This window comes from Beta vulgaris, chromosome 2 (genome assembly GCF_026745355.1).
Source record: "Beta vulgaris subsp. vulgaris cultivar EL10 chromosome 2, EL10.2, whole genome shotgun sequence".
Taxonomy (NCBI): domain Eukaryota; kingdom Viridiplantae; phylum Streptophyta; class Magnoliopsida; order Caryophyllales; family Amaranthaceae; genus Beta; species Beta vulgaris.
Genome location: NC_079203.1, coordinates 16,487,709 through 16,559,797, shown reverse-complemented (window position 1 = coordinate 16,559,797; position 72,089 = coordinate 16,487,709). Strand labels below are relative to the sequence as shown.

General features: G+C 36.3%; 2 protein-coding genes across 3 annotated transcripts; one reads left to right on the top strand and one right to left on the bottom strand.

Moving 5' to 3' along the window:
• The first annotated feature begins 39,234 nt into the window (after positions 1-39,234).
• LOC104887249 (hypothetical protein) lies at positions 39,235-56,774 on the top strand. Of its 2 annotated transcripts, XM_010671849.4 has the most exons (9): positions 39,235-39,510; positions 39,628-39,662; positions 40,996-41,299; positions 43,146-43,235; positions 52,985-53,053; positions 54,147-54,252; positions 54,799-54,887; positions 56,279-56,391; positions 56,546-56,774. In XM_010671849.4, the coding sequence occupies exons 2-9, from the start codon at positions 39,634-39,636 to the stop codon at positions 56,646-56,648; spliced, it is 903 nt and encodes a 300-aa protein (XP_010670151.1). In that variant the 5' UTR covers positions 39,235-39,510; positions 39,628-39,633; the 3' UTR covers positions 56,649-56,774. The 2 variants fall into 2 exon arrangements, with proteins under 2 accessions (XP_010670151.1, XP_019103519.1); XM_019247974.3 differs by lacking the exon at positions 39,628-39,662 and having other exon boundaries at positions 39,236-39,510.
• Positions 56,775-58,674: 1,900 nt separating this feature from the next.
• LOC104887250 (putative methylesterase 11, chloroplastic) lies at positions 58,675-67,339 on the bottom strand. The gene is made up of 6 exons (XM_010671850.4): positions 66,451-67,339; positions 62,863-63,099; positions 62,496-62,639; positions 62,180-62,267; positions 59,929-59,972; positions 58,675-59,463 (listed from the first exon to the last, which is right to left on the bottom strand). Exons 1-6 carry the CDS (start codon positions 66,832-66,834, stop codon positions 59,191-59,193), a joined length of 1,170 nt encoding a protein of 389 aa, XP_010670152.1. The 5' UTR covers positions 66,835-67,339; the 3' UTR covers positions 58,675-59,190.
• Between the last annotated feature and the right edge of the window lie 4,750 nt (positions 67,340-72,089).

The window sequence follows — 72,089 nt, the reverse complement described above, 5'->3', positions numbered from 1 at the left end:
ATGGGGTTATAAGGTATGAGATTTGGGGTTTAGGGATGTGAAACATGGAGATTAGTTGTTATGAATAATAATTTGGTAGGATTATTTGTTTTCTTAAGGCAAAATCCAAAATGATCTAATGGGCAAAATCTAAACCGTTAGATCATCATAATCAAGGGCACACAAGAAAATAACACAAAGCACACGGATCATGAATATTAACCGTTGGATACATGTCATAAAACAAAGTGAACCGTTAGATAATCTCCTACGCTATTACCTTCTCCCATCTCTCCTCCAAACCTAAAAATCCTATTTCTTTGCGCTGCTCCTTCCCTTGCTTTTCTCTGCGCTGCTCCTTCCTTCCATTTCTCTGTCCTTGCTGGAATTCGACCACCACCACCCTTCCTCCCTTTGTCGCTGTTCTTTCTCTCTCATCTCTCACTCTTTTCTGCTAGCCTCTCTCATCCTCCACAACCAATATGTTCGTTCGCCTCACATCATCCTCACTGAACATCGACGTCATTCTCGCTGCACATTAATGAAATCTTCACTTGACTCAGCCAAGTCCGTCGTCATTGTCGGAAGGAAACTGCCTCCTCGTGAAATTGAATGGATTTCACCTCTCAGACTTGTCTTCTCCAATAGAGCATAACAAATCTTTTGGTCGGAAAAGACATCATAAATATTAGCAGTTGCTACAAATATTTCATGGCAAAATCGTGTAAATCTTATTTCCGCTCATCATCCTCATTCACCTTCGTTCATCTCTCATTCTTGCTCGACTCCACAAGCGTCGCCAGTGTCGTTGTGGCTTATCTTGCATCCTCACTTTGTTGCTAGTTTATTAGTTCCATTTTCATTTTTTAACTATTTTGTAATTTATTTTTCCTTTTTCAAGATCCAATGTTAGGGTTTGTAAATGTTAAATCTGAAGGCAAAAAAAAAACTCAAGCCAAACATGTAGTGATAGCAAGAAAGCTTGTAAGATTACTGAATTTTCGTTTTTATTTTACCTTTTTTTTGAAATTTTTTTATTTGATAAACTTAGATCCGGGATTGTAATTTTCTTTTGACATTCTCAAATTCAATAAATATATCTATTTTTGCAATATTTTATTTTTTTGTTTGTCATGAAATTAAGGTAGGTCTTATATGAATTTTTCATATCGGTTTGTTTAGTATAAAGAAAAATGAATCTGTAATTTTGTTTTAGTGTCTGAATTTTCTATGGTTGCCTTACGCATTTGGTTTTTTTTTTCTATTGCTCATGTTAATGTATGAGATTTTGTGCGTGGCAATTGTTTTCTTCCGTTTAATTTGGCATATTGGACATTGTGAATTTGTAAGTTTTAATTTGGTTATTGCAAATTTTTTAGTATAAGGTTACGAGAATGCGAGATAATAATTTGTAGAATATTTGGTAGAATGTTAAAATGGGATAATTTGGTAGAATATTTGATAGAAAAAATGGTAGAAAAAATGAGAAAATTTTTGTAGAATATTAAAATGGGATAATAAATTGAAAGTATAGGGTTTAACCAGATATTTTTTAATATTATTTGAAAATGGGGACATTGGATAATTAAATGAAAATATAAACAAGTACATGATATTCAAAGTTTAAGCCTTAAATTAAATGTACTTTAATTTTTTATTTAATTAATTATTAAATGTAATAAATATTAAAAATTAATATATTCAAATGATTCTGTAGATATAAAAAAATAATTGAATTTTAGTAATATCTGGTTGAGTACAGTTGGGTTTGAGTTTGAATGTAGGTCTGTCTGGTCAGGTTAGTGTATAATCTTCCTAGGTGCCGGTCAAGTCTGGGTAATCCCAAGTCAGGTTTCGGTTAGGTCTGGGGACTGACTCATAGGTTGAACCAGGTTCAATTCAGGTCAGAATCAGGTTGACTCAGCGGTCAGATCTGTTTCTGAGACCACTACTTGTGGAGTTGTGGACATTGCAGTTATATTATTTTGCAAACTAGCAGCGCAAGCATGTTTTTTTTTATTTTTTATGTTCAATCGTTCATTGATGATTTTAATTTGTAGATTGTGATATTTGAAATATGAATTTAATGCTCAAATTCTTATTAACTAAATAATATTATTAAAAAATTTAAATAAAAACCATCAATTTATTGCTTTACAATTGGATCGTATGATTTAAATGTTACATTATTGCCTTATTATTAGATTGTTTATATTTAGGAACTAACTAAAGTTTTTAAAAAAGTTTAGAATGAAGAGAACAAAACAAAAGGATATTGCGAGTTTCTTTTCAAAAAGAATTAACGCAGATAATGGAGATCCCTCTACGCCAAATCCTCACCGATCTCAAACAAATTTTTGTCCGCCAATCAATAACCCGTCAACTCAAGAAACTAATAATATTCCACAAAATCAAAGAGATGAAACAATAGTTAGAGTTGATACAAATCTTAAGCCTCAAGCCGCAAATGAACAAATAAGTTTTACTGAAGTGGATGCTACTAATCTTCCTCAAGATCCAGGGAAAACGAAGAAAATTCTCGATTTCCATCAAGATGATGAAGATATAGTTCAGAGGGTTTATACTTCTCAAAGAAAACTTTGTCAACCAACAAACCATGAGTTCCCTTATAGAATTTTTAGGGACAAACCTCGCCGATTTAATGAAAATTGGTTAAATAAGTATAGATCATGGCTTGAGTACAGTGTTGAAAAGGATGCGGTTTTTTGCTTTACTTGCTATTTATTCAAGGAAGAAAACACACCCGGAGGAGATACATTTGTTAATGAAGGATTCAGAGCTTAGAACAAAACAAATGCATACGAGAAGCATTTCAGAGGGCATAAGAGTGCTCATAATAATGCTATGTGCGTTCTCTTGAAGATTTTAAAAAATAAAATGCAAGTCTTCCATCTCTCTTTACTAATCAATCAGAAGAAAGCAAGATTAAATATCGGAAGCGATTAGAAGCTTCTATTAAGTGTTTGATGTGGCTTCTGCTTCAAGGCTTACCTGCTCGTGGCCATGATGAAAGTGTTATTTCCTCTAATAGAGGTAACTTCAGTGAACTTTTAAAATTTCTTTCCTCCGAAAAAGAAGATATGTTGATAAAGTTGTTTTAAAAATGCACCGGGTAATAGTCAAATGACAACTCCTTCAATTCAAAAGGATATTATTAATGCTTGTGCAACAGAGACAACTAAAGCAATTATGAGAGAACTTGATGGAGATCTTTTTGCTATTCTTGCTGACGAGTCTGCGGATAATCTGATAAAGAACAAATGGCTCTTTGTTTGCGATATGTTAATAAAAGAGGTGAAGTTATGGAGCGCTTTCTTGGTGTTGTACATGTTGCTAATACCATATCTGTGACATTGAAAGAAGCAATTGAGTCAAAACTAATTGAGCACTTTCTAACTCTCTCTAGAGTGCGCAACCAAGGTTATGATGGTGATAGCAATATGCAAGGTGAAATTAATGGCCTTAAAACTTTAATTCTAAATGAATCTCCGTCTGCATATTGTTGTAATATCCCGAAAATTTAAACTTCCCTAAATAAATTAATAATAATTAGTAATTAAAAATTTTCTCTAATTATAAGGTATGACTAAATTTTGTTACTCTATACCCAAGCAAAATAATAATTAATTCGTTAAGTAAATTTATGTTGCAAATAATAACAAGTTATGTTAGATTAAATAATTATATTAATTAAAGCAAGGAAAGAATAATAATCAAACTAACACTAAAACTTTGCAAGTACTTCTAATCCAATGTTAGAACAAATTAATGCTATAAAGGATAAAAAGGAAAAGAAAAAGAGAAAAGAAAATAAAAAGAAAATAAAAAAACATAAACTACTGTTTCATCAACATTTCAACCCATTTCCATTTTCCTTCACAAACAACCCGACAATGGAGTTGTAATTCATTACAGATTTTTATACACAAACAAACTTAACTTCGATTAAAAACTTTAATTCAATCCAAATCCACCTAAAAATCTAATTTTTCATCAAATCAAACCCACCCAAATTCAGAAAATTCAACCCTAGGCTATAAATAGCCATGGTTTCTCCACCATTATCACCCACTCACAACTCCACTTAAACCATCGTCGGAAAACTATCATATTCGTTGGAAAACGCCCCCCAAGCCTCTGTTTTTTTCGCAACTTTCTCACTCCTTTGTTTTCGGGCAGCCACCACACCCCCACCGCAGCGCCGCCGCACTGCCGCCTCTACTCATCACCACCACACCATCTCCTTCCGAACCCGCGTCGCACCACCTGACCGTCCTTCGCTCGCCTCCTTCTTCTTCTTCTCTCTCTCGCGCGCCCCTTCTTCTTCTTCTTCTTTTCTCTCTCTCGCCCCAACTCTCTTCCTCTCACAATCCCCTTTCTGCCTTCTGATATGCCGACGGTCCTCGTCGAGCACCACTGGATCTCCGCGCCGACGAACCACGCCCAGCGCCGCCATAACCACCCCTCGCGCCTTCCGCTGCTGCTGCTGGAGCTCTAAGCCGCAGCCAATCTCTCTCCTCTTCCCTATTTTCGTGCCTGCTCAAATGAGCAGAGGTATGAAAATACCTCTTCACTTCTTCTGTTTGAAAACTTTGGTTTCTTTTTGTAGTTTAAGCCCAAGTATAACTCATTGTTAATTAATTATAACATGGGCTTAAAATCTGGTTTTAATTTTTAGTTAAACCCACTAATAAGATCCATGTACTTAATTTGTTAGACTTAATGGGCTAATTAATTAGGTTACTTCTTTAATTAGTTGTTCTAATCAAGCAACAAGACCTAAACTAATTTAGTTAATTATCACCAATGGTTCACCTTATTCTTGTAAAATGAAACTGTTAGACTTACTTAAGTTAGTTTATTAAATTATAAATTTACGACAACTATTTATGATAAACGTATAATATTACGAATTGACAAGAAAACTTAGCAATAACGTCATTTAGTAATTATCAATTTACTCTTGTAATATGAAAATAATAAATGAATATTAGTAATTTATGATTAGTTGGGCTACGATAACTTGAATTATTATGAAACTTGTTGAAACTAATTTACCTATTAAATTGAATAAGGTACCCATAGTATAAATATATAACAAGTAAATTCTATTAATCAAAGTAACGTAGGAAAAGTTAATCATAAAAGCTTAATAATGAATATATGCAGCGTCAATAACGATATTCAATAATAAAAGTATTAATAATAACTAAAGGTCAATTGTTAAAAGAAATCGAATATTTATATTTTTGGTGCGTCATTTCATGGTTAGATTAAAGGGAAAGGATAATACAGCCTCCCCCGGCTTTCAAGGTTATTAAGCAGGAATCGAGGTAACATCTATTGCTAACACCCACGATCCTCTTCGAAATGTGTTTATGAAATGATGTTTATAATTATGTTAAGGATTTTGCAATGTGATTTTATATGGATTGTGGGATTAAATTGTTTTGAATGAGTTTCGTAAATGATGATCTTATGAGTTATTGATGCTCAAGTATGATTCATGAAAGACCTATGGCTTATGCCGATGAATGCAAAACAAACGAAACATGATAAATTAAAGTGAAAGGGCCTCTGATAGTATAATGTTACGCTTATCTACTTTATGGTCGTGCACGTACCTTCGCACCCGCCGTACACCCAAAACGGGAGCCGGGCTCCTTGAGGGGTACCGCATGCTATTTTGGTGCGAGCGGTGTATCCAAAAAGGGAGCGGAGCTCCTTGAGGATCATCGTATGGTGGTGCATCCAAAAAGGGAGCTGGGCTCCTTGAGGATCATCACATGGTGGGAGACGTCCCACATGTCTATACTCGCCAGTTACCATGTTAAAAGATGAAAAGATAATGGGAACTTATGAAGTATCAAGATGCTATTTATAATTGTTTACTTTGCTATTATTTCATTAAGAATTTGAAATATGTTTTACTATATTCTCTTCTCCCTGTTTGCAAATAAAATGAATTGAAATGAATTTACGTTGTTAGGGTAGAATGTTACTGAGCTTCGGCTCATGATGTTTTGTTTTCTGTTTTAGGTATGAGCATAGCCATTGCAAGTGCCCTGTTAATAAGGAACGCGTTCAAGGGAAAGTGTGCGGTATCTTGTGTTAGAGAAATTAGTATTATTATTTGAGTCGGGCATTTATGTATAATTATCAAGGACTATTTAAGGTTGCATTATATTGGTGGGCCATATCCCACAGGCTTAAGTTCCATTTCCGCTGCTAAGTATGAGCAATTGTGTTTAATTAAGGTTAAGAATTTTCGGGGCGTTACAATTGTGTTCATTGTTTTGCTCACCAACTTCAATTGACACTTGTTGCCCTTGCAAAGAAAAATGCTGATTGTGGTTGGCTGTTTGTTGATGTACTTGCACCTTTACTGAATTTTGTGGGTGGTTCACCCACACGAAAAGGAATTTCTTCAAGAAAAACAAGCTGAACGTGTGGTAGCGGCATTATCTCTAGGTCAACCTGAATCTAGAACTGGCTTAAATCAAGAGCTTAGTTTGAGCAGGTCGGGTGACACACGTTGGGGATCTCATTTCAAAATAATTTTGAATGTCCTTAATTTATATCCAACAATTCTTGAGTCACTTGATGCTGATAGTGTTGACCGGAATCGAGCTGAATCACTGACACACTTGTTGATGTCATTTGACTTTATTTTTATGGCACATTTGATGAAGAGTATATTTGCGATTACTATGAGTTGAACGTGGCTTTGCAAAAAAGTGATCAAGACATAGTGAATGCAATGAAAATGGTCGACGTGACTAAGATAAATTTGCAGAATCTCAGAGATGATGGATGTGATAATCATATGAACAATGTTCGTTTATTTATGGTTAAGTATGAAATTGAGATTCCTAATATGGAGGAAAAATATGTGCACCCTGGCAGAAGGAAGTTTCGTGGTAGTAGACCACAAGTGACAAATCTTTTTATCACTTCCGAGTTGAAGTTTTTCTAAGCGTCATTGATCTACAATTACAAGAACTTGAAAATCAGTTCGATGAGATAAGCAAGTAATTACTTATATGTATGTCTTCCTTTACTCCTGCTAACCAGTTTTCTTCGTTTGACATAAAAAAGTTGAGACGACTGGCTGAATTTTATCCTAATGAATTTCCAACAGTTGAACTTTCTTTTATGGAAGATTCACTTCGAAATTTCATTATTGATCTTCAAAGTGAAGATAGATTTTCAATGTTGAAGAGCCTTAGTGAGCTTTCCATGAAACTTGTTGAGACTGGAAAGCACGAAACACATTCAAGAGTATATCTTCTTCTAAAGTTAGTGTTGCTTCTTCCCATGGTGACAACAAGTATCGAAAGAGTATTTTCAGGAATGAATATAATAGAAAACAAATTGCGTACTACTGTGGCAGATCAGTTACTCAAAGATTGTTTGGTTTGTTTTTTCAGAAAAAGATTTATTTTTGACAGTAAGCCTAGATGATCTTGTAGATAAATTTCAAAATATGAAAACTCGACGTGAACAATTGTAAGAGTTTATTTAGAAGAATAGTTAGATTGTGATCGAAATAAATAAAATAATTTTTTGTGGGTAATTTTATGGATTTTTTTTAATTATCTTATTAGTCGTATATATTAGGCCCCCCAGGTCTAAAATCCTGGATCCGCCCATGTGTGTGGTGGTTGATTGGGTTTCCAAGAACAGAAAAACAAAACGGATAAGGTAAATATTGTATTTTCAATTGATTCTATTATTTTTTTCTAAATTTGTTTGTTGTTATGGGATGCATAAACTCAACTCAATCTATCCTATTTATAGAGGGATGACTATATCCGGAGATGATTTTCATAATTTAAAATTTCAAAACCATGAGCATTCATTTATTTTCAAGGAACAAGAAGCTTTACATACTATTTGTAACAGCCCCTATTATAGCTTTCTTTAAATCAATTAAAAATTATACTTAATAGCATTAGCGGAAGCAAATCATAGTAAAATGGTGGAGGCTGTCACCTGCTTGAGTCAACCCATTAATATGGCTGAGTTGACTCTACGAGCTGATTTTAAAAAAAATCATACATCACACAAAATATAGTTTAGTTATTACAGGCCCATAATAATATCATAATGTGCATCCAAACATTCTTCATAAAGACAGAGTTTATGTTGCAAAAGATGATCATGTTCAAGCTTTGGTCCGCTATGATTGTTGAGACTGAACTTCTCTAGAGCTTTTCGTCTGCCTACCTTAGCTTGCTACTTCCAGCACAAGAGTCTGCCCCCACCAGGATAGGTTCATAGAACAAAAATCAGCTAATGCAGGTACACAAATCAACCCAAAAACTAATTATGGTGGCTGAAAATAAGGAGTAATCACACTCCAAGGTTTCTTATGCAAATCAATATTTTGGGAAAACAACACTATCATAAGATTACAGACTTCAAATGTTCACAAGTTCATTGTAAACATCTCAATACAAATACAAGATTAAAACGGTTTTATATTGATGCGCAGGAAGACACACATTGAGGTGCATCAAGATGCAGACCTCCACACAATTTGGAGTTTAAATCCTACTATTTACTCGCTTTCAAGCTTTTATAGGACATGTCCTCACACTTTATACACACATTCCTCTTCTATACGCAAAAAAGAACTCAAAATCGTCTATCACAATTTCTAAAACAATTTACAAATGTTCTGTAATTCAATGACAATTTTTAGGTGCATAATGACTTATCAAAATCAAGATTTGACCATATAGTTCAACTAGTAAAGAACTTGAATTATCGTAATTAAAAAAAAGATATTTTTAGCTTTCCTAAACGAAGATTTAGTTAGCATAAATCATAATTTTGAAATTAACCTTGACAATATGAGTTTTTAAACCTTTATCCTACTGAAATTTCCAACTAATGTAAAGAAATCCATTCTTCAAAATTTTCAAACAAAACTTAAACATAGTTGTCACTAAAAATGCGATTTCTAAGTGTATTTCCTCTTTCTTTGGTGTGTTATTGAATAAGAAAGCACTTCAAACAAGGTTTAATACTCAAATACAGTAGCTTAATGATATGAGTCTTTGAAATAAATTCTCCAAAAACTTTCACTTAACATTTGCTAAACATATTCTTATAAGAACATGAAAAACAATGTAGTTTAGTCACCCTTTTAATGTAAAAATCAATTACCAAACAAGAATGTCTTTTTAACCATGAATACATATACATGCAACCTCTTAATCATCACTTAAGCTATTGTTCCATCAACCAAACATCATTCCAAAATACTTCAAATACCAACACAAAAAAAAATCCCATGAACAAAATCAGTAAACATGTGACTAGTTTCTAGTATAGAAAAAGAACACAAATTCCACTTGGTTTATGAACATGCAATGAATATTCCAATTTGAGACTAATATACAGTAGCTAATGATAACCTAAAACAAATAAATTCATCCTTAAAATCATTCTTAATAATTTTCCAAAATTTACATATAACTAGTGTTCCAAAAGAGGTTGATTTTTGTGTACCTTCACTTCCAAAGTTAGTAACTCGACTTTTCCTTCTTCTCAAGGTGTGATTCTTACTTCTTTCTATTCCTAAAGCACAAGGTAAAATTCACACAAAATTTCATAAGAAAATACCTAAAGCAAGTACCTTAATTCACCCAAAACATTCAATACACTTATTGTTTCCTTGATTGAAGAAAATGGACTTGCTTCTTGAACTTTTTGGCACTTAAAGCTTTAATTTTTACCTTCTCATTATGCATATATATATATATATATGTGTGTATATATATATATATATATGTATATATATATATATGTGTGTATATATATATATATATATGTATATATATATATATATATATATATATGTATATATATATATATATATATATATATATAGAATACGAATTAGGCTTTGCATGCAATATTTTAGAGAGAAAAATTATGGAAAACGAAGAGGGATCCAAATCCTGCAAATACCGCAGGTCTGCTGGCGAGCAAGAAGGAGTGAGAAACTCTGTTCTGGGCAGCAACGTTTTCTTGGATTTTTGTGATGTCTTTGGGTACATCCGAACTATGTTTGGAGGTTTTTATTTCACATAATTTGCCCTTCAGTAAGTTAAATGGGGTCTCTATTCATACTTGATCCTTCACAGAAATTTTCTGCTCTTCTTTTGTACTAATCTAATCCTTAATTTTATATTATATTACATGCTAGTGGTCTAACTTCCCACAAGATGATCATTCCACCCCAAATATCCTTAACATAGATTTCCTTGATTTACCTAAACTCATTTATTAAAAGGAACTCTAAAGTCCATTCTATTAAGCATACCCGTTAATTTGCTTAATAGTTGAAATATAATTCCTATCTTTCAATAATCCTCCACTCTCACAATTCCAACTTCTTAAAATAATACGCCAATCCTAGAATCTAGATACATTATTCATTTAACTAATGATACTATTATTTATTTATTTTTCTACACAACAATTACACATAAGCACAATTTATTTTCACATACAACTTATCATACGTATTATCTACGTACGATCACATTTAGATTCCATGATTAGGTTACTTAATCACATACTAAACCCTCATTATTTACCGGCTGTTACACTATTTTTGCTGAATTGGATTAAATGTGTTTGTGAGAGTAAGATTTGGTAGAAAACATTTGCTGGTTTTGTAATACAAGGAAAAAGAGGTGAACCATGGTTTTGAGTTTGTTAAGTCTTATACACCATATGACGAAGCAGTTATGGCCTTCTCTTCTACTTTTTATTGCTTTTCTTTCCTTTTATTTTGTTTTCAGCAGTTTGGGATGAATTAAGTTGGCTTGATTTTCAGCTTATTGATTTCCTTTTGTTTGTGTGGGTTCATGATATTGGATATGCACTATGCACTATTGAAATTCACAAAATGGCCAAAGTTTCAATTCCTATGATATTTGCAAAGTTGATTGAAAAGGAAATGTGTATTGGCTTAAATATAGCTAAATTTCATTATCATTAACAAATTATTCAACACTCTTTTTAACACGATTTAGAAATCCAAGTATTATTAAAACTAACGTTTTTTTTTAGGGATTATTAAAAAAAAAAAACCTAGTGTATATTACTTAGTGAAATATGATCGCCTTTAGTTTTATAATCAATATTAGTTATTAATAAAATAAAGTTAAAACTAGAGATATTACAAAAACACTTCTCTTTTTTTTTATAAGGTAAGGAAAAGGATTTTAGGTGGCCCTCCGCACAAGGGGAACACCGAAAATGTCATGTACAAGGATGGGTGTTAACGCAGAATTTGCAAAATCTATAATACTTTATTCGGAAGTGATTAAATGGCCGACATTGGCAATCCAATCTGCTGCTTCATTTGCTTCTCTGAAAATGTGTCGAAGCTTCCAAGTGTGGAAGTGGGTGAGTCAAAGTTTGATATCTTGGACAATGTTTGCAATCTGCCAGGGAGGTGACCAAATTCCTAAAACCGCGTTGATGACTAAGAGGTTGTCACCTTCAATTTCGATGTTTTGGTAACCTGATGCGATAGCAATTAGGATGCCTTTTTGTAGAGTTATAGCCTCGGCCACTAGAATGGGAGCAGAGCATAGGTTGAAAGCTTTTGCTTGAAGAGCATTACCTTGAAGGTCTCTAATAATAATGCTTGCTGCCGCGGAAGAAGAGCATACGGAACCATCGAAGTTTAATTTGTGGAAGGAGAGTGGCGGAGCAAACCATGCCACAAGCCGTGATAGAGAGGTAGCAGTGGACTCCAGGTAGGGAGTTGGAGTAGAGTAGGGAGTACTTGCGAGAAGGCAGTGGTCGAGAGATAGCCGGTGATCCCATTCGTCATAGTAGAAGGTTGCCTTGTGATAAACCCTGAGGATGTCAAGAGAAGCATTGTTAAAAATAATGTCATTTCTTTCCTTCCATAAGGCCCATATGAGGAACACAACCTTAGAAATTAGCTTTTTGTTAGCTTTGTGAGTTTGAAGATCATATAAGAGGGATGTGGGGACAAAAGTTGAATGAAGCCATTACTTTATTTGGGGGAGTTTCCAGAGAAGATTTGCTTTCGGGCAATTTAGAAAGAGGTGGTCAATGGTTTCCTCTTCAAGGGAACATAATGAGCAAGTGGAGATGGGAATAATTTTCCTCCGGTGGAGGATGTGACGTACTCCCAGACTGTTATGACAAATTTACCAGAGGAAAATCTGGATTTTCGGTGGAATATCAAGCTTCCATATCCAGGAGAAAGCCCATTTTCCAGAGTGGGCTGAAGGTGGTGAGCGATCCAAGTAGCAAATTTTATAGTGAACTTGCCACTCGGTGAAGGTCCCCAGACGGGCTCATCTTGGATATCAGAAAGAGGAAGGGGAATACTGTTGTATAATATGAGCACTATAAAAGGGGGGTGAATTATAGTGAGAGAATAAGCACTACTTTTTGCGGAATTAAAAGTAAACTTGGGAACAAACAATGGGAACACGAGAGATTTTACGAGGAAAAACTTCCTAGGCCTAGTAGGAAGAAACAACCTCGACCACAAGGGATTTTAAACAACTTTCCACTATAATAGGCCAAAACAACTCTGATTACAACCTATTACTTTTCTCTCGATTCTCAACTTAAGTCACTCAACTCAAGTTCCCAACGACAGTTCCCAACAACTGACGTTTTCTCTCAAACTTCACTCGAAGTTCCTTTCTCTTTCTCTTTCTCTTTCTCTTGCTTCACTCAAAGTTTTCTCACACTTACAAGAGTTCACTCAAACCCTTTTTCTCAAAAATACACTTTGTAAAACAATGGAAGAGTAATAAAAACTCGATTAATGTAAGTATGAATTCTCTTAAGGAAAGGCACTGACACTTTAGATAACTTAAGACAAATTAATTAAGTCAGACACAATTTTTCTCAAATGAATTAGGCGCCTATTTATAGACTATTAAGACAAGACATGATTTCCACTAACTTAGACCATTATCACATGTTCTCCATGATTTCTAATTAATTAATTAAATTAAATTAATTATTCCATGTCATGTACATCATCACTAATCCATACTTCATTCATAGAAGCAGTAACAAATACGTGGTTTTGCAAACTTGGAGAATAATTAATCTTATTTAATTTAATTAAATACTTGGAGGATAATTAACTTAGCCACTAAATCCACTAACTCCATAAACTGTAGCAGTAAATATTTAGGCGTGTAAGCTAGAATTTAGGAAATAAATAAATAAAAATCCTTTAGCTATTTTTAGGAAAAATATTTTTTCAAAATCTTTTATTAAAACCGGAAAACAGTTTTATTTTTCAAAAAATCCAAAACATTTTAAAAACCGGAAATAATATATTTTTCGAAAACTAAATCTTTTAAATAAAATATAAAAGATAAAATATATATTTTAAAAAGATAAGATTTGAAAATCAGTTATTTTAAAATCAGAAAATCTATTTAAAATCTTTTCCTAACAAACTTAAACTAACTTCCTAAAATTATGGATCTTAGTCAAATTATCCCTAAAAACTCTAACAACTATATTGGGCACACAATTACTTAGGCGCACAATATTAGTCACTTAGAGTTCCTAAATTAGTTTTAAAGTCTTGTTCCCTAATTATTAAGTCTTGTTCCTAAGCCTTGTTCCTATAGTGCCAGGTCTGTTCCTTTCATGGGAACAGAACCAAGTTCCTTTGAGAATTCACCACGAACTTAATAAAGCTATTACTCAACCTTAACAAGAAGATTAATAAATACCCTAATGTATTCTAATCTTCATTCCATGCTTGATTCTTCATTTCTCGAACATCTTTACTTCGATCTTGATTAATTCTCCGCTTTAATCTTCAATCAAGTATTCTCTTAGCTCGAGCATGAATTACCTTGCAACAACATAAATAAAATATACTATGTCTTTTGTGGTTAGGTCATCTTCAAAACTCAAGGGTCAACAATTTCCCCCTTTTTGAAGATGGCAACAAAAGGCATATACTATATATAAGTCATATAAAAATAATTTTAACAAAGTATGTAACCAAGTTAAATTAAGTATTATAGACTCGTTATTTTATTTTGTAAAGTCGAAATATGAGAACATAATCCATGACAAAAAAAAATTTACTCTGATTTGCCTTATCTTTCCCCCTTTGGCATCTTCAAAAACATAGTCCACGATTTCAAAAAGATGAATATTATTCACTAAACACATCACACCACCAAACTTGTAAGAAATAAGTTGGTTAGTATAAGCAAATAAAGCATTCAACTCTCAAAAACCGCAATCCAAGAATATTAGCCATTCATTTAGACGCACACATGCAAAAAGATCAAACTTAGAATTAAGCAAACCAATAAAAGTTCCATTGTAGCATGATTAAAGGGGAAGGATAGAAAAGACAAATATTAAACAAAGTTCATGTTCCCACACAAAATAAAACAAGCTAAATGAGAAAAGTTTATGTTTAGGAGAGGGAGGTTGTTCTACTTCTTCCACCACATCATGAAGCTTTGCCATCACTTCTTGATGATTTTCGGCCAATGTATCATTCCCTTGAGCACAATATCTTCCAACTTCAACAATTTAGAATTCATAGCTTGAATCGAGGAAGAAAGTTCACCAAGCCGAGCCATAATTTCTTGTTGTCCATCCAAGGCTTTGTCAACTTTGCTCATAACCCCTTTTACCAACCCATTTAAATCCTTAGCTTCCGTAGCAAACTCCATCATTGCTTCCGAATGACCCATAACCAAGGAAAACAAAGAATCCAACCTTCTAGCATGAGCTAGAGTATATGTAGAACCAATGGTAGGATTTTGAGAAGACGAGGGAGCTTGAGAAGGCTTGGGGTTTGCGGTTTGTTCCTTAGGTTTGGGAACAGCAGGTTGTTCCTCTAGAATGGGAACACCAACTGTTTCCTTAGCTTTAGGAACAGAACAGGAGGGTTTTGAGGTAGAGGGAGGGATAGATCATTTTGTGGTGCTAGGGTAGAGGGTGAGGCAGATTTTTGTGGAGATGGAGGAAAAGGAGGATTGGTTTCCATGGGAACAGGAGTCGGTTCCCTAGAAGGAGGTAGGTTAGATTCATAATCTTCCCTATCAATCACCTTTACTTCATCTTCCTCACAACTTTCTTCGGCATCAAGATAGGAAAATTAAGCACTTTCATATTTTGAACCCTTTGACTAGCTCTAGTGCTCTTCATAACCGGTTTCACCACCTCATCAACCACCTTCTTCCCTTTCTTCTTAGTTTCTTCTTTTTCTTTTTCAATTTTCTTTTCTTTTTGATTTTTCTTTTCTTTTTCTTTTTCGTTTTTCTTCTCTTCAACTTCTTTTTCTTCTTCTTCTTCTTCCACTTCATCATCCACATCATCATCATCATCATCATCCTCATCATCATCAAGATTAGCACGTCCCTTAATAACTTCTCCATTCACAACACAAACATTTAAGTTATTCAAGGCACGCACATTCAACATATTTCCCGTGGACACACTTATGGACTGAGTTCCCGAAATTTTCACTTTAAACTTAAGTAGAATTTCGGTTACTAAGGCTCCATACCAACAACAAATCCATTTTCAATGCAATGACTCAAATGTTGAATCATTAAAGAAGGAAAGTTTATGTGTTTGTGAGAGCTAAACAATGAATGTAAATTAAATCCAACATGCTAACTTGAGCACGTTTGGAAAGACGAGGCAATAAAGCTTTCTTGAGGATGTGAAACAAAATTTTGTGATAAGGGGAAAGAAGATTGTGATCAAGAAACATTTTTCCCTTTTGACCACCATACTTAACAATCAATTGATCAAAGGAAATGTCCGAAAATGGATATGAACCACGTTGTTTCTTGAAATAAACATTTGTTCCTCTCACGGGAACACCAAGCATTTACCCAAATTTTAGCATTAAAATCAATTTGAGTTCCTTTCACCAAGTGGAACAATTTCCTTCTTCATCCATGGAAAAGTTTTCACAAAATTCGTCCATCAATTTAGGAATCAAACTATTTCCATACATTTCACAAAAAGATTTTCCCAACCTTGAAACTTAATCATATTAAGTAATTGACGAAAGTTTACTCTTTTGCACCAAGAAACATCAATAAAAAGTCCATGCACATACCTAGTTGCCGTGGAATTTTTTCGAACAACCGAGTTGTTCCTCTCTCGGGAACATCTGATTCCCCCTCACTAGTTGCATGAGCTTCTTCAACCTCCATTTCAACCGATTCTTCTTGTTTCTTCCTTTTCCTTAGAATTCTTGATGAAGAATTGGAGAAATATCCATGGGTGTTGGTGATTCAATTTTAGAGATGAAGGAGAGGGTTTTTCGGCTTTGTGGGAGGAGAGAGAGTGATATGTGTTTTTGGTAGTCATGTTTTGTGGAGTAATTTTCGGTTTTATGAGAAGGAAGGAAAAAAAATTGTTTTGATTTAAGGAAAGAATAACATAAAACCGTGTATTTACACGTGTTTAAGAAAAAAAATCTTCTAAAAAATACCTTCAACTAACTTGAGAGATATAAGGAAAAATCAGATTTTTCGGAAATAAAATCTGAACAGAATATTTTTGGTTTTTCGAATTTTGAAAAGAATAACTCTAATACGCTGGGAATTGGGAACAGCGTTTGGGAACAGTGAATGGGAACAATGAAATTTTGCTACTTTGGAACTCCATTAATTCTTTTAATCCTTTGTTATCACTTAAGGCATAGAATTGTCCTATGAACAATAAGGGGAATATTATTGGACATTGGTGAGCAGTTTTCAGACATTTTTACTTATACATATGAAATAATCATATAAGAATTGTGATGTATTTAAGCAAATAAAAACATAAAAAATGCACATCAAGACATAATGCCAAAGAATTAACACAAAGGGGAATAATGTAGCAATCATTTCAATTTATTAAGCCAAGTTCAAGTCTCAATTTCTCAAACCTATCTCTATTTAAGGGTTTTGTCAAGATCTGCAATTTGACGTTCAGTCTCACAGAATTCCATTTTAATAAGACCCTTTTCAACATTATCTTTCAGAAAGTGATGCCTAATATGGATGTGTTTGACTCTTGAATGATGTACGGGATCTTTAGAAATACTAATAGCACTAGTATTATCACAATAGATGGGAACACATTCAAAGTAGATTCCATAGTCACGTAGTTGTTGTTTTATCCATAGCATTTGGGAACAACATGCTGCTGCTGCAACATATTCAGCCTCTGCTGTAGATAAAGCAACTGTGTTTTGCTTCTTGGTGCTCCAAGAAACTAAACTATGACTAAGGAACTGAACCATACCTGATGTACTCTTTCTATTGACCAGATCTCCTGCATAGTCAGCATCCGCAAATCCTTTCAATTCAAAGGTATCACTCCTCGAATAGAATAGGCTTAAATCATCTGTTCCCTTGAGGTATCTTAGGATTCTCTTCACAGCTGTGAGATGAGATTCCTTTGGATTGGCTTGAAACCTTGCACATAATCCTACACTGAAAGCAATATCAGGACGACTTGCAGTTAGATATAGTAATGAGCCAATCATACCTCGATATTTGGTTTGATCCACACTTGTTCCTATAGAATCTTCATCCAATCTGGTTGAGATTCCCATAGGTGTATGATTAACTTTGGATGCTTCCAAACCATACTTTTTCAATAGTTCCTTTATGTATTTTTGTTGATGGATGTAGATTCCTTCTTCTGTTTGCTTGATTTGCAACCCCAAGAAGAAGTTGAGCTCACCCATCATACTCATTTCAAATTCTTTACTCATGAGATTAGCAAAGTCCTTGCACAAAGATTCATTAGTAGCACCAAATATAATATCATCAACATATATTTGAACAACTAATAAATGTTTTCCTTTTGATTTTAAAAACAAGGTTCGATCCAATTTTCCTCTTTTAAACTCATTTTCAAGAAGGAACTTAGAAAGTCTTTCATACCATGCTCTTGGAGCTTGCTTTAACCCATAAAGAGCTTTGTCAAGCTTAAAGACATGATTAGGAAATTCTTTATTTTCAAAACCTGGAGGTTGTTCTACAAATACCTCCTCATTAAGATAACCATTTAGAAAAGCACATTTTACATCCATTTGATACAATTTAAACCCATGAAGGCAGCAAAAGCTATGAAGATTCTAATTGCTTCCAATCTTGCAACTGGAGCAAAAGTTTCTTCATAATCAATGCCTTCCTGTTGATTGTATCCTTTCACAACTAACCTGGCCTTGTTTCTTATGATAGTTCCGAACTCATCTAATTTGTTTCGAAACACCCACTTTAAACCAATAACCTTGTTATGTTTAGGCTTAGGTTCAAGGTGCCAAACTTTGTTTCTTTCAAATTGATGAAGTTCATCCTGCATTGCTACGATCCAATCAGCATCAGTGAGAGCTTCTTCATGATTCCTAGGTTCCAACATAGAAAGAAAAGCATGAAAAGCACAAAAGTTTTTCAATTGAGATCTCGTTTGAGTTCCCTTATTTATGTCACTGATTATTAGTTCCACAGGATGGGAACGATGAGTTTTCCAAGGCTTTGGTTGGAAATCCTGGATGGAAACTTGGTTTCCTTGATCATCTTCATTTCCCTGTACTTGGGAACCAGGTTCAACAATAGTGGATTCATTCACTAGTGCATCATCACTTAGTTCCTCTTCTTCCTCATTGGGAACAGGAACAGGATGTTGTTCCCTTGGCTTTGTTCCCATGACTTCGTCTTCCAAAGTCTCATCAATAAGACTTAGGTCTTTTGTCAATCCTATTTCGAAGTCATCTTCAACCTGTGTGCTTGCATCAAATTTATCTGTTTCATCAAAAATAACATGCACACTTTCTTCTACACACATAGACCTTTTATTATACACTCTATAAGCCTTGCTACTAGAAGAATATCCTAAGAATACAGCTTCTTCACTTCTAGCATCAAATTTTCCAATATTTTGTTTCCCATTATTATGAACAAAACATTTACATCCAAATGTTCTGAAATATGTAATATTGGGCTTTTTACCAAAATACAGCTCATAGGGCGTTTTATTTAATAAAGGTCTTACCATGGCTCGATTTATAATGTGACAAGCAGTATTCACAGCTTCTGCCCAAAAGTTTTTAGGAAGTCCACTAGCTATCAACATAGTCCTAGCCATCTCTTCTAGTGTTCTATTCTTCCTTTCAACAACACCATTTTGTTGAGGTGTTCTAGGGGCTGAGAAATTGTGATCTAATCCATTGTCTCTGCTAAAGTCATCGAACTTATAATTTTCAAACTCTTTACCATGGTCGGATCTAAGGTGAAGTAACTTATGACCACTCAAATTTTGTACTTTCTTTGCAAAGACAAGGAACTCATCATAAGTCTCGTCCTTGCTAGAAAGAAAAATAACCCAAGTAAATCTAGAGAAGTCATCTACAATTACTAACACATATTTCTTTCCACTCCACTTTGTATCCTCATAGGTCCACATAAATCCATATGTATTAACTCTAAAGGTCTTGTGGTACTCACCACATTCTGGACTTGAAAGAGGACCTAACATGCTTGCCTTTTGCGCATGCATCACAACATGATCTAAATGAAACTTAGTAGAGGGTAAACCTAAAACTAGTTCTTTAGAACGCAGTTTGTCAAGCAAGGAAAAGCTAGCATGACCTAGACGCTTGTGCCATAAAATGAATCATCATCAATAACACTAAGGCATGTGAATTTGTTTTTGGGAACAAGGTTGAGATCCACAACATATGTGTTCCCTTTCCTTGTTCCTTCCAAAATGATATCCTTTGTGCTATTGTTGACTATCAAACATTTTTCACTATTAAACTTCACACAGTTCCCTCTATCACAGAATTGGGAAATACTTAACAAGTTATGCTTTAATCCATCAACTAGAAACACATTTTCTATGGAATGTGACGATGACTTACCAACTTTGCCCATGGCAACTATGTTACCTTTCTTGTTGTCACCAAAAGTCACACTTCCACCATTGTAGGCTGAGAGTGAGAGAAATCTTGATTTATCTCCAGTCATATGCTTAGAACAACCACTGTCTAGGTACCATGTGTTGTTCCCCCTCACTCCAACCTGCAAGAAAACTAATTGTTAGAGTTAGGAACCCAATCTTTCTTGGGTTCCTTTCCTTCAGGAACAATAGATTTCTTTTTCCAAATTACTTTACTTGTTTCCAAGTTCTCATTGATGCGACCAAGTCTTTTAGGACAAGAGTTCCTAAAATGACCAGTGTTCCCACAAAACATACAAACTTTATCACTTGGTAAATCAACTCTTTTTTAGGTTTTTCAAATTTCTTTTTGTGATTAAAACCAAGACCTTCAGTTCGTTTTGTTTGAGGGTTCTTAATCCAGTTTGGAATAGGTAGCATTTTCTTTTCATTTCTCATTTGGTGCAGTTCCCCTTCAAGTTCCTTATTTTCAATTTCCAAAAATGAAACATGATTTTTCAATTCGTTTATTTCAGATTTGAAACTTTGCAAGGGAACTGACTTAATGTCAAATGAACTTACTTCAGGAACAAACTCTTTTAGTTGTGACAACTCAAGGCTCAACAAGTAGTTCTCATTTTTAAGATTTTCGAAATCCTCTTTTAATTTAAGATTTTTGTCAAACAATTCGAAAAATCTTTTCTCAATATCAACATGAACACTTTTAAGCCAAGAGGTATGTTCCTTTGCTACACTTAAAGCATGTTGACATTGTTTTAGTTTAATGGTTTCATCTTTGCAATCATTTACAGCGTCAACAATAAACTCAAATAATTTTTCTTTACTTAAAGAATTAAGACGAGTTTTGATGGTGTCTAGACTTGCCTCAAGAGATTCAATCTCTTCATCAGATTCGGAATTGTCAAGAGCCATAAGACAGAAGTTTGCAGTCTCCTCATTTGGTTGAGGATCATCTTCTTCCTCAGAGTCAGAGTCTCCCCATGCAGCAACCATAGCTTTCTTCATGTCAGATCGAGTATAGGAGTTTTTGTATTCTTTGTTCCTATCTCTGCTCTGTTCCCTTCCTTTGCCTTTTTCTTGTTCCCATTGGGGACAATCCTTGATGAAGTGCTCAGAACTGCCACACTTATGACAAACAAGTTTGTTAGAATATTTCTTATTCTTACCTTTGTAATCACCTTTCTTCATGTTCCTAAACATTCTTTTGAATTTTCGGACCATGAGAGCAGATTCTTCTTCATCTGTTTCTGAGCCTTCACTTTCATCAGCTTTTAAGGCAATCGACTTTTGCTTGGACATACCATTCTCATTGTCCAATTGCAACTCATGAGTCATGAGGGAACCAGCAAGTTGTTCCAAATTGAACTTAGTAAAGTCCTTAGTTTCCTGAAGGCAGTTACCTTAGCCATCCAACGATCCCTAGGAAGGCTCCTTAGGACCTTTCGTACCTGTTCCTCAGATGTAATCACTTTACCAAGAGATGTTAGCTCATTAATTATATTAGTAAAGCGTGTAAACATGTCTTGGATAGACTCTTTTGATTTCATTTGAAAAAGTTCATATTGGTTCATCAAAAGATCTATTTTTGATCTCTTAACTTCACTCGTACCTTCATGAGTGACTTCAAGAAGATCCCAAATTTGTTTTGCGGTTTTACATCCCATGACACGATTGTGTTCATGAGGACCAAGACCACAATGAAGCAATTTTATAGCAAGAGCATTAATTTCCATCTTTTCGAAATCAGCTTTATCAAAATCAGATATAGATTTAGGAATTACCTCATTCTTGTCATTAGTGGTAGTGACTTCAAAATCACCTACCTCTATGACTCTCCATACCTGGTAATTGTCGGCTTTGATAAAGATCTCCATTCTGTTCTTCCAGTAAGTGTAAAACTTACCATTGAACATTGGTGGCCTCTGCGTAGAGTACCCTTCTTCCAGTTTCTCTCTAGTATTCATATTTTTCAAGATCTTGAACTCAACAGGGTTTCCTGAATATTAGAGTTCCCGCTCTGATACCAATTGTTGTATAATATGAGCACTATAAGAGGGGGGTGAATTATAGTGAGAGAATAAGCACTACTTTTTGCGGAATTAAAAGTAAACTTGGGAACAAACAATGGGAACACGAGAGATTTTACGAGGAAAAACTTCCTAGGCCTAGTAGGAAGAAACAACCTCGACCACAAGGGATTTTAAACAACTTTCCACTATAATAGGCCAAAACAACTCTGATTACAACCTATTACTTTTCTCTCGATTCTCAACTTAAGTCACTCAACTCAAGTTCCCAACGACAGTTCCCAACAACTGACGTTTTCTCTCAAACTTCACTCGAAGTTCCTTTCTCTTTCTCTTTCTCTTTCTCTTTCTCTTGCTTCACTCAAAGCTTTCTCACACTTACAAGAGTTCAGTCAAACCCTTTTTCTCAAAAATACACTTTGTAAAACAATGGAAGAGTAATAAAAACTCGATTAATGTACACTAGGGGAAAAAACATAAAGGGCTGCGCAGGAAGGGCTGCGCCTTTCGTAAAAGCGCAGCCCTACTAGTGAAGGGCTGCGCTTATTTAAAAAAGCGCAGCCCTACTAAGCAGAAGGGCTGCGCTTTTTAAAAAAAAGCGTAGCCCTTCTGCTTAGTAGGGCTGCGCTTTTTTAAATAAGCGCAGCCCTTCTGTAGGTAAGAAGGGCTGCGCTTTTAAAAAAGCGTAGCCCTACTAAGTGAAGGGCTGCGCTTTTTTAAAAAGCGCAGCCCTTAGTAGGGCTGCGCTTTTTTAAAAAAGCGCAGCCCTTCCTGAAAAAATTTGAAATTTCGGAATCGCGGGTTTTGAAATATTGAGCGGGATTCGTCAAATATATTACCCCTCATTCCTCTCCTCTCTCACGTCCCTCATTATTCCTTTCCTCCTTCTCTCTCATCCTCTCTTCTCTCTCATCCTCTCTTCTCTCTCAAAAACTCACATGAACATTTGCGACAAAAACCTTGAAATGATTTGCACTAAACATGGCGACGGAGTCCGATTGCCTATTGTGATACCTTTTCGGAAGCGGAACGAGCCAACGAGTCAAACACACGGCTATGCCGTGACGTTTAGGCTTTTAAGCCATCCGAGTTCGTTTAAGCCTCCAAATAACCATTTTAAGTTTTCCCGAATTTTTTTTTTTCTTAAATTATGTATTTGGGTTTTGTTTTATGTATTTAAACATTATTAGGTTGTAGTTCTTCTATTTTTTTCAGATTTATAATGTTCTTGTATACTTCTCTTTGTTTATATATTTTGATTAATGTTCTTGTATACTTCTCTTTGTTTGATTAATGTTCTTGTATACTTCTCTTTGTTTATTTGATTAATGTTATTCTTGTATACTTCTCTTTGTTATTTGATTAATGTTCTTGTATACTTCTCTTTGTATATAATTTCTTGTATTTCATCTTTGTTTTGATTAATGTTCTTGTATATTATTGTATACTTCTCTTTGTATATTAGTTTTTGTTCCTTTTTTTCATTTTCGTTTCATTCTTTTTATTGTTTTGGGTTTAGTATTTTCGTTTCGTTTCTCTTCTGTTTAATTTCAGAAAATGTGAGATTATGAGTAAAAAAATGACGAAAAAAAAATTTTTATTTTTATTTTGTTTTTTGGTAGGAAGGGCTGCGCTAGTTAGGAAAAAGCGCAGCCCTTCTAGCCCAGAAGGGCTGCGCTTTTTCCTAACTAGCGCAGCCCTTCTGGGCTAGAAGGGCTGCGCTTTTTCCTAACTAGCGCAGCCCTTCTAGCTAAAGGGCTGCGCTTTTCTAGCGCAGCCCTACTTAAAAAGTGAAGGGCTGCGACTGAAAAGGCTGCTGTCAAAAAGCGCAGCCCTACATGCCTTTTTTAGCGCAGCCCTTCTTCATTTTTCCACTAGTGGTAAGTAGAGGTGTGCATGGGCCGGGCTGGCCCGCGGGCTGAACGAGCCCGGCCCGATTTAGGCCCGGCCCGGCCCGAGCCCGCTGTGGGCCCGGCACGGCCCGCTAGCCATAGCATGGGCCGTGGGCCTTGCACGTTGGGGATTTCAGATTTCGGCCCGGGCCCGGCACGAGCCCGTGAAATTGGCCCGTTCAGGCCCGTGGGCTGGCCCGTGGGCTGGGCCCGTGACCTGGCCCGTGGGCCTAATCAATTACACTCTCTGAAATTGTTGGCTGGCAGTGCCGTTGAAAGCAATTTCCTCTCCCCATTTTGCTTTTCATTACAAAGGGTGATGTGACTTGACATTGTGTGACAATGACAAGTCACAATTCACTCCATGCAAATGCAGAAATTTTACAAGCCTACTACTAGAGTATCAGTAATTGTTCAGTACTAACAAATGCACAAATGCTGAAATCAATTTTGCAACGGCTAAATTTCCAACGTCACAACTCACAACAGCTAAATTTATAACGGCTAATTTTTTTCTTTCTCTATAAATACACCAAAATTTCCACATTTTTTCCAAACAACTCATCACTCTCTCATCATTCATTCTTCTGTATTATTTCAATCTCCTCAATTCAGAATTATCAAAGTTCTCAATTCCTAAATAACAAAATCTCTCAATTATACATTAACACTTTGCTCTTAAAATTATTAATAGTACTACTACAAAATTACTTGTTGTTTGGGTGAAAGATTTTTTGGAGATCATTCAAGAAACCTTTGAAGTTGCGATTCTCACATTTCCTAATACTATTTCTACTATATTGGTTGTAAGATCTAACTCAACTTTGTTTCAATTATTTTTAGTTTATTATTACTAATCATTTTCTATTTACAATTATATTATTAGTACGTTATTAGCTATTAATTATTATTGTTAATTGATTCCTTCTATATTAATTAGTGTTATTTTTGTTAATTTTAATTGAGTATAATTTGTTTTTGTGAATTTGTTTCTGCAATGGCATCAAAACCAAATACCTCCTCCAAAAAAGCCAAACACATTGCTACTTCTAGTGACCAACAAAACCCAAACATGTCTATGCCGCCACCTCAAACATGGGATTTAATCAGTTTAGCCAATGAACCAACCGTTTTCTTCATTCGATATGAATGCCCCTCCGGGATTTCAACCAAACTCATACCAACCCTATTACGGATTTGGCACACCACAAGATCCTAGTTCTTACCATTCCACCCAAACTATACCTCAATTTTCATCAACAATGCCTAGCATGGGATCCGGATCTAGTGGCAATCAGTGGATAGGCCCTTCTCCGAATCCCAAAATCCATTAGATGAGTGGTGTACGGAAGAGGAAATGGCAACTAAGAAACATCGAAAAAGTAAGGTTTGGGGCTACTTTTTATTAAATAAGAATGAAAGCAAAGCTAAGTGCAAAACATTAACATGATTTTATCTGCTATATCTAAACAAGGACGGGTCACTTAGTTAGACACCCAAAAAATGTGGTGAACCCTCTAGCGATCCAGCACAACCCAAAATCTCTCAGTATCATCCACACGGTTTCACTTACAATTATGAGAGGGATAGGGACGAACTTGCACAAATGCTTGTGCATGCTGAACAACCTTTTCTTTTTGCTGAGAATGAACCTTTTAATAATTACATCAACAAAGCACTACAACCTCAACACAAGCCAATTTCTAGAAAAATGGCTCGTTCATCTGCGATGAGAAACTATTTAGAGCAAAAGAAAGGTTAATTCAACTATTAAGTAATCTTCCTTGTAGAGTTTCTTTAACTGCAGATGCATGGGATGGTGGTTATGGACTACATTACTTGTGTGTGACTTGTCATTGGATAGATGATGAATGGTTGTTGCAAAAGCGTATTATTCTTTAGAATGTTAGAATACCCCATACTGGTCTTAACATTGCTCATCATCTAATGCAAGCTATTGATGAGTATGGTCTTAGGACTGAATTATGTCCATGACTTTTGATAATGCAACATCTATGACATATAGTGCAAACATGGTCAAACAACAATTACCTGATTTAATTTTAGATGGAGAAGCACTTCACATTAGATGCATTTGTCATGTTTTAAATTTATGTGTAAGAGATGGAACTACTGCTATTGGTCCTTTTTATGAGAAAATTAGAACTGCAATTCTTTCTATTAACAGTTCTTCTATGAGACTTCAGGAGTGGAAAGCATTTCTGCGTCAGCAAAGCTAAAAGTGGTAAAACTCAAAGCCGATTGTCCAACTAGGTGGAACTCCACTTATGACATGTTGAGTAGGGCAATCGAGTATAGAATTCCAATAACGATTTTCTTCAATCAAAAATTTCCACAAATGGCTTTATTAGAAAGTGATTGGAATAATTGTGAAAAGTATTGAACTTCTTACATGTTATATAGCATGACCCATTGCTTTTCTTCTGTTTATAATCCATGTTCTCAATCTTTTCTTAGTAAGCATGTTTACTTGCTCAACTTTTTTATGAGCATCGTGGCGAAGAAACTTATGATGATTATCTTCCAGCAATGGAGGTGAAATGGCGCAAATATATACGGAGCTTCCTATATTATGTTTTTGCTTCTATTTTAGATCCAAGGCAAAAATATGATGGTACTTTCTTGTTAGTTGATATTTATTTTCAATGCATGCACTTGAAAGTGATGTTGGAGCTTTTAAAATAATGTGAGCACTCGATTTTTCGAACTATTTAGAATTTATGAAATTAAATATGGAACAGTCTCGATTTGCTCCTTCTCAATCATCCAAGAGCGTAAGTAAACGGTCAAAAGGTTTATTTGCACAAGCTGCTAATATGATGTCTAAATTTTCTGGTAGTGAATCATCCGAAGAACTCAAAGTGATGTTTCTGAATTACAAATGTATCTAAGCTATGATTTTATGAAAGGTATGGATGATGAAGAAAAGTTTGGACTTGACCTACTGGAGTGGTGGAAAGGACAAGCCAAAGCATCCAATTTTGGCGGCGATGGCTCGTGATATTTTTGCTATCCAAGTCTCATCAGTTGCATCTGAACGAGCTTTAGCGCATCAGGAAGAGTGCTAGATGATAGAAATCAAGTTTAAAACCCGAAACTCTTGAAATGTGTGTCTCTTTCAAAGATTGGTTAGATGCCGAAGATCGATCTCAAGATAAGTCGTATGTACTAAACGATAATGATGAAGGCACGTCAGCTTCTGGATCTAATAGTTCTCAATCAATTCAATTAGCCGACGATCTTGAACAAGAAATAGTGATGATGATGATGATGATGAAATGTAACTTTTTTATTGTTTCTAATGTCTTAGTTGTTAAAATCTAGACATCTAGTTATTTTGTTCCTTTTCAATATTATCAAGAGTTCAATAATAAATTTGAGGTATTTTTCAAGTTACAATGTTACCGTAAATAAATTTTCTTTACTTTTTACTTTTTGTTTTTCACTATAATTAACTTATAAATACAAATATATAAAATAAAAAATAAACTTACTTACAATATAAATTCAAATTTTTTTTTTTCAAAAACCGTGATTTTCGGACCAGGCCCGCGGTGAGCACGAGCCCGGCCCGCGGTGAGCACGAGCCCGGCCCGCCAGGCCCGTGGGCCGGGACGGGCCATGGACAAGTTTCCCACATTATTCAGCCCGGCCCGGCACGGCACGCTATGATGGGCCACGGGCCTGGCCCGGCCCGTAATCCACTTCAGCCCGCGGGCCTGGCCCGTGGTCAGGCCCAGCACGGCCCGTGGCCAGCTCTAGTGGTAAGTATGAATTCTCTTAAGGAAAGGCACTGACACTTTAGATAACTTAAGACAAATTAATTAAGTCAGACACAATTTTTCTCAAATGAATTAGGCGCCTATTTATAGACTATTAAGACAAGACATGATTTCCACTAACTTAGACCATTATCACATGTTCTCCATGATTTCTAATTAATTAATTAAATTAAATTAATTATTCCATGTCATGTACATCATCCACTAATCCATTACTTCATTCCATAGAAGCAGTAACAAAGTACGTGGTTTTGCAAACTTGGAGAATAATTAATCTTATTTAATTTATTTAAATACTTGGAGGATAATTAACTTAGGCCACTAAATCCACTAACTCCATAAACATGTAGCAGTAAATCATTTAGGCGTGTAAGCTAGAATTTAGGAAATAAATAAATAAAAATCCTTTAGCTAATATTTAGGAAAAAATATTTTTCAAAATCTTTTTATAAAAACCGGAAAACAGTTTTGTATTTCAAAAAATCCGAAACATTTTGAAAACCGGAAATAATATATTTTCGAAAACTAAATCTTTTAAATAAAATGTAAAAGATAAAATATATATTTTAAAAAGATAAGATTTGAAAATCAGTTATTTTAAAATCAGAAAATCTATTTAAAATCTTTTCCTAACAAACTTAAACTAACTTCCTAAAGTTATGGATCTTAGTCAAATTATCCCTAAAAACTCTAACAACTATATTGGGCACACAATTACCTTAGGCGCACAATATTAGTCACTTAGTAGTTCCTAAATTAGTTTTAAAGTCTTGTTCCCTAATTATTAAGTCTTGTTTCCAAGCCTTGTTCCTATAGTGCCAGGTCTGTTCCTTTCATGGGAACAGAACCAAGTTCCTTTGAGAATTCACCACGAACTTAATAAAGCTATTACTCAACCTTAACAAGAAGATTAATAAATACCCTAATGTATTCTAATCTTCATTCCATGCTTGATTCTTCATTTCTCGAACATCTTTACTTCGATCTTGATTTATTCTCCGCTTTAATCTTCAATCAAGTCTTCTCTTAGCTCGAGCATGAATTACCTTGCAACAACATAAATAAAATATACTATGTCTTTTGTGGTTAGGTCATCTTCAAAACTCAAGGGTCAACAAATACCTTTTATGAGAGTTACAATGTGGTTAGGGACCAGGGAGTTAAGTTGGTGCAGATCCCAAGTTTTGTCAGTTGTAATAAGATTTGCCACCTTAAGATCCATATTCACTTGAGAAGGTTGCAGTTTGAGGGAGGTGAGGAGTACGACTCCTCAAAAGACATAAATAAATCTAAGGACTGATTCGATATTCTTTGATCTTGATACGTTTGTAGACTAAATAAAATGGAAATGAATCGAAAAATCCTGAATTAGACCAATGAAATTCTGTCTACTATACTAGAAAAAGTGCTTCGGAATTAATCTTCCGAAAGGAGCCAATTATCGCAACAGAAATTAATTAGTTGACCATTTCCTATTTTCCAGCGGATACCTCTTCTCAAGATAGGACGTTGTTTTAAAATATGCTTCCAAATAAAGGAGGCACTATTTTTGGGTTTGCAATTGAGGAAGCTTTGAGTGGAAAGATATTTTTGTGAAACAAGATTTACCCAAAGATTGTTTGGCTCGGTTAAATTTTCCACCCTAATTTGGCTAAGAAAGCCTGGTTGAGCGGTAATACTCTTCGGAGTCCTATACCCCCAAGGGCCTTAGGGCGACAAATTTTATCCCAAGCAACTAGGGGTATGGCGTTCTTTTCTTTATGTTGTCTCCAAAAAAATTGTCTGTGTAATGTACCAAGTGAGGAGGCATTTTTTGTCGGGAGAAGAGAGGAATAGCATATATAAGAGGGAAGAGCTCCAGATTAGATTGTATTAAAGTATGGCACCATGCTTTGGAGAAGAAAACCAGCTTCCCATTTGTTAATATGTTCATCTGTTTTATGAATAACATTTTTGAATTCATTTGTTGTGGGGTAGTAGGAGGAGAAGCACACTCCTAGATAGAGTCCTAAGGAGGGAGTTGAGAGCATATTAAATTGAGCAGCTAGGGAGGCTTTTCTAGTATTGGTGACATGCTTAGAAAAAATAATAGTCGATTTGTGAAAATTAAATAATTGTTCGGACTGAGCACATAAATTGTCGATTACCGATTTTAGATTATTGCAAGTCCTGGAATTTACCCTGCAAAAAAGTAGACTGTCGTCTGCGAACATTAGGCACAGGATGCTAGGGCCGCGTGGAACAGGTTTGAAGCTAATGCCTGAATTGGGTTGTTGACTAGCCAGAGAGAGCTTTCTTATAAACACGTCGATACAAAGGATGAATAAATATGGAGAAAGAGGATCTCCTTGGCGTAATCCTCGTGATGGTTTGAACTACGGAGAACTTTGGCCATTGATTTTGATCGAATAGGAAACGTTTGTGACACATTCTCGTATCCAAACAATCCATTGTGAGGGGAAGCCAAAGGAGTTTAAACATTTCCAGAGAAAGTCCCACTCAATACGATCATAAGCTTTTTCCGTGTCTAGCTTTAAAGCACACAACCCTGTTTTGTTTTGTGATTTTTGGAATACATTAAGAATTTCTTGGACGATGAGGATATTATCGTGAATAGAGCGATCTTCAGTGAAAGCGTTTTGGAGGGGGGAGATTTCCCTCTTTAAAATCGGGGAGAGTCGGTGGACTAAGAGTTTGGAGATAGCTTTATAAATGGTATTTATGAGACTTATCGGTCGAAAATGGTTTGGCGTTTCTGGATGATCTATCTTCAGAATGAGCGTGATGAGCGTGTGAGTTAATGAAAGAAGGAGCTTGTCGTGATGGAAGAAGCTTTGAATGGCTAGACAAACATCATTTTCTATAATTGGCTAGTATGCTTGGAAAAATTTACTCCCGAACCCATCAAAACCGGGGGCTTTATAGGGGTTGATGTTGTTGAAAGCCTCTGTCATTTCTTGTTTGGAAACTGGAGATAGAAAGGCTATTTTGTCAGCGTCATTGACTATTGGGGTGATTAAGTCGAGATCTATTTGTCGATTTGGATCGATTGTAGAGGTGAAGCGTTTTTTGAAAGAATTGGTTAGGAGTTGTGATATGTCAGAATAAGAATCAACCCAGATATTGAGTTCATTTTTGAGTATGTAGATTGTTGTGGAAGCAGTTGTTTTTTCATTTTGTTATGGAAGTATCTGGAATTGCGGTCTCCTTGGACCAACCAATTCTTCCTGCTTGCGGCACCCCAACATCTCTGGCCATAGAGCAGGAGTTTTTCATGAATATGATTCTTGATGATTGGGTTGAAAGGTTGTTGCCATAATTTTGCCTGTAGATCTTGGGTTTTGTTTTCATTTTGGAGAAGCTTATTTTGCTTATGATGAAAACGTTGTTTTGCCCATGCTTTTAAGGTTGTTTTAATGCGGGAAAGACGTTGTTGGACTCGATAAAACCGCGATCCTGTTAAAGAAAGGTTCCAATTTTTTTTGACAATGGAGTGGGATTCTTGTTCTAATGCCCAAAAGTTTTGAAAACGGAAAAGCGAAGGTGTTGTTTTGTGTATGTCATTGGAGGAATAAAAAACGGGTGCATGGTCGGAGACGGAGAAATTGCCATATGCAATAGTGTCGTCGGGGAAGTCATTTCTAAATGTATGGTGAGCGATGGCGCGATTAAGACGTTCATAGATAAGTTGGTTCTGAAGATTGTTTTTCTAAGAGAATGCGTTTTGGAGACATGGAATATCAATTGCATTCATACGGGTCAGAAGATGTGGTAATCTCACTACTACATTAAAAGGCAAAGGCAACACACAAAAATCTTTGCAATAGGTTCAAAAGTCGTTGCAGTAGACCTATTGCAACGGTTTTGAACCATTGCATTTGGAGGCGTTGCAATAGGCCTAGTGCAACGACTTTTGGGGCCTATTGCAACGGCTACCACAAATCCGTTGCAATAGATGTAAAGAGCCGTTGCGTCATCTATAAGGTATATTGCAATGCCTCTATATCTATAGCAGAATTTCAATAACATATCACATAGTAGAATTTCAATAACATTTCAAGAAAATTCTGCTAACTACATTCCAATAACATAGCAGAATTTCAATAACATTTGTAACATAGCAGAATATCTTGAGATTTCAATAACATAATGCTAACATTCCACAATTCAGAAAATATTAAAATATGATAGCTTACAGACAGTTTTGATAAGAAGGAGCCCCCATGGACTTGATTGCTATAAAAAACAAAGGAGAGGAAGCCAGGGTTGTTCCTCTTCCTCTAGATCCCTACTATCCTCTGAAATTCACAGTTCCTTTGTTTGTATTACTTTCTTCCAGGAATTGGATCAAATTTACGAGACTGAAAATATAAAGAACGCACATCATCTCTCAGTTCACATAATTTTCCTCCCTCTATGAATTTGGCCACTACTTTAAAGTTATGTGGAGGATATTGATAAAACATAAAATTCTTAAAACATAGCAGAATATCCACGAATTTCAATAATCTCAAGAATTCCTAAAACATAAAATTCCTAAAACATAGCGGAATCTCAATATCCACGAATTTCAATAATCTCAAGAATTCCTAAAACATAAAATTCCAATAACAATTGATTGAAGAACATACCTTATGAAGCTCAACTAATGATCCGAAATTTTCCCTTTTGTTGGGTTTTCTTGAATTTCAACTCTTTGGTGTCTTTTCTTGAATAATTTACACTCTAAATTTATATCCTATTAACATGGACCAAAACAATAACTTTAATATTAGATAATTTCCAGAAATCGATTGAAAATTTCCATAATTCACAAAATTCAAGAAACTACCTTAACTTTAGAGCTCGATTGGATTTTGTGGCTTTTGAAGGATTTCCAGAATTCCCAAAACAGAAGAACGCACCTTTGAAGTTCGAAATTTCGCCTCTTTGCTTGTTTTTCTTTGAATTTTGCCTCTGTGAAGTAGTGTTCGTGAATTTCGCCTCTTCCCTCTTCCTCTTAGTATATAATTGGGTAAAATTCAGTTCGTGATTTCAGTTCATAGGAGAGATTTGGGATGGGAGATTGAAATTTGTTGGCAAACATGCAATTGATAGGGTAAAATTCAGTTCGTGATTTCATTTACCTGACCATGAGCAATGGTTTTCCTTGTTTTTAGGGAGATAAGATGCTAGTTGATCAAACTTTGAGAAGTTTTAAACTTTCGTGAAATAAATTGAGGGATTGTTGCGCATAATATTTTGTGCGTGGATGGAGTACGTGGCAATGCAACAATAAGCTAATATCTAATGCAACGACCATCCCAAGTCGTTGCAATAGATAATATATCTAATGCAATGACCATCACCAAGTCGTTGCAATAGATATATCTAATGCAACGGTTACTATAAAGTTGTTGCAATAGCTTAATTTATGAACCTAAATTGAAATGGGTCGTTGCAATAGATGATCCTACTGCAACGGTATAAAAAATAACCGTTGCATTAGCTTATTTTAACCATTGCGTTTAATTAAAAATGTAGTAGTGATCTCTTTAGCTGATGTGGTAGTAGAGAGCGTCTCCCAAGCTTATCGTGAGAAGACAACATCTCATTAAAATCACCCACGAGAAGTTATGGCATAGTAATTTGTTGGAGGTCACTTGTTAGTTGATCCCATAAGATTTGTTTTTCGTTTTCTTGAGCAGGGCAATATGCTCCTATTACGGAGTAATTTTTTGTGGTTGGTTTATAGGTAATTGACAGATTAGCGTAACGAGCTGTAGTCATGTGGTATAAAGTAGAATGTTTGCATTATTCCAACAAATCCAAAGTCCCTTACAGTGATTTATGGGATCAATAATTATTTTGTTTTCAAAATGTAGAGCATTTAGAATTTTTGTGCTGTTGCGCGAATTAGTAAGCGTTTCAAATATAAAGATAATGTCGGGTTGAAATTTATTTTTTAAATAAATCAATTCAGCTAGCGCATGGGGCCTCCCACTTAAATATTCTATGCTATGATCTTCATTTAACAATATTCGTGGAATGTGGACTGAGCCTTAGCGAAAAAAAGGAACCATTGGGTGCTTTGTTGTCAACTTGGTCCAGATAAGTCACGAACCAGATAGATTTTGGGCCAGAAAGGTTGGAAAAGTGACCGGTCCAACACAACAAATCAGAAAGAAGAAAACATATGGTGAGTCCAAAATTCGTGTTAGAGATGTGGCCCAAGGGAAAAGCAGACATTGATGGAGAAAAATCCCCTAAGGCATTGCGAGTGATGAAGCACTCGAGTCATTTGCAAGTGATAAAACACTTGAGTCCAAGGAAACAGAACAAAATGTAATAGTCTGAAAGAGGAAGTCGAGTTCGTAATTAGATCGAACCAGAAAAATTACATACACTCCAGTTTGTCATACGGTGGATGAGTGACCTGTAGTTTAGTTATATGAGTATCCATTGCAAAGAGAACAAAGTGAAGGCAGATGAAGAAAATATGGCAAGAGAACAATAGGAACTCGTAAAAAGAACCATAAGTAAAATAAAAAAATAGAAATGAGACAATCCCATAACCGGAAGCAAAGTACATAAAATTTTGATATGGATCATGAGGCGCCAAGTGTTACTAGAAGTGGTAAAGCATTTAGCAACAAGATAGTGTTGGCCACTGTTTGCAACACAGTGCTAACTACTGTCCAGGCAACTAAAGCGAAGCTCGACATGGAAGACTTGGGCGCATTGGAGCTTGGATTGTCATTTGGACGAGGGCCAAGTTGTTCTTGTGTTACTTGGAATGGTATAGAGCAGTTGTGTGTCATGTAATTACTCTAATAGTTTCCTTTTATGTTTTTATGTTGTTTTGTTTTAATAGGAGTCGGTTTGTCTTATCCAAAGTAGAGTAGGAGTTAAGTCAGTTGGAGTTAGTTAGGTCGGCTAGCTTAGAGCATGGCTTGTACTACATATATACATACATATATATATATACATATATATATATATATATATATATATATATATATACATATATATGTATATATACATATATATGTATATATATGTATATATACATATATATATATATATATATACATATATATGTGTATATATATATATACATATATATAATAGATGTTGTTGATTATTGCATGAGAATCCTTGAGAGTATTGCAAAGCATACTTGAGAGAAAGTTTAGAGACTAGCTTGACTAGTGGATCAAAGTCGTTGCCTTTGTTCCAAACTTGAAGTCGTTGCCTTCAAGATTCTATCCATGATCTTCAAACACAAACCATAATTGTTTCTAATAATCAAGAAACCTCCATATCCATCTGGAGCATCAAGTTCCACATCAAATTTAAAGCCCTTGAAGGTAGGTAATACATGAAAGGACTAAGCATAGAAGGAGAGATAGATTGATGAGGGTGTCTAGTAGTTGAGATATTACAATGGGAAACACAAAAGCTAGACATTGACAACAGAGCAGCAAAAAAATACCCTCATAGTATGGAACAAAAACATGTTTAGCAAGATGATCATAAATTAGGAAAAGAAGACGAGGGAGACTTTTCATAGAGGTTCCTTTTGCGCCTCTTTGGGGTGTCTGTGACGTCGTTAGCAGCTTGGTCTTCACCGATGGTGCATTAAGGAGAAGCACACTCCGTTATATCTGCGTCGAAACGCACGTGGGGGTTATGATGGATGACTCCAAGGGCCTGAAGGAATTCTTCATCTATGTCATCTTCGCCAGGGTCGTTGAGATTATCAAGGAGGTCAAGCAACGCAGAAGGCGGGTTAAGTTGCAGGTCAGCATCACAAGAGATCTGGAACTCAGCGAGAGATGAGAAAGCATTTGCTAGGGGGATGGTGGGGGATGGAGCTGGAGGTTGATGAGTGGGTGGAATCATGTCATTCTGGAGATAGGTTTCGTTGCAGAGGAGAGAGTTTTCGGTGGTGGGGGGGATGTAAAAGAGGGGCCTGAGATGAGAGAGGGGGTCGAATGGTCCGGTGAGAATAGGAGTTTGATCAGTGGAAGCGTTGTCTTCTTTGAGGCTTAACTATAATCCAGTCATTAGAGTGAGGGTTAATAGAAGAGTTAAGGCTATTTGCTTCCATCTAAGCCACCACAAGTTCAATGCATGTCGCATGCTTCTAGGGACAGGTGTTTAGAAATGATCCTTTGCGCCACATAGAGGGCATACCTCATAGACTCCCTCATAGGAAAGAAAGAACTCATGGGAGTCATTTTTGGCTGTCATGGTAATTGACCGAGGAACTGGTTTGGTGAGATTGATGTTTAAACATACGCGGGCAAACTGAGCTTTTTCATCGTTTTGGAGGGTGAATTTATCCAGCTTGATAAGTTGGCCTATTTTTTGGGTGAGGGTGGTGAGGTGAGTCCATGACCATAACTCATTCGGTAGAAATGGAATTTTCACCCACAGGTCAACCTGGGTAATGCGAGTGAAGAAAGGCTTGAAGAGGGGTCTCCAAGGGAGGAAAACAAAGTTTAGACCTTGGACGAACCAAGGTCTACGGTCCCAGACATCAGCTCTATCCAGGGGGTTGGCGAAGAAAATAAGAAACCACCCTTTTGCTAAGTAGCGAATAGAGACCTCCCCATGAATGAATTTCTAGTCTCTCCTTAGGCTGTTAATAACAGCAGGGGTAGGGACGGGGTCACCCCAGACTTTTCCAAACAGATAAGAGGACCTAAGCTTTTCAAGGGTGGCATCCTCAATTATGGGAGCTTCGACAGTTATACTTGGGGTAGGTGTATTTGAAAGGTCTGGGATAGGAGTACCCGAGTCCCCTGGTTGAAGGGGAGGGGGAGATGAACAGTCACTGTTATGGCCCATTAGGAGGGGTAGGGAGATGGTTGAGGGGATGGACGAACTAGGACTGTGATCCAAAGGGGCAGTTGGAGGTGGTGAGGGCCTATGAGAGTTAGAGGAAATGGTATTAGGAGGGCTAGAGGATTTGACGACATCAGGGTAGTTGCGGGAATGGTTATCCGACATGGGAGTCAAATGAGGATGAAGAAACTGTGGAGGGAGCTTAGAAGTAGCTAAGTAACGTGGTTGAAGGGGTGAGACCGATTGAAGAGAAGGGGGCGGGTATTTATAGTCGAGAATTTGGAGGGCCGGGAAGGAAAGAGTGGAATGCAAGCAATGGAGAATCATCATGAGAACTATCGAGAATCGAGAACGAAGAGAAGAAGAAGAGCAGTAGAAAACCAAAAAACCAAAATTTAAAAAAGAGGAAGGGAGATATTGAGAGAAGAAGGGGAAGCATCATGAATAAAAGACAAGCATAATAAAACTTCCGTAAAACCCAAGAGAGAGATAGAAGAGCTTCCCTGTGGGTGGGTTGATCTTGGCAGTAACTTGATAGAGGAGAGAGAATTGTGACAACTCCATTATGATGGGCATCCTTGCAATTCTATTGGTGGTGATAATATTTGTGGGAATTAATTTGGGAGGAAAATCGATTATTTTTCGCTGCATCTCGAGGTTAGATGAAAGTATCACTGTTCCGACCGCCAATGTGTGATTATTACTAATAGCAGTGGGTGAGATTTGGAAATTAAAAATTCGGTTAAGAGAGGGGTTAAAAGATTTGGGGATCTTGGGAAGAGACACAATAGAGGCGTAATTAGGATACTTCTTTGGGGGGCAATTATAGTTTTCGGAGGTATCTGTTTGGGAGGGAAACAAAGCGTTAGCAAAGCAGTAAGAGATGGTGAAGAACATTAAGGGAAGACGCAATAGGGGGTAGGCTTTAAAGTTTTCTTTTTCCTCTTTTTTGGGTTTCTCTCTCTAGAGAGCAATTGCATCCATGATTCTCTCTCATCTCATGAATTCTACGATGATCAAGGAAACATGCATTATGTATATTACCTCGTTTTTTCACTTTTCTCTTTTATGCTGAGAGAAGTGTTTCACTTATTTCAGTATAGAGGAAGTACGCAGGTAAATCTTTTTCTTTCCGACAAAGACCAGCACAAAGATCACATACTTTTGTTGTTTAATATGTCTCATTTGATTGTGTGCGGAAAGAGGGAGTACATGTGGCAACATGACATGTTTTTGCCTTCAGTTTTAGATATATATAAGCGTTTTCTATAAGGTACCAATGTGTTACAATGTTTTTAATGCCGTTTTAAATTTGCTCTATGTTGTACCTATCTGTCAAGTCATTGTTAAGTTTTCTTTTACTTTCTTATATTCAACTCACTATAAATACATTAGACATTAGGAGGGTGAGAAATTATTCAGCTTTAAAAAGGATTGGACACAATGGAGCAACAAAGTGAATTTGTCGTACGAAAATTTTCCAGCTAATGGGTATAATATAGAACAAATAAAAAAAGTCAAAGGTACAATTTGAGAAAATAATATTGAGGATACAATATAGACTACACTAGAGCATATGATACCCTATAAAATAAACCTAACATTATACTTCCTCCATTTTTTATACTTGCACCGCCTGAAACATTTATAAGGACTCACGAGAGGAGATAGATAGATAAAAAGCTTCATAAGTTAGGAGAGAGAAAAAAATATTATATTGCTAAAAATTATAAACGTTGCAAGTAATAAAACACTTCCTAGAATAAGAAATGTTGCAAGTATAAAAAAAAAAAAAACTGACGAGGTATTGGATAGTTATTTACAAAACGAGTCATAAATTAAAAGCAAGTTTGATTGAAGTCATGCAATAGAAAGGTAATGGAATTTAATAGAGGAGTGATATGGTAATAGAACTTGTTACCTTAGGGGCTCCTTCGGTATCACTGTGGTTTTCTGTTTTTCTGTTTTTTGATTTTCAAAGTCATATGATATATGTCCTATAATGAATAAAAAATTAATCAAATTTATTGGAAACATGACGATTTTGAAAACTGACAACTAAAAAGTTAAAACCACTTTTTCTGGTTTCTTGTTTTTGGTTTTTAGTTTTCAAAAAAACTGAAAATTGAAAACAAAAAACGATAACGAACGGGCCCTTAGGTGTTTGGTTTAAACTTTGAAATGCAAAGAGAAAGGAAACCGTTATCAACAACAAATAAATTTTGTTACTTAAAGGGGGAAGGGACTGAAGGGAGAGTAACAAGGTTCGGGGGGCAGAACCAAACAAAAATAAAGGGACTAGGTATTAGATTACATTTCTTAGAGCTCAAATATATTGAACTAAACATGCTTTAAGTAATTAAGGGACGAATATGCTTTGACTAAAATTACAAGACTGAATTGCACAATTAACATAAAATTCTGGGGATAATACGTAATTTACGTTATGTTCTTTTCATGTTATTATCGCTCATATTCATTAAAAGTAAGAAAATTTCAGAAAAAATAACAGAAAGCTAAGAAAAGTTCATTAAAAAAAATAAGAAAAGTTAAGAAAATAAAAAAAGTTCAGAAAGAATATTAAAAATTAAATTGTTCATACTGGTTAAAAAGAATAAGAAAAATTGAAAAAGCTGAAAAGATTTTTTTTTTTTTTTTTGTTAAATATAAAAAAAAGTTTAGTAGACAAGATAAAGTAAGGTGTAGAGAATAGGCCTTTACCGGTTTTATTTTGTGTTTATCGACGAGGTTAACCGGAATTCCACTCTTGCTTCGTCATTTCTCATTCTCTCAGTCTCTCTCTTCGTATATTCATACTTTCTAATTTCATTCGTCATCTCTCAGACTCTCACTCTTCCTACTTACTTAATAGTTCCTACTTTCTGATTAGTGATTAGTGATTACAAACATTTTCATTAAATTCAATTGTCTTTTAGCTTTTCTCTCTCCTCCATTGCTGTTCTCAATTTTCAGGTATATCTCTCATACTCACACAACACATTCTTTTCTTTTCTACTTACAATTACAATTTAATATTCTAAATGGCCATTTTACTAATTTGTTCCATACTTTGGTTTCAATTTCTTTCAGGTATTTATGGCGTGCCACGCAATTGGTCTTGTTAGGTAGACTTAATTTTATGCATTTCGTTTCAATTTTTATTGCTAGTATAATTTAGATTCTAATTGAAACTCATACTATAGTTTTTGGGTCACTGAATTTGAATGTTTGTCGGGTATTGAAACTCTTGTTGATTCAAACGTATGATAAGGTTACAAAGGAAGCTATCAACATTCTTGGACTCTCTGTGAATGTTCTAAAGTACTACTAGTAATGTTCAAAACTATTACTAGTAATGTTTTGAATTACTATTAGTAATGTTCTAAAGTACAACTAGTAATGTTCTAAAGTACTTCTAGTTTTGTTCTAAACTATTTTTTTTTTGTCACGAGCTCCAAAAAAACATTGACAGTAATTTTCTCTTAGTATATGTTAATATAAATAAATAAATAAATAACAAAAATTGTACGGAAGTACATATGAAGACAAATCAGTCAATAATAATTATAATGTACTCTCTCTGTCCTAGGAAGATCTGGATACTTGTTGGGACATATTGGTGATACTCATACAACAGTTCCTACATCAGCTTAAGAACTTAATTTATTTCTCTTACTGTTAGTTCAAACCATAAGTTAGTTGTAATAAGCTTGCATGGCAAGTTAGTTAGAGATTCAGTTAGAAGTTTGTTAGCTTCTTTTCTCCTTCTTACCTCATGTATATAAGTATCTTCTCTGCTTTAGTTCAAAATCATTTATTGAATAATACAATCCAAAACATGAGATATTTTTCTCTCAAGTTTCTCTCTAGTTTTTAATCACTTGATTGAAAACTTTCAGGACACGTAGTTTAATGTGATAAATTATAATGTGGTTATTGAATGTTATTTTATTGATAAGTAGATCTGATAGGAGTTGTTGGAGTATTTTTTTATTGAATGAGGGAGAAAGTTGGGTGGAATTTGGAAATTTATTTATTTTATTAGTTAGAAAATTGCAAAATTATCTAGTTTTGCTTTCCATAGTGCTATTGACAGTAAGGCTTGTTATGCTTTGAAATGAAGTCTGAAGTTAAGTTGCCATAAATTCACCGCATGCTGGTTATATGATCAGCCAGTATGGACCAAATTATACACTTGGCCCGTCAAATGCAAAATCATAAATTGAGCAGCACGTCACGGCTAATTTGGCAAAGTGCATGCTTGATATTTTTGAATTTCCTGTTTGGAGATTCATGTTTCAATCTCTTAGCTTTGGAAGGGAGAAAATAAGGGAAAATAAATAGGAAAAGGGAAGACTTGATATATCTGAAAAACTTATGCTTGGTGATGCTGAAGTCTCTTATCTGTTGCTCTTTGCAATCTAAAAGTTTGTAGCTTTAATCACAAATGGAAAGCAGGTATTTCCCAGATGAGCCAGTGCTGTGCCTTTCCTGGAGTTCAATTAAATCAAATATGAATGTATATGGCGTTCGCTGTAATCTGGCATCAAAAGCTCTAGGAGCTGGTTTTCACAACTTAAGTGGTCTTCAGCGAATTTCGACTGGGAGATATACACCATTTCATAGCTCATGGCGGACTTATTCTACGTCACTTGGCTTGGAAGAGCAGTCTTCCTCAGGATCTTCAGAGTTCCAGGGTGATGAGACTGATTTTGCAGATCCAGCTGAAGAGCAAAGGCCTAGGCCACTTAGTCGTAATGAGGTAAGCTTCATAAATTTATGAGCCAAAATGATCTTAGTGTTTGTTTGAAGTTGTTTATATTCGAAGGAGCTTGTTGACAAGAAAAGAGTTATTCGACTGTGGAACTATGCTGCCTCTAAATTAGAAAGTGGTCTAAATGATGTATATGGGAAAAAATTTGCATTATAGCAACTTAGAGGATGACATGTTAAGTGACTAATAGAGCTTTTATCAAGTATCTTGAGCTTTTGTATTTTGCTTGAGTAAATTCTATGTGTTACAATCCTTATCTGCTCCTTTCTAAGAAGAAACTCTACTGCTAATTCCCTCAAAATTTCTTTTATTTAATTTATTTTTGTGTGTGTGTAGGGGGGGGGGGGGAGGGGGTTGAAGTCGCACTATAAAAATAATGCTAGCAACCCAGAAAAATTTTTGGGACATAAGGAATAAGTGATGAAAAGCATTCTCTATCATTTCTTCTTGTTCTATGATGTTTAATTGTTTAGTACTTAGCAATCACATCTAGAGAACAATACAGCAAAGCATTTTCTATTATATTTTGTTGCTCTTATATATTGTGCGTAATAATTGCACAAGGCCATACTTCTTCATTCCATTGGTTTGCGTATTGTCCTTTTGCTGCTGAACTGAATCTGGGGCTTACATAAGAAACCTGTGTTTGTTTATGTTTCAATTTTGAGAACTCAAATGAAGCTCTCTTCATAGTCATACTCCCCAGGTCCCACTAAATTTACCTAATATGTTAGTAGGGAAAAAAAATGCGCTCGCGGTCGCGTTCGCGGGAACGGTCGCGTTGTCGCGGGAACGGTTTGTAACGGCGAAATAGAACGTTTCACAGCCGACGCGGCGTGAATTTTTTAAAAAAATTCACATTGATATGTTTTAACCTTATTTGCATTTTTTTAGTTTATGAAGCATTATTACAACATAATATAATCAAATCTAATAGAATATCATGTTTCCTCAACTATATAATTAAATCATAAAAAAAAATTGGCCAATGTTTGAAAAGAACGGATGTAACGGGGATAAAATCGTTCTAACGCGGCGAGTTCGCGTTACGGAACGGACAACGCGGTGAGAAGTTCGTGAATTTTATTATGGCGTTCCGTAACGGGATTTCGCGAAACGGCAAATCCAAAATCCGTTACAGAACGACCGTTCTGTAACGGAACGGGAGAGTTTTAATTCCCTCTATGTTAGTGCCCACCTTGGCAGGTTAAGGGTTCATTAAGTTTAATGTGTCTAGTATACAGATTAAAAGTTAGTGTGGATGAATTGGGCTGAACCTTCTACTAATTTTAGAAGGACAACTGAAATGTATATTTTGGTTACTTGGAACCTAGGAGTTGAATGGCTGACCTATTAATATTTTGGCCAAGAACTATATTGCTTTTGTATACTGATCTAGACTTTCTGTCAAATGTGAGTTTTATCCAGACTCAATACCTTTCTACTTCACGTATAGCATACTTATACATTCAGATTGGAGTATTTACTTTCCCATTCCATCCAACTTTCTGTACCCTTGCTGCATTAGTTTTGTCCACCATTTCTTTCTAATTGTTGTGTTCATAACTGAGAGTTGTAAAATGATTGGAGTAAATCAGTGCCAGATGCGTCAGTTTCTATGCATTGAAACATATATTGCATTAATTAAGTTATCAGGAGTTATGGTTGCTGGAAGACATGAAACGAGCATACTTGTGGCTGGTTTATATCAACTCAGACTGGTTCAAACAATGTGAAACCTATACCGGAGACAAACAAAATAGTGATATAGAGTCAATATTGTGAAATAGTCAATGTAACATTGATCTCCAACTGCTCTTATGTTTGGTTGCAGTTAAAGACATTGCTTGCAGATTCTGAGAGATCAAAGCTGGTTAAAAAGTTGAGTGAAGCTAATCAACACAATCGCTTTCTGAAACGGCAGGTTTTCACTTCATTTATATATATTGCTGCGTTTCAATTACTATTCCTAATATATTTTTGCAGCAGTATTTACTGTTATGTGCCAAATTGTCCCTACCTAGTGCAAAAAGTTAGTAATACTAACCATATAGTTGACGATCGCTTTCAAAAAAAATTGTTTCTCAATAAGGGTCTATGATAATGGAAGATGAGATGAAAAGTTGGATGTAACCTCTCATTTGATTTTGATGTTAGGAATTTGTTGGCTATTGAGGACATATTATGCTTAGATTAAGCCCCTAAAATAAAATAAATTTTGTTCCTATGGATGTCTTGAATAGATCCCAAGTGATAATGGAATACTGTTGACTATTAACAATTGTATAAAATGGGTAATTCGTATCATAAAAACGTTTATATTATGACCAAGGGATAATGGAATACTATCTAATTGACCTTGAGTGCTGGAAATCAATTGAGGCAATACCAGAGTTTAGGTTCTCACTGATCAGTCATGCACATACATGAACTGACAACTTGAAATTATTCTAAAGTCAGCAGCACTTGTAGGGCATTTGACCTTGGGTATGAGGGTAAGTAACATTCATTTCCTTCAGTATTTTACCAGTAGTATACACCTCAAGGACAGCTTTAGATACCTCATCCCAGTGATATTGTAGTTTTCTTGAAGAAGTAGCTATTGTAGCCATCTAGACCTGGAGCTTTATCATTAGGGATTGAGACGAAAACTCAGCAGTGAATTGAAATGGAAATTGTCAATCTGATCAGTGGTTAGTTTCTTTCTCTTATCCAACTTCAGATCCTTCATCTTCATTCTGTTAGACTTTCAGTCTTGCAAGTTCCGTGCAAGTTGTAATCATATTGGAGGAACACTCTCCACCTCCTGAACTTCATCAGGGTTATTGATCCATTCATCCTCTGCATTTTGAATGACATGTATCTTATTGCTCATTCTTCTCAATTTAATGCTCTGATAGAATAGATGGGAGTTCTCATCACCATGGCTCAACCACACCAATTCTGCCTTCTGCCTTACGAAAGACATGTGATTCTTGCGAGCTATTCTGTATTCTTTAGCTGCCAGTCTCTCTTTGTTGCAATCTCTGTATTGCAGGGATTTTGTTGCATCTGATTTTGTTAAAGTAACAGATTCTGATGTTTTTGGGTTTCCTCAGCTTGTTTATCGGGTCACAAAACCCTTCCCTATTCAACTCCTTAATGTCTTTTTTTGAGAACCTCTAATTTCTTTACAACCCTATACATGCTACAGCCTTGGATTTCTTTCCTCCAACTAGCTTGTACTATATCATGGAACATAGGAGAATTTTCCCACATACTGAATAATCCAAAAGGCTTCTTCTCTGTGTGAACAAGATAAACATAATTGACCAGGACACTGATCAAAACTTCTGTCAGCTGCTTCTTCAATATTATTGCTCCCCTTGGGGGTTTGCCATAGCTCTATTTAGCTTTTGAAAGTACCCTTGCCTCACCTTCTTTTCTTTGTTCCATATAAAAAAGTACCCAGAACACTTAATGTCAGCTGAAGAACTATGTTGAACTCAATCTGTGAAAGGGGTCACCTATGTTTCTCTAACATTAGATCCTATTCTTTCATCCAAATGAAGAATAGTATTAAAAGTCCCCCATAATAAACTATGAGCCAGGCTGTTTATCTGCAATATCTTTCAAGTCATTCCATAAGGAACATCTATCCTTTCTCTTATTGAATGCATTTAAAAGTGTGCATAAAAATGCTTTAGTTCCAGAAGCAGGACTTAGATGGCAATGAATCACTTGTGGAGGCTATGCAGAATACTTGCAGTGAAAGCATGAAGAGCCAAGCGACAACAATTATTCCATTAGGATGCTGATTACTAATAGAAGTGAGGCACCAACTAGGACACAAATTGAGGTACAAATCACCCATTTTAGGTGATTTGACCTTTGTTTCGAGTGGGGGTGAATAATCTAACATTGTGAGAATGTGAAAAATGTGGAATCTCACATTGTTATCTTTATTATTTAGCCCCTTTACATTCCACACCATGACATTATCCATGGTGATCAAGGGTTATCTTGGTCTATAATCTGCTGTTCATGACCCATTTTAACACATCTGTAATCACATATAACATTAAATTGATTGCTAGTAGTGAGTGCTTGTACCTCAGGACTTCCGACCAATGCAATGGGGTATGACACAGTCATGCACGCATGTAAAAACCTGTTGAAGACCCTCTTCAGCCATCACTGACTGTTTGCTAGGATTTTGTGCAGGTTGAGGTTCTTTAACCCGCCACACCCTCTTTCCTTGTGCTTGTTGCATTTCTAAGCATTATGAGCTATCACATTTGGAGCAGATTGTTGGCCTCCCTTCATATTAAATATTCTGTGCAACAATTAATCCCTTCTCATTCACAAAAGAAATGTCATAATATGTTACTTGATTCCAACTTCAGTAAGGACTCAACATACACCATTTTTCACGTTTTGCTATAGCTTGAACAATCTTGATGGGTTTCCCTATGGAACTTGTAATCTTGAAGTGACTTTTCTGTCCCCAATACTTAATATCAAGATTATGGAATTGTATCCGAATTGGAACAGTTTTGACTGCTTGTTTATGGAACTGCATAACAGTGCTCCATGGTTTCAAAATTAGGGGTTTTGGCGTTTTACATCAAGAACCTAGTTGCTAGGATTTTGGCTTGATTCTTCATAGTGGTGAATCAGAACAGAAATAATCCTTTAGCGACTATCTAATCTTATTGATTCCCATACTTCCCCAAATTTATCTAGAAAACCCTTCCATCACTTAATTATCCCCAAGGATGTTACAAACGACTGAAGATTCCCAGAAACTTTACCTCATCTTGAATCTTCAACTTCATTCTCAACGAGATTGCTTGAATCTGTCCTTGAATTGCCTTTGTTGACTCCAACATTAATTGAAGGTTTGCTCAACATTTTTCAATTTTCTCCGCGCACATAAATCTTCTCCCATCTACATTGCTTTTGAGATTATATAACAATTGATCTAATTGCTTCTTCTCACTGGTTTGTTTCTGACTTCTCTAATTCCTTTCAGAGAAGATGTAAGCGAAAACATCAATTTCTCCTCAAATTCTCTGTTTTCTGTCTTCATCACCACCCAAAATTTCTCAGCTGACTTCGTCTTTCTTTTTAGAGCATTGTGGACCTTTCTGTTTCTTCCTACCATTGTTCTTTGCTCAGTTGCTATTCTGCTCTAACCCACGAGTTTTTTCCATGCAAAAGGCGTAGGATTTGGTGTGAACCTTCTTACGCTGAGAGAAGTCGCAGGAGAGAGATGAAATTCAGAATTCAACTGAATTTCCTTTCTTATAGCATAAACATTTCAATAAATTCACTCGTGGAAGTATCATTTTCCTTCTTTGGTTATCTGCTAGAAGGATTAGCTAGGGTAATTGGACGATGGAGTGGAGGCATATGCCTCTCAAACAAACAAACCAACCCTGAATTTATGGAGTGGGGCAGAGAGAGGAAGTTTGCAAAGGACCTAGGAAGAGTGTCATGGAGAGGAGAAGAAAAAAAACCATACGGAAGAAGGGCGGGAGGGCACTTTCTTTTGTGCTGTGAAAGGCTGCATGTAAGATTATGGATGCTTTTGTTCAGCAGCTTCAAAATCTAATACATGATAGATGAGATTTTGGTTCATTGTAAACTGAGTCTATTGTGATTGAAATGGAATCATGATAACGGAGGGCTTCTCTACTCTCTAGTAGGTGTTGCCTATAAAACATGTCTTGAAAATTTTGTTTAGGATAATTGCACCATCTCCCAACTTCTTGAAAATTGCGGCTGTGGTGTTTTAAAAGGAAAATCCCCTTGAAAGTGGTTGATTGTTATGATTTTATTTGCTGCACCACATTAGCACGGGAACTTTCTTTAAATGTTATGTATAATTTTAAGCTGCAACATTGTTTCGAATGGGAGGCTGACTTTTAGTTCAATGTAAAGACATTAGAGAATTTTAGCTTTGAGCTTAGTAGGTTTGTTTCGGGGTGGTTTCTGGTGATGACTTTTCCTCTAGGCAGTGGAAGCAATGTGCTGTGCAATATCAGAAGCCTGCGTTTTTAATGCATATCCCATAGTGTATTATTTGTTGATTTGGTGGGAGTGTAACGTTGCATCAAATTCATTGTGAGTGTTACAAAATGTGTCCCGGATTCTTATGTTGGTTGTTCTAAGAGTACAATAATGTGGCATCTGTGTAATGAACCAATCTGGGGGGTGGGGAAATAACAACAGTAAGTTTGCAAACTTCTAGAGAGAAAGTAGCAGAATGTTATAGAGAGATAATTCCACAGCCTTCAAGGAGCTGGGTTCCTCCCAAATACAAGTTTCACTCAATAATTTCTGGATATTTCTCTTTACATATTCTCTCTCTATTTATAGTCTAGTAGTCTAAGATTGCCCTAGAAATATCTGCTAATCCAACGGAATTATTTTAAGGAAAGGACAAGATAGCTGAGGTACTGCAAACAGACAAAATATCCAATTCCCCCAATGATTGCCAATCATTCGTGTGGGCCAGCTCACCCTTGTTGAAGCTTATAGAACTTCTACTTCTTCTGGCGCCTGCTGTACACATATTTCATTGGTGGGCTATGCCCATTCATGACATTACCCGTGGCCCAAAGTTTCACCTTGTCCTCAAGGTGGAAGGAGGGAAACCTTTGGTTCATTGCAGTTAGTTCTTCCCATGTGGCTTCAGTCTCAGGCAGATTCCTCCACTTTAATGAGAATTTCCAGGGGTTGTTCCTGATCGGTGGTACCATAGCGCAAATCAAGGAGTGATTTAGGCTCAACCACCAGTTCCAGATCAGGGAGAGTTCTTCAGGGGTGCTGGAGGGAACTCAACGTACCCAACGCTGGCTTCATTTGGGAAATATGAAAGACCGGATGTATCTTGCTGCTGGGTAGGAGATCAAGCTTATAGGCGACTGATCCAATCCGTTCTAGCACCTTATAGGGTTCATAATAGCGGGCTGCCAGCTTCTCAAAAGGTCTCCCGGCCAAGGATTTTTGCCGATATGGCTGCAGCTTAAGGTAGATGTAGGTCCCAACTTCTACTTGGAGGTCTCTTCTCTTCTTATCAGCCCAATACTTCATCTTTTGTTGAGCCCTCACAAGATTCATTCGCAGATCATGTAGGATTGCATCTCGCTCTTGGAGGAGGTTGTCAAGGGAGTCCACATGTGTTTAGCCAGTCCATATAGTGCCTTGAACGGAGTCATGTGAGTGGAGACATGAGGGGAGGTGTTATACCAGAATTCTGCCCAGGAGAGCCACTTAGACCACTGTTTCGGTTGTCCATTCACAGAACATCGCAAGTAGGTTTCCAAAGCCTTGTTCACATTCTCGGATTGCCCATCGGTTTGGGGGTGATAAGCGGTGCTTCTCTTTAGATCTGTGCCTTGGAGCCTAAAAAGCTCCCTCCAAAACAAACTCATGAAGATTTTATTTTGATCTGAAATAATAGAAGCCGGAAATCCATGGAGTCATACCACTTCTTTGATGAAGAGTCCCGCTACAGAGGTGTTGTAAACGGGTGCTTGATGCCTATGAAGTGTGCAAATTTGGTGAATCGATCAACTACCACAAATATGGTATTCACGCCCTTGGATGGAGGTAAGCCCTCAATAAAATCCATGGTGAGATCCTCCCAAACCTAAGTTGGAGGGGGTAATGGTTGAAGAAGGCTTGCTGGACTTTGGTGGGATGCTTTGTTTAGCTGGCAGGTTTTGCATTCCCTCACATACTGTGCTACAACTCTCCTCATACCGAGCCAATACCATTTGGAGGCTATACGAAGGTATGTCTTGAGATTGCCTGAATGCCCACCATTGGATCCGTCATGGTAAAACCTGAGTATTTGAATCAGGGGGGATATTAGGGATAAATCAATGCGACCCTTGTACATAACTAGACCGTTCTCAATGGTGAACCCTTCCGTGGATTGGTTCCCACTCTCTAGATCCTTTACAAGCTGCTGTATGTAGGGGTCTTCCCTTAATTGGTTTTGCACTGGTGGAGATCATCTTCTTGGGGTGTTGAGCCCTTGCCTGGAAAGGGCATCAACAACTCTTTTAGCCGAACCCGGTTTGTAATGGATTTCAAACTCGAAGCCCATTAGTGATACCCCGCACCTACTTCTCTCTTCTCCATAATGAACTTAAGGCTCTTCTTGTCCGTTCTTATCATAAACCTTTGGCCCAACAGATAGTGTCGCCCTTTTTTGACAGAAAAAACGATGGCCATTAATTCCTTTTCGTAGATTGACTTAAGGCGACCTCGAGGACTAAAAACGTGACTGTAATAGGCAATGGGCCTCGAGGACTCAAAACGTGACTGTAATAGGCAATGGGCCTGAGGCCTTGCATCAGTACGACCCCCTAGTCCAAAACCAAAAGCATCGACTTCAATGATGAAAGATTGAATGAAATCTGGCATGGCTAATATAGGGGTAACCACCATGGCTTTCTTGAGTTCCTCAAAGGCTTGTGTGTCCTCTTGATTCCAAACGAAATTATCTTTTTGCAGCTAGTCTGTCAATGGTGATGCATTTTTTGGCATAATTGGCCACAAATTTGCAATAATACCCCGTTAGCCTAAGAAATCCCCTGAGTTCTCGAATGTTTCGAGGTAAGGGCCATCATATCATGGCTTGTCTCTTCTCCGGATCTGCTACCACGCCTTGTGCTGAAATAACGTGGCCTAGGTAGGCTACTTGTGGCCAGCCAAACTCGCACTTTCCCGGGTTGGCGTATAACTGGTGTTCGGCTAGAGTATAGAGCACTTGCTCGAGGTGATGAGCATGAGAACTCTCGTCGAGGCTGTAAACCAATATGTCGTCAAAAAACACAAGCACGAACTTCCTCAAAAATGGCCTAAAGACTTCGTTCATCAATGATTGGAACGTGGCCGGGGCGTTGGTCAAACCGAATGGCATGACCAGAAACTCGTAGTGTCCTTCGTGGGTGCGAAAGGCGGTTTCAAGAATTTCCTTTTTTTCACTTTGTTTGGTGGTAGCCGCACTTTAAGTCCAATTTCCGAGCCATTCACTCGTCAAGCAACTCATCTATTACCGGAATAGGGTATTTATCGGGAACGGTTTCTTTGTTCAAGGCTCAGTAATCAATATAAAATTTTCAATACCCATCCTTTTTCTTCACAAGGAGGACTTGGCTAGAAAAGGGGCTGGTGGAAGGTTGGATGATGTCGGCGCTTAATATGTCTCACACTAACCTTGCAATCTCGTCTTTCCACCTGAGGATACTGGTAAGGCCTAACCGAAACCGGGTTGCCGCCCTCTTTCAGTATTATGTCGTGCTCCTTCTCCCTTATCGGGGGTAGCCCATTTTACATATTGAAAACTTTCTGGTAACGGTGTATGAGGGGTTGCAATCTAGTGGGTGGGTATGGCAGCTTCTTCTGCCATCATGCCTTCCTCCTCTATTTGATTCATCCCTTGCCCTTCAGCTCTTAAAGCCCTCAACATGGCTTTCAAGGATATCTTAGTTCTGTCTAGTGAGGGATCAGGGATCGCGCTGTAATGTCGCATCCTCCATTCCTACCTTAAACCTCATCACTTGCGACTTCCTGGTGGTCACAAAACCCCAATTTCTCGAGCCATTGGACTCCTAAAATGACGTCGGAGTTTCCGAGATCCAAGGGTAAAAAATCTTCTTGAATCACGTCCTTGAATCTCCATGATCACTCCCCTACACTTCCCTCTCTCTTGCACGGTGGCGCCGGTGCCCAAAGAGACACCAAAATTGGTGTTTCCATCTATCTTCAACCCCAAATCCTTCACTGACCGTCGGGAGATAAAGTTATGGATGGCCCCGGGCCCACCATAACCACGCCTTCGCTCCCATTAATTCGGCCTACAAATTTCATGGTTTTCAGTCATGTCAACCCCACTATAGAGTTTAGAGATAACTCGGCAGTGGTTTCACTGCTCTTTTCTTCCTCAGAATTGTGCTCCTCCACCAGATCCGGTGGTGCGTCCTCCTCCCCATCAATAACAAGTACACTGAACTCCTGCTTTGACAATGGTGCCCTTGGGACCATTTGTCATCGCATCTGAAGCACAATCCATTTTCACGGCAGTATTGGAGCTCCCGCTCCGTCAACAGGCGAACGGTAGGTGGGTTTCGGGTGGCTGGGTAGGTGAGTCTAGGTGTGGGGGTCATTTTTTAGGAGGTGGGTTGGAAAAGAGTTGCGTTTGTTTTTGGTTAAGTGAGAGTGTTGTTTTTGTGGTGGTGTGGGTTGTTCCACTGATATTCCGGTTCGGGCTTGGGTAGGACAAGGTTTGGCTTTTGGACCTAGGTGGTCCGTTGTTGGGCTGGGTGCTTTTTGGGCCACAGTTTAGTTTCACCTCATCTTTTAAGGCCAAGTCCATTGCTTGGTCAATGTTAATGGGTCCCATTAGATGGATCTTTGCCTTGATTTCTTCTTCTAACCCCGGTCAATGTTACTGGGTCCCATTAGATGGATCTTTGCCTTGATTTCTTCTTCTAACCCCTTGATGAATTGGCCATTATCATGGACTCAGGCACATTATCAAGAAGAGCTACGTACTCTATGAAACTTCTTTTATACTCCATCACCGTACCTTCTTGCTCCAAGGCCAACCATTGTTCTTGCATCTCTTCCCATCGGTGCACCGGTTTACGACAGTGCTCCCATTCATACCAAGCCAACGCGTCATCTTCGAGAGACACGACCGCAGCTTCTAATTTTTCCTCTTCCTTCAACCGGTAAAAGTCGAAGTACCTTTCGGCCAGAGTATCCACCCGTCGGGGTTTGACCTGTCGAAGAGAGGCATGTCAAGTTTTCTATACTTCCCTGCCCTTTTCCTTGTCCTCCTCCCAATGGAGGGGTTAATCTGCTCGCAAATCCAGGGGGTTCTCGTAACTCTTCTTCTTCATCATTCCTAGGAATGGTGGCCAAGGTGGAGAGAATCTCCTCCCTGAACTTCCCTTGCTATTCGGCAAAGGTGGTGGCTAGGAGTGAGATTTCCTCACGCAGTCCTCATGGACTGCTCTTGGTTGCTCAGCCCTTGCCGTAGAGTTTCCTTGATAGAGGCAAGTTCTTGTTCTATGGTTTCTACTCTCTGTGCGGTGGATGGGGGTGCCATAGGGGTTCCCAGAGTTTGGCTCTGATACCAAGATGTAATGAACCAATCTGGGGGGTGGGGAAATAACAACAATAAGCTTGCAAACTTCAAGAGAGAAAGTAGTAGAATGTTATAGAGAGAAATTCCACAGCCTTCGAGGAGCTGGGTTCCTCCCACAAACAAGTTTCACTCAATCATTTCTGGATATCTCTCTTTACATATTCTCTCTATATTTATAGTCTAGTAGTCTAAGATTGCCCTAGAAATATCTGCTAATCCAACGGAATTATTCTAAGGAAAGGACAAGATAGCTGAGGTCCTGCAAACAGACAAAATAGCCAATTCCCCCAATGATTGCCAATCATTGGTATGGGCCAGCTCACCCTTCTTGAAGCTTATAGAACTTCTACTACTTCTGGCGCCTGCTGTACACATATTTCAGTGGTGGGCTAGGCCCGTTCATGACAATCTGAATGTATAGATATCTCTCCCTTGGAAGCTAGCGGGCAGCGCACTTAATTAGTAGAAATTCTTCAAAATTTCATGACTTCATGTTGATTGGTTTTAATTTTTTTCTACAGTTGCAAGGGAGAGAGGAGGCCTTGGTTAATTTCAAGGGTGACCTTGCCGTACTGGAACGAGAAATTCAGGTATCAATTTAAAATGCTTTCTTAAGGTCCTGGTCCGAAAAGGCATGGGTTCAATTCCCACTCTCAATAATTGCATTTGCAATTTTTTATCTATTTATTATTCTTGAGCCCTTTCTGGTTTCCATTTGCTGTAATGGGCTTAAAGACGTTCCTTTTCGATGGGCTTACTGACTATTGCATTCAGTTGGTCCAATCATATATACTATGTAAAATGCTCTACTCTGATCAAACTGATAGGGTTGAAATTTTCAAATCTATTCGTCACATAAATATTTTGTTCAAGCTTTTGTATCTGTATCTATTGTATACATTTGTAAGCCGCACACACAAATATTGCAAGTTCACAAGAACCTTGTTCATAAGGACCCTTAACATCTTTAAGAAAATGAAAAGAAATAAGGATTTTGAAACAAGTGGAACACTTTAATAAACTCCCACTCCCCTCTACTACTAAAGTGAATAGCACTTGGGAATTGGGATGAACGAGATGAAGATTTGAAGTTGCAAAACATAAATACAAACTCATGATTTAGAGGATAGAAGGAAGCAAAGTGCAAATGTTTCTCCCACATGACCATAATGCCACAAAACACATGTCGGGTAATTTCCATTTCATGCATATTACCCATACGTAGTGTACATTACCTTCATTGTCAAAAAAAAGTGTACATTACCTTCATTGTCAAAAAAAAAGTGTATGTTACTTTAAGTGTAAGGAAAAGCACTACATAATATATAAAAGGATATCACCTTCAAACTCCAGCTGATTGGACAGAATTACAGCTGTTACAAAAACCAAGCCATAGGAAAATTCGCATAGAGATAACAATCCACAATACCCATTAAGAATGACTTGGATGCTAAAGTTAGTCATGCCTTAGAATCAACTGAAAACTATAATGCAGCATCTTATATCAAACACACCAATTTTTGTTTTAGCCTTTCGTAGGCCGGATGCTCCTGCATCAGTATCAATCATTGACAAAAAGATAATGTTTCTTGTTAGGTGCTAATTATGCTGTTACTTTTTCTTTTGTCCCTGCAAGAAGATGTACAACTTTTTCTCTTTGAATATGAAATTTGTCATGTGCAGGCACTTGTTGCACTGGCAGATGAAATAACGAAAGCTGGCATTCCAGAAGGTTCTAGGAAGATCAATGGGAAATACATCCACTCCCATCTAATTTCCCGGCTAAAAAGTAAATTGACCCTTTTATGTTTTTTTCTTGATTTAAGGTTTTCTCTTGGATGTTGGATATATTAAGCTGTGGTCCTATCTCATAGTGCTTAGAATATTTTCCATGGTAGCTAATCATGCTTATACCAAACCTTCCATACAGTATCTCCCATCACCCATGAGTCTTCCTAGCAATTTTGGGGTGGGAGGATCAGAAATCACTGGCTCATGATGGCAGTACAGAGGCAAGTTTTTAGGATTTTATGAGGTATGCTCAAGTAGTAGGATGTTGTGATAGGAACCATCATACTTGTACCGGAGGAGTCAGTGAAGTCCCTGATCTATACCCTCTGGATACTGGAAACTAGATGTTAACTGTCATTTGGCTATTACCTGTATGGGGGATCATGCCATGTGCTCTGATTTAATGTGTTTCATCCGAAGTGCTCACAAGGCTCAAGTCATTTCAACTTCAAATATCTTGTTACTTTTCATTTCTTAATCCTGACCCACTCCCAAAATTAGTATAGGACCATCAGAAATTCATTATCAAGTGTCTCCCTTGCAGCTGTACAGCATAAATTACAGAATCAGATAAAGGATGTGGTTGTTGCACAGTCCAAGGAGGTGCAAGTATATTGGATTGGTATGGCTGAGGTAAGTATGAAATCTTCATCACTGATTCGTTCTACTGGAACATGTTTTGTCATTTTAGCACTTTGCTTGGATAAGAGGAAATGGAAAGATAGGGAAGGAAGGGAAAGGGAGGGGAACAAAGTCCCTTATTTGGATAAGGGGTTGGGGAGAAAAAGGGGAGGGAGAGGGGGGATCCATTTTCTTGAACACCATCCTTCTAAAAGTGGAGAGGTTTGGAGGAAAAATGGAGCTCCACCTTCCCCTTTCTTCCCCCTACTCTTCTTCCTCTCCCCCTTCCCTTCCTTTTCCCTCCATGTTGCTATCCAAACAAAGTGAAAAACATTAAATTGAAGTATGCATCCTGAATCTGGATTACTTGTTTTTAATTGAGGTTATGACCTTTTTTTCATTTTACTTTTACAATAGTCAGCAATCCTGTATCCATGCCATGTAAACCTCTAGCTTATTGGATAATAGTAGCGATATGCAATATGAATGCAATGCTGGCAATGTGGTGTACTAGCCTCCTTGGCTCTAATGTTTTAGTGACAATGGTAACACAAATTGGCATGATACCCACACCTGGCCCTGCTGAGCCAATTACCATTATGCACTCAATCAAGCAATATCTAAACCACTATGCATTTTTAACTTGTTAATTTTCAGATTATATGAAATGGGCCTGGGTAACTTAATAAGGAGAAGGACAGTTTAGCCCACTTACAAACCCAAGGAGGTTCCATCCTAAAACAATTGGTGATAGGAGGAGCAACACCAAAGCTTATAAAGTGGTTTAGTCTATCTTCTTTCTCGAATGTGGGACACTCACATGTGGGCATCAATGGGATTCAACATAACTCTATGCTACTATCCACTTCAAGAAAAAGAAAATAGATAAAAGAAATAGGAAAAAACTCTGCCACTAGTCAAATTCTTTTTGGACAATTGACAAGATGTTTATTGTCAATTTGAGGTTTGGTAGGTGGTAGTAAATCTTGGTAATGACAATGAATTAATACGCAATATGAACGCATTGCTTGCCTATCCCAAAATCTGTTTTTCTTCATTAATTTCCATACCATCCATCACCTTCTAAAGTTGCTATTATCATTATTGGAAGTAAAACCCATTTTTGGGGGATAAAATTTCATACTATGGACAATTGGACATAGCCTAGACTTTCCTTACAAAATATCATATAATATTGTTATCATTACCAGCATTTATCATTTACCAGATGGTCGTAACAGATGTTTCTAATAGTTTCACCATCTTTCCCCTGTTGGCTTGAGACAAGCTCTTGAGGTTCAAGTTTTTTCGTTGCATTATCTTTTAGTTGTCTTTTGAAATTCAGTTTGAAGACAATGGAGTGCTACTAGCCTACTTTGTTAAAAATTATGATGTGGTTGCAGAGTGTACAAGTCATGGGTAGCTTTGATGGATGGAGTCAAGGAGAGCACCTATCCCCAGAGTACACAGGCTCATATACGAAGTTCTCCACGACTCTGTTGCTCCGACCTGGACGGTATGATTCTATTTGACCACCGCTATTTCGTCCTCCTCCTTTTGTCTATTATCTAAACTCAAAGCAAATGCTTTATACTAACTCATGTCTGGCAAGCTAATGGAAATTAGATACAAAATCATGACAATGTTAATTATGTATCGTTTTCAAATAGGTATGAGATCAAGTTTTTGGTTGATGGGGAGTGGCAAATATCACCAGAGTTCCCAACTATTGGAGAAGGGATAACGGAAAATAATCTGTTAGTTGTAGAATAATCTGTATATAACCATCAGCCTTCGTGTTTTTATTTCTTACGGTTGTCTTACCTCCGTCTGTACCACACTTGCTACATTGCAGTTCTTAACTCGCAAGTATAAAAAACTATTCAATTTCTTTGTGCACATTTATTTTGTACATTAAATTGGCCAAAATTTAAAGCAATTAAAATTGCAGTACAAATTAATGGGTGGATGTATGTGGACCCATTTATAAGTACAAATAGATTTAGAAAACTACTTTTAGACAAATAATTTATGACACTCAGATAATGAATATGTAACCAAGTAATTGACAAAGTAGGGGGGAGAACCGTGGGGTGTTTGGCAATTAGAGCTTTGGACCACTTTTAGGGTTTGACTAGTCAAAAACCCTAAAAGGGGTATTTGGTAAAAGAGTGTTTTAGAGAGAGTTTTGGAATAAAAACTCTCAAAATGAAAAAGCTCATATTATGAGCTTTTTCTTTAGAAGATTAGGTAGAAATATGTTCAATGACTTTTTTGCCTCTAATAATAATACTATACATATGTATTAAAATGTCTATAAATGTCATTTTATACAAAAAAAAAAAAGGCAGTAAGCTTTTAGAAATAAGTTAATTTTTACCAAACACATTTATAAAAAAAAGTTGTCAAATCAACGGTTAAATCTACTGAACAAAAAGTTAAAATTCTAATAGTAAATTCTAAACTCTATTTGTCAAATAGAATAAGTATATATGATGGGGGAGGGTGGGTAATCCTATTGTGGTCTTAGAGCAAACCTAATGATTACCCAATGATCTATGGTCTTCAATTACTCTCTTCGTTTCCTAAAGATCTTCCTTGTTACTGTTTCTACAAATACCAAGAAGGATCCATTTGTCTGGAGTGTGGGGTGGGTAAAGTAAGAGAGAGAAATGGGTTAAGATAAATAAACAAATAAAAATGGGTCAAAGTAGGAGAGAGAAAGAGAGTAAAATTCAATTAATAATGTAATGGTGGACCATATGATAAGGATATGAGATGGTAAAAAGGGAAAAAAATTTCAAGGAATAAAGTAAAAGAGGGAAGATCTTTTAAAAACGCACCTAAACGAAAAGAGGGAAAATCTTTAGAAAACGGAGGGAGTATTTTATTATTTTTTCTCTTTTTTAGCTTACTCATACCCTATTCATCTCAATTGATTTTATATATTTCTTACTTTCAATAATCGTCCTCTATGTTATCTCACCATGCTTTCTCTCTCTTCCCATTTCATCTTAATCCTACAATATTATCATTTATGAATTATTTAAGTTAGATTGAATCTTGGTTGCAATAAATTATATTTTTTTATTATTAGGAAAAATGTATATTTGATTTAACAAATTAGTTCGATTCACAGATAGAATCAAACAGATCGGATATTTATGAACACCCTTAGTTTTAAGACTTGAAAGTTGAAACCCATAAGCTTTCATTTGATATACGAATGGAATAACCAACTATTCTACAATCTCATGTTAGGTTTTGTGGAAATAATAATAATTTTAAGACAAGATAATATTTCTACTTTTAAAACAATTAAATACAAATGTATATATTATTCTTATATTAAAAAAAACTCTTCAAATTTTTATAACCTCAGTAATTAACACTATTGCACGTGAGTTACGTAATCACAATCCTCTCTATTCTCACCCTTGGTTTGTGTGCCATATAGAAATGGTGCATCTATAGTGAAACTCACGTAGTATTTTCTAACTTAGTGACCCTTTTTTTTTCGTGTAATCACTCTTTTTAACATATATATATATATACTCTTCTTCTATATTGTTATATACTATTTCTCACCTATAATTCCACGTGCTAGCATTAGGTCCACACTACATTTAGTATGAACTAGGTCTATTTAAGTTTTTTTGTATTATAAATCTAGTCCGTCTTAATTTATTTCGTGGTAGCTAGACCACGTACAGCTTTTCCCCTTTTTTTGTATTATAAATCTAGTCCGTCTTAATTCCACGTGCTAGCATTAGTATGAACATTATAGACAAAATAAAAGTGTTTATGACCCAAAATATTATTTCAAAAACCCTCTCTCTACACACCTCTTTGAGAAAAAACACTTTCAAGTCAAAAAAAATTACATGTCTTACCTTAAGTCTAAAGAGGTCTACTATTTATTTGTTTTCTCATTTGAGGCTACTTTTATACTCATTTGAAGTCATCCAAATACACAAATCACAAAATAAGTCTTGTATACACCTAACTCCAGGTGTACCCGGAACCACCTAAGAGTTGTACCAAAATAATGGCTCTATTCACAAACACCTATCATCTTTCGCTGATGAAGCACTGAACCTACTACAGTGACCATCCCCGAAAACAAAGCACTTAAATTTGTTGAGGTGTGTAACAGCAAAACTCTAGAGCTGTGGAACTACTGAAAATGCTCCATGAGTAGTCAGCGACCTATACAATGTGCACACCACATCTGTTTATATTCATGTGCGAATATAAGTATTGCATCAGGGCAATGTAACTTCATATTAGCGTTGCACAGAAAGGAGTCACAAACTCAGGTAACTTTTGAGATCTCAACCAAGAGTCTGTGCAATGCTTGCGGCTTTGAAAAGAATGGTGAATGATCTGCACCTTTGAGACAAAAGACCTGTTCTGGAGGGGCTGCTTTTGTCATTTTTTCTTGTGCCGCGACAGGAATTGCATTATCTTCTGTAGTCTCTATGTAAAATCGCCGCACAGTACCATAGTTCTTGTCTGAAAGACACAGTTTTTCTAAAACTGGTGCAAATGGTATTGGTCTCATTGACACAGATGCCAAAGCAACATCCTACACCAAGATGAAAGTAACAGGATCAGAGGAAGAGGCATTAATTGACAATATTAACTGAACAGCGCAGGATAAATTTCCCTGTTTATCTTCTTCATGTTTTAGTTCATTGCATTTCTAGTGCCAGGAGATTTTGCATAACAACAGTTTACTGTCAGCTATATAAAATTTAAAGATTAACTTCCAAAGGCAAGCAAATGATGTTTCCGATTTCATTAGGCTGTATGATTAGCCACAAACATATATTGTTGTTATCACTTACCAGTAACCAGAAGAGGCAGTTTAATTTTATAACGCGTAAACTCAAATTAATCAGTGATTCCATCGCCTGTCATGATCAATAATATACTTTGGTATGTATCCTTGCCATAATGCTAGTCATGGTTTTTACTTCATTTAAATTTTCCAAACAAAGAATAATATTGAAAAGCATTTAGACGTTCAAACTAGAAAAATATAATTCACCTTAGTTGGACTCTGGTTAAATAGAAACTCCTTCAGTGATGACTGTAATGAACTGATAATTTGAGCAGAAATATACAGGAAGAAGATGATGTTCTTTGATTGATAACAATGGAGATAACAGAAAATAAAGATAGTTTATCAAGTTTTCGAGTGACTTGACACACTCCCAAAGCTAACAACTAAAATGAACTTTCCAATATTTTCTTCATGATCTTTTCTCTCCCTAATCTCCTCTATTTATAGAGATACTTCCTCCCTAACTCCCTAGCTTATTCTTCAAGCTACTACTAACACTAACTAATTATTACAATACCAAGAATACCCCTCTCCCTAGGTTGATTCATTACATTACCGGCCGCCCAAACATTCACCTTGTCCTCAAGGTGGATAGAAATTGGCGCTCAATTCTCGGTCTAGGCAGTAGTGGTTTGTGTCATCTTCAAAGTACAGTTGGCATTGTTGTTTACTTTCCTCCTTGTTGGGAGTGGAGTGTAGCAGCTTCAGTGGCTCGCCCATGGTAGAAACATCCAGCAGCTTATCAAGGGGAAGGGTCTGTTTATGAGTGAAGTGGGTAGAATATGAAGTTGAAGGAGAAATGTGTGAGTTGCAAAAAATCGAAAAGAAATTAGGGGTGAAGGCTGTGACGGTGTTAGCACACAATTGGGTGGGAACAATAATAGCTAGGTTGGGTTTTAGAACTTGGGTAACAGACCAAGATAAGGGTCACAAAGCCCATAGACTGGCTCAATCCCATTTAAATCACAAGTGGAAAACTGGGTGGGCTTAGTAAGGATGGTTAGGTTTAAAGTGGACCTTACCTCACTTATAGTAATTGAGTCCCTTTTTTGCTTCTTTTTATTCCCACGTGACAGATGTCTCCTTTGACTTTCATAATTGTTAGCTGGGTTGGTAGGAATGGACTTAGAAATAATAAATCTAGCCACAGCCCTTTTCTTATTAATAGAAAAATTGGGCTCAGAAGGATCAGGCCCAATTGTTTTAATGAACTTGTCAAACCTTAGAATGACCTGAAAATCCATCACACTTTGCACGCCATGCTCCCTAAAATAGTGGTCCCAGCAGCCTGACTCATTGATGATGTCATCATTAAGCTTTTTTACAAGATTGCCCTTAGTACCCATTTCTGGATTCTTCTCCAGGACAGCACCATCTCCAGTCCAATTGCTCGCATAGTTCATCCCTGGAACCTCCTGCAAGCAGCTTTGAAACTGCCACTCTGCTCCGCCTGGGCCACCACCAGACCCGCATCCCACAGATCTGTCTTTGGCGTCTCTTCCTCCTCTTCTTCTCTTAACCCAAACAAAAATCAGACCACCCGCACAAACATTCAACCCACCAACATAGTCTCCATTACCTCCACCGGTAAATCCTCCAGCGAAGTCACCGGGCCTTCCACAAGATTCTCTTCTTCCACCCTCTTTTTCGAAAACTTCTCCACCATTGTGGTTGTGGGCGATGATGATTCGGCATCCACCGGTTTGTCCTCCTAGGCGACCACCTAAACCACCACATGATGCACCCTTCTTAGATTCCGCTTCTATTTCTTCGTCACCTGAGTGTTGAAAGTCATTGGTGGCTGTTTGGTCGGTTGTTTTCACCCTCTCGTTCTCTTCCACCTCTGAATCTTTGTGGATGTCTTCATCCTCCATCTCTTTTCGAATAAGATTCAACTCCCTTTTGAGTGGAGCAACAGTGTCACTAATTATTTTCTTGAGGTCGTTTATTAGGTCTTGTTGAAATTTTTCAAAACCTTTCCTGATTATCTCATTCAAATCTGCAGCGAATTTCTTTGTCTCCTGCGAAGCAAACTCCATTGCAGATTTTTTTTTTTTTTTTTTTTTTTTTTTTTTTTTTTTTTTTTTTTGAAATCGAAAAATCAGCAACTTAACTTCCCTGAATCGAACTGCTCTGATACCATTTGTAATGAACTGATAATTTGAGCAGAAATATACAGGAAGAAGATGATGTTCTTTGATTGATAACAATGGAGATAACAGAAAATAAAGATAGTTTATCAAGTTTTCGAGTGACTTGACACACTCCCAAAGCTAACAACTAAAATGAACTTTCCAATATTTTCTTCATGATCTTTTCTCTCCCTAATCTCCTCTATTTATAGAGATACTTCCTCCCTAACTCCCTAGCTTATTCTTCAAGCTACTACTAACACTAACTAATTATTACAATACCAAGAATACCCCTCTCCCTAGGTTGATTCATTACAATGACTTGTTAAGATCAATAGCAGTTGGAGGATTATTTTTTCCATTTGCATAAAGGAAAATTTGAGCCTGTTGCATTAGATCCTTGGAATCTTCCTGATGCAAGCAAGAACAATGGTGTAAGATAGTAATACTCCCCTAAGGATAGTAATACTCCCCTAAAGAGTTATACTACAGCAAATTTGCCTGAATATGAATCAAGTAAAATACTGCAGTAGAGTAGATTAAATCCGTCGGATTTTCCCTCAAGCTCATGTCATATCTTAAAGAGGCTACTTCATATTGCTTGCTACTACAAGAAATGCAAAGACAACAAGAGTAAACCTGCGGTGAGAAGACATCGAGAGCACTTTGTCCATTAACCAACATTGTTCCTGCAACAAAAACAGCTTTTGATATTTTGGATGGAAACATTTCCATGGCATATGATATGCAAGCGCCACCAAAATCGTGTCCCACTAATATCACCTGCAATATGGAACAAGAGGAAACATATAACCAAGTAGTTCAATAACAAGGTATGGTTACTTAAAGGCGTACAAATCAAAAATCTATAGCCAAGTCAATTCACTAACAGATTGATCTCGAAAAGAGGCTATTTGATTGGAAGGACATATAGATAACAGAATAAATTCTAAGAAATAAAGTTGAGCTATTTAATAACAGAAATGAAGTCAAATGAAGAAATAACCTTTTCTCCATCAGCAAGTTTGTCAAGAAAGTTGGTAAGTGGCTTGACATATTGTGAAAGACTTGTAATTCCATTGGTGTCATATGAATGAATACCAGAACCAGTTAAGTCTACGGCAGTAACCTTATATCCACATTCTTCCAGAAGTGCAATTGTTTTGTACCAACACCAAGCACCAAAACCACCCCCATGGACAAGCACAAAACTATTAGTTTCTACACCATCAAGTCCTCCATCCTGTCATAAGAACAGTTCAAATATCAAACCAACATAAGTCTTTCTAAGTTCCACCTTAAATCGATAACATTCAGGAAATACAATTAGTACATACAAGTTCACAACTAAGACACACTCTAACAAAGACTAACTATGTTCCAATAAGTTCAAATACAGGTGAGAAAAGAATGAAGCCTAAGTACGATAAAGGTAATCTCTCCTTTAAAAGATTGGATAACTTCTTTTTTTGTTCATCATGTGGATGTTATAGTTAGTCTTAAGTGGTCGTTTGGTTCACTTAAAACTTAGGAAGTTAAAGTTCTCATGAAGTTCAATTACACGGATAATGAATGCCAAATTTAAATTCTCAGGAGTTCAGAAATTTGTTTGGTTACCAATGAGGGAAGCTACTATCACACGAACTTCTACTTGCTTAGGGGACTAGTTCAGCACCTTTCCACATGAGCTTCTACTTGCTTAGGGGATTAGTTGAGCACCTTCCTACATTTTACCAACTTTTTTTTGGTCAACAAAACAACTAACTCATCTTGCACTTTCTAGAAAGTTCTACTTCCTATGTTTTTTTATTTTTTTTTTCAATTCTCAAACAAACAAATCAAGTTTAGGGCTCGTTCGTTATCGTATTTTTTTTTCTGTTTATTTAAAACTAAAAACCAAAAATAAGAGACCAGAAAAAGTGATTTTGACTTTCTGGTTGTCAGTTTTCAAAATCATCATGTTCCCAATAAATTTGACTAATTTTTTATTCATTATAAAACATATATCATATGACTTTGAAAATCAAAATATCAAAAAACAGAAAACCCCGGCAACTCCTACAGTTCTTGGATAGGAAAACAAGAAAAAATCGAAAAACAATGTTAAGGATGAAACATTCTAATACCAAACTCCAACTTCTTCCACGTTAATCTACAAGAATAAATTTTAATATATAAAAAAAAAAGCATGAGAGGCAAATTATTTGCTCTTGATTGGTCCCCCCTCCACCCCCTGCACCCCACTACCAAAAAGACAAAAAGAAAATAAAAATAAAAACAACCCACAACTGATTCAATTAATAAATTATCATGCTGTCAAGTGTCACCAAGCAACCACATGCAACCCTTGAACCAGAATCAGAGGGGAAAAAATAAAGGATGAGTACAAGTTATGGTAATGAAGCACCTGGCAGATTAACAGTTAGGAGTTGGGACCATTGAAGAAGCTAGGTACTAAATGTAGGAGCTTTTGCAGATTTCGACTCCTATTTTATGTTAAGCTCATACAATCAATTCATATTTCACTCAAATACTTTAATGTTAAAGCTACTTCTATATCACTAAAAGCTTCATAGAACCTATCAACATCATTATCATCTTCATATTATTCTCGGACCGAAAGTGGAACTTAACAAACAACAACCAATTATGACAAACAATAGGAAGGAAAAAAGGGAAGGTGAGAGTATCCACAAATTATTATTTTTATTTCTTTGAAATATAGTTTTTTTTTTATTTGCCTTCAAATACACTAACAAAAAAAAGACCTCAAGTACATACACTAAAGTCTTAACCGCTAAACTACGTTGTATTTAGTATTATTATCATAAAATATGATATTAATAAATGAAATTTTTTTTTACCCGGGCTATGCCCGGACCTAATAACTAATTGATATTAAAAGTGAGAGTTACTTTAAAATTGCTCCAAACATTATGTTAATTGGAGGTATTGAACTCGGATCGAGTAGTACCTGATTTTAATACATTTGATCACCACACTCCTACCAGTTTATGAAACGGATCAACACGACACAACACGTCTTACTAATGGGTTGGGTTAGTATTGAGGTTTCCAAAACGAATATGACAAGTTTGAACTCGTTTAACACAATTGCTATAAAAGTATAAGATATTAATATTAAAATGGTCAAAAATTATCAAAAAAATTAGCTTAACACTACAACAAAACACTGGACACCAAAAAAAGTGGGTTAGTTGAGATATTTCACACGTTTAATTAAATGGGTTAACACGAGATGACAAATTTGTTAAATAGGTTGGGTAAGTGTCAACGTTTTCCCAACCCGTTTATATAAAACAAGGATATTACTCAAACACAATATTTTACCAACTCTAATTTCATGGTACTATGTTCGCACAAACCACCCGTTTAGTTAGTGGTAATAGATAGTGGTAATTGTAATGAAATTTAGTGTAAATTTGTAAAGAAGTTCTCTTGTCTATAACCATGGGAATGAATCTTTATCACAAAACATGGGTTTCCTTATATAAATTTTCATTACCACCCAATACCACAAATGGATATTTTGGATAAAGTAGCATTACCATAGATCATACATTGGATTTTTACGAATTTATACTATAATGCATTATGATTCCCATCATTTATGACCTCTTACCAAATGGGCCAAAAGAGTTTTGCTACTCGTAAGTCGTAACCTATATTATTTTTCATAAAACAGTAGTTATAAATTGTTTAAAATATAAAACTTTCAAGTAGGAGCAGGATGCAATTTCAAAGAAGGGGTGTCAGCCGAATATGCTACAATGGACTCAGACTACCAAAGTTGATCCGCCATTTCAACTACATATAAATTATCATTCTTAATTTCTTTACTCGAAACTACACGTTCTTCACAAGAGAATCCTAAAATGCTACATCAGACTATTCCCCTATTGCGTAGATTTCCAATAAAATAAAGAAATAATACAATAAAATCTCTAATTGCCGACGTTTAGCATTGCAACAAGGACCTAGATTTTGGCCAAACCTATACTAATGCACTTGCGGAAAATGAACATATAACTCCAAACATATGGAAAACAAAAGTATCTTATGTCAATCGTAAAGGACAAAACAAAATTGAACTTATCGATCTCATTTAAAAGTCAGGTGATTTACACAGTCCAATGTTTTGTTCATATTTTCATAAACATATGACTTGGTCTTAGCTGCTACACATGTCGACACATCATCATTTCCAAGATGTACTAACTTTGTATATTAATTGGTGTTTTTATACCTATAAACACATCACCCATACAGGGTCGTAGAAGGTAAATATACAAAAGGGTGATTTTCTTTTTACTTGTAAGAAAATGATTTGATTGTAATATTCTTAGGTAAAGTTGTAGAATCTATATATGCACTCCTAGAATCTAACCAAAGATTTTGGATGATTTATACATCTCGGAGATGAAAATGATGGCATTTGTTGTTCTTAATATAAATAACGAACTAATTTAAAAGTTACCCACCTGATCACATTTGATGATTATGAACTTATGCCAAATTCAAGCAATTAAATCCCACATTCAATCTATATTGTATATGAAGCAAAGAAAGAAACCTGATTAAGAAGTTGATGAGGTTGAAGAAGAGGATCAGTAAGAGAGCGAGCTCGAGAACTGGAACTACGAGGCAAAGTAACACCATTTTTATTCTTAGAACTCCCATTATTATTTGAAGTTGCGTATCGTACAGAAGTGGATCGATCAAAGGGGAGGGACCCATTCTGGCGCTGTTGTTGTTGAAGAATGATGGCAGCCGCAGCAAGCGCTTGTTGATGAAGGACAGGATCATCAAACTTGAAATTTTCGCGCTTCGATGATCGGAATTTAGACCAACGATTGCTGCTGCTAGCAGGAGCAGAGCTTGATCGATTGTATAGGCGCTTTGGGTTTTGCTTGGGGTTCACAACTTCATAAGATAAGCATGTACAAAGGTTGCCCATTTTTTAATTTGTGCTGTGTTGTGTACTTGTGTTTATTGCATGGGAGATAAGAAGAGAAAAGAATGAAAGTTGTGAGTTTGTTTTAGAGAGATTGATAATGGAGGTTGTGGGAGGGAGGAAGATGCTGCCTAGCTACTTTATGGACTATAAAGTGTATGATTGTTACATTTGATTGTTTGTTGTGATTTGCTGTGTGCAAAAAGGAAAGTTGTTTTGACCTATAATAATCAATGATACATCATATTGGAAACTTCCTTCTTGTCTGGAATTCGCCTTTTCTACTTTTATTAGTTATAAAAATTGGCTTTTGATGTACATTTGTGCAGCCAGCAGAATCAGCTGTGGAGGGGGAAGGTAATGGTTGAATTAATATAGATAGTCCCACAACTTCTAAGATTAGACTTTAGAACAGATTATTTGACCATCACACTGATCATGGTGCCTATATGAAGAAAGAACTACACTTTTAAGTGTTCTTGATCTTCGTTTTTGGACATAGAAGCATTATTATAGAAAGGGAAAACACGCTATAGGAGTATCATTTCTAACTTATTAATTAGTAGTTTATGTATGTGATTTTGGTTAATTTGATGTTAGATAATGGTTTTTTGAAATTTCGCTAATAACACCAAAGATCCTATAGTGTTAAGTTAGCTTCTCGCATAAATTCATATTAATCTCCATAAAAGATTACATTTTCATGTGCATGTTTTTTAGGGTTTTTTGTCAGAAAGGACCTAATAAAATACAAGTTTTGTGGGGAAGGATCTAATAAAAAATATTTTGTCAAAAAGGACCTAATAAAATATTTCCGATTGTGAACAGGAACCACTTTATGAATTTCCGGCCTAATTTACCATTTACCGACGTTGACCTTTTTTTTTTTACCCTTATTGACTCTTTAATGTTTTGTTCCTATTTTAACTGGCCCAAACATATTGAATTCTCACACTTTCCTCCCAACAGCGCAATCTCTATTGAAGGGAAGCATCAATCTATTCGATCTTATCCTGCAACCTTCATCAAATCCAAGATATGTTTTGCTCTTCAAAATTTTCTCTCTCAATGTTTAAGGGTTTTTGAAATTTAGGGCTCCTATTATACGTTTTTCCCAAAAACGCAAATTAGGGTTCTTAATTTTACGGTAATTTCTCTTCTCCTCCTAATTTTACGGTAATAGATACAGAACATTAAAGAGTCAACTAGGGGTAAAAAAAGGGTCAACGCCGGTAAATTGTAAATTTGGTCGGAAATTCATAAAGTGGTTCTTGTTAACAATCGGAAGTATTTAATTAGGTCCTTTTTGACAAAAAAAAAATTATTAGATCCTTCCCTACAAAACTTGTATTTTATTAGGTCTTTTCTGACAAAAAATCATGTTTTTTATTATACAATTAGGGAGAATTTATATTATAGATTTGATTTTGCATAATTGAAAGTTTTTCCGTCCTTTTTCTATTGAAACAATAAATTTGGATGCAATTTTTAAAAAAGTGAAAAAGGTGGGTAATCAAATATAAATGTTTCCTTTAGTTTACTAGAGTAGGAGAGAGAAATGAACACTTTATTCTCCTTGAACAATAAATGGAGGGTTCGTAAATAATTAAAGATGGTTTGAGTAAGATAATATAAGGATAATAATATCAATTAAAGTTATTTTTAATACCAAAAGTGGAATTGTTACAATAGAATGTGAAAATATCCACATAAATATTACATTAGAAAAAGAACGAAGTAAGTAATACTCCCTCTGTTTTTTTTATCTTTCTCACTTAGAATCTTGGCACTATTCATACTTAGAGAGAATCTTCTCAATTGTTTTCAATCTATAAGAAAAAATATAGTCATGTGGAGTCTTGTTTGATTCGTCTCAATTAGTACATTATTAATATTCAATCGTTATAATTTTTACTAATATATAATGAAAAATATTTAAGTTCAAACAAGTGCATTGGGAGACGCGCACAGAAAAGTGAGAATGATAAAAAAAAACAGATGGAGCATTGATTAAGGAAATTTCTCACAACAAATCCTTTTATGTCACTTTTTGTGAGAAGCAACCTTTTAAGTTTTTCTAACTTAAAACCTATAAAATGAAATTGTTTGCGAGAAACAACTTTACACCACTTTCAGTTAACCAAGTCTTTTTAAGATGATGAATGCACAAAAGAGGAAAGCTTCACTGCATATAGTAAAGATGAATAATGGTAGCTTACTATTTAAGGTGGTTGTTCATTGAATTCCTTCACTTTAATAGAGCCGATCGAAAAGTGGCCTAAGGTTATTTTCGCTAACAATTTTTTTGAACCTAATTTGCTAAAAAAATTAAGAAGTTGTTTCTCGCAAAAAGTACTATGTAAAAGTTTTGTTATGACAAATTTTCCTATTCATTAATAATTTTTGTTGCCTTTATGATGTATCCAAAAATTAATTTTTTTTTATTTGTGTTTTAAATAGTTTGAGATCTAAATGACAATATTATACAATAAATCTGATCCACTATAAGAAAAATCACCTAAGATAAAGTATAATTGCCTCTAAAAACAAAGATGTAACCTGTGATGACTTTTTGAAGCAAATTAATCGTTGACTCTAATAAAATTGTTGCTAATGGTTGCCTCTAAAAGCTCTTTTTTGAGGCAATATAACTTATTACTTTTAAAAAATTCTACATTTAGAGGCAACAATATATTCTTGCATCATGGAACTATCTAAGCGAGAAATTCTAGAGCGAGAAACACAAAGAGCGAAACGCTAGCGAATTCCAACTGACTAGAGATGGCTCATTGGTGGCGCCGTACCGTTGCCGGTGAGCCTGCTCTACCAACAACCCTTTTTTAAAAAAAAAAACCAAAAGCAAAACAAAACACACGCTTCTCTCTCTTCATCCTGTACTCCGGCTGCAGGAGAAGAAGTAAGAGGGTCGTTGTTTTTCTTGCTAGGTTCTCTCTGTTTCAGCCAATTCAGAGCACCGTCAAGTAGTGCTTTCAGTTAGTTGCGGCTTCTCTCGCCGCCTAGTTTTTCTGGTTCGTGGTGTTATTCACCAGCTCAGCTGGTCTTGGGAGGATCTTCTCAGATCCAGTTTCTCAACCTCGGGCAGCCTTTCTCAAAGCTTTCCCAAATGCCGCCGACGATAATCTCGTCGGTAAAGGTAAAGTTTGGGGTTAGGGTTTCTTGTTTGGGTTAGGAAGTGCTAAATTCGAGGTTGTTGGGTCTGTGCATGTAATTGTCTACATGTTGCCGAAGCTAACCTGGTTGCCGCCATCTTGCGGTTTCGGAATCACCTCGATCTTGACGGTAAAGGTAAAAATCAGGTTAGGGTTTCTATTTTCGGTATTGGGTGCTGGTAATTACTGACTTTCTACCTTTGCTGACGTTTGGTATAGAGGTGGTTAGGATTGTTTGCCTCCGTGCTTTAGCTGCTGGTTTTACTATGTATTAAAGTTGTTGATTCGAAAGTTAGTTTATGGTGTTGGAGTTTATGTATTAGTTCTGAATATCTTGTGTGAGATAGTTCAGTTTGGATGATTAAGGACATTAACCAGTGGGAAATTATGGCATAGGAATATAGTGGATTTGTTCATTGTTGTTGTCGATTTATCCTGTGAATGGAGTTCAGATATTACCCTGGGTAGTGTGTCAAGGAGCAAAGTCTTAAGGGGGAAGGGGTGTGGGTATTCACGAGTCGGGTTTGTCAGTTCGTCTTCAAGGTCAACTAATGTTAATTCTCACTTTCGGTTAGTGATAAAACTGAATTTTATCACTTTCAAAATCTTCTATCTCAACACTGCTCCCCATTTAATGGGGGTTCATAGTATGCTTTCCGAGTTACTTTCAGTGACTCTTGTTGCTTGTGAACAATTCACAAGTCAGTAGTCTCTGGCTCGAATCCGTGCTACTTTTGTGTCCCTATCTTTGTTGTTAAAGTTTCTCAGGTTCTCTTGTGTCATCAATGGATATTTTCCCAACTGGCACTCACTCATCTACAATAGAAGGATTACTGATGGCTTTGGCAGGTCTGAATGTTGCAAATAGAGCCATCCCAACAACCAAGGGTCTAATGAAGGAGTGTATCATGCCTACTTGATGTCTTGTAATTTATTTTTAATTTCGCCTCTAAGTATTTTAAAGGTATAAAAACTTAAAAAACATAAAACAATTAAAAATAAGGCGGTTTAACCAGCCATTGCTTCATAGGAAAGACTTAAAAATCGTCTTGAATTGAAACTAATACTACTAAAGAGAGTTACAATTTTATTTGTGGAAGAAGAGAGAGAGAGAGAGAGAGAGAGAGAGAGAGAGAGAGAGAGAGAGAGAGAGAGATTTTCTGATGAGCTTCTATAACCGTGTATTTTGCTCTACCTTCAACTGAAGAAGAGTCCTCAATTTATAGGCAGGGGAGAACTGGTAATGTCACGTTGTTTTACTATGTATGAACAATTTGTCTTCTGCTTTAAATTGTTCACAGTTTTGTTTTGTTGAAGCTTTACACTATTGATGAATAGTTTTGCAGCTTTTTACTATTGAGGAATTTGTCTGTTGCTGTTCAAAAATACCAGTAAGAATGTAGTTTTGAAGCATTTTGTCTATTTGCTGCCTAAATCCTGTTGCTGCTTTGAAGATAGTGAAAGAACCTATACAATAGATAAATCCTGTTGCTGCTTTGAAGAATGTAGTTTTGAAGCATTTTGTCTATTTGATTAGACTTATTATTACCAAAACTATACAATAGATAAATGTCCCTTTTGATATATAATTTTTTCCAAGATTTTTTGTAATGCAATATTGGGATGAACTTATATTAAGATGATGACTCACTCATACTTCTCTAATTCTAGATATTCACTCATATTTCCTTCGTCAATTGTGGACGATACTCTAAAGTGTAGTATCTCTCGATCTATGGCTCGTCGGTAGCAAGATACAATCAAACAATTGATCAGATTGCAAAGATACTTGTATAAACCTAATCAATTGGAGAGATATCGACGACTAATAAAAATATCAACAATAGTAAATATTTTATAAATATGGACTTCCAAAACTCTAGAAAGAAACTAAAAGAAACTCATATGAACCCGATGCAAACTAATTAGCGTGCACCCAATAGAAGTCACGTGGATTATAATGATCACAACTTTTAATTTTGTCGTCTTGCATTTTATTCGCCTGTTGTCTTTTCCTTACTGTTCTATCTCCTTTCTTTTTGTGACTGCTCTATCTGGATCCAAAATTGTTCTTCTTGATGTTGATTC

Coding starts and splice junctions, on each gene's coding strand:
- LOC104887249 (XM_010671849.4), top strand. CDS start 39,634: ATGGCGTGCCACGCAATTGGTCTTGTTAG. Junction 53,054..54,146: donor TACTGGAACGAGAAATTCAG/GTATCAATTTAA, acceptor TGTCATGTGCAG/GCACTTGTTGCACTGGCAGA. Junction 54,253..54,798: donor TCTAATTTCCCGGCTAAAAA/GTAAATTGACCC, acceptor TCTCCCTTGCAG/CTGTACAGCATAAATTACAG.
- LOC104887250 (XM_010671850.4), bottom strand. CDS start 66,834: ATGGGCAACCTTTGTACATGCTTATCTTATGAAGTTGTGAACCCCAAG. Junction 62,640..62,862: donor AACTTGCTGATGGAGAAAAG/GTTATTTCTTCA, acceptor TCCATATTGCAG/GTGATATTAGTGGGACACGA. Junction 59,973..62,179: donor AACTGCTATTGATCTTAACA/AGTCATTGTAAT, acceptor TCAGTTCATTAC/AGTCATCACTGAAGGAGTTT.